This window comes from Megascapheus bottae, chromosome 14 (genome assembly GCF_031878675.1).
Source record: "Megascapheus bottae isolate mThoBot1 chromosome 14, mThoBot2.hap1, whole genome shotgun sequence".
Lineage (NCBI taxonomy): Eukaryota > Metazoa > Chordata > Mammalia > Rodentia > Geomyidae > Megascapheus > Megascapheus bottae.
In genome coordinates, this window is record NC_143522.1 from 31,743,805 (window position 1) to 31,811,931 (window position 68,127).

General features: G+C 64.1%; 1 protein-coding gene across 1 annotated transcript; it reads left to right on the top strand.

Moving 5' to 3' along the window:
• The first annotated feature begins 10,360 nt into the window (after window positions 1-10,360).
• Kif26a (kinesin family member 26A) lies at window positions 10,361-40,122 on the top strand. The gene is given in 15 exon segments (XM_090344153.1): window positions 10,361-10,729; window positions 10,731-10,814; window positions 20,010-20,453; window positions 25,220-25,401; window positions 29,329-29,515; window positions 32,461-32,673; window positions 33,065-33,158; window positions 33,417-33,679; window positions 33,772-33,952; window positions 34,104-34,266; window positions 34,454-34,616; window positions 35,519-38,369; window positions 38,845-39,050; window positions 39,450-39,600; window positions 39,800-40,122. Coding segments are annotated over 15 exon segments (5,733 nt in total). The 3' UTR covers window positions 39,982-40,122.
• Window positions 40,123-68,127: the final 28,005 nt, after the last annotated feature.

Here is a 68,127-nt window from a genome sequence, read left to right on the forward strand (position 1 = left end):
GGAGCCCCCCGGTTTACTCCTGACCACCTGGAGACCTGGCAAGGAGCCCCTGGACTCCTCTACCGGGAGGGGCCTGGGAACAGGAGCACTGCCTGGCACCTCATGCAGAGGGCCGGGTGGCCTGTGCGGTGAGCCACTTGCAGCTAGGACCTCAGGGGTCCACAGGCCACAGTGGGCTGGGGCCTCCCGACAGGCCCCCTGGTCCCTGGGGCTCACGGGATGTCGGCTGCCCTCTCCAGAGTCCAGGCTGGGGTCCTCCCCGCCCTCTGCCTGCCCACAGGATGCTGTGCCCCGTTTCTCACTCCCTTGGCCGATGGTGTTGCATGGCTCTTGCCAGGGTCTCCCAGCCCCTGCCTGTGCTGTGCTGAGCACAGACGCTGGTGTGCAGAAGACGCAAGCAGAAGGCTGGGGCGGCCGGCCCTCGCTCCTCTGCGGCTGAGTGGAGCAGGGCTGCTGCGGGCTGAGCTGTTCCACCTGTGCCGACGGCCACGCCAGGGCGGGGCCTTCGGTCCCCACAAAGGACACAAAGTCTGGTGGTCTGAGAACTGTCAGTCCCAGGCAAATTGGGGCGCTGGTCACCCTGCCCGCCCCGGCCACTGCCGGCTGTCCTCTCCCACCCCCTCTGCCCACCCCGAGGCTACAGAGCCAGTAGGCTAGGTTGGCACGCCACCAACCAGAACACTGGCTTGGCAGACCTGGTGGCTCACGCCTGCAGTCTCAGCTACTCAGGAGGCTGAGCTATGAAGATGGAGGTTTATCCAGCCTGGGCAGGACCATCCACGAGACTCTCTTCTCCAGTGAAGGGCCAAGAAAAACCAAAAACCAAAATCTAGAAGTCAAGGTGTGGCTAAATCATAGAGCACTAACCTTGAGCCCAGAAGTGGAAGGACGGCACCCAGGCTCCGAGTTCAAGCTCCAGGACTGCACAGAAAGAAAAATGGAAAAATGGGAAGACAAAACTACTGTCCAGGGAGCCCAGGTCCCTCTTATCCCTTGTGCAGCTCCCCAGAAGGCCCCTGGGAAGCCAGGCCCCACCCTCTCACTGGCCTGGCACGGGTGTGGCCAGGGAGGCCTGCTTGGGGAGAGGGCCTGAGGGCTGCTCACAGACTCTGGAAGTCCAGTTCTTTGGTGTTTGCAGTGGAAAATGGCCAGAGAGAAAGGGAAGGGCAGAGGGTGTATCCTCATAGTGTCTGAGGCCAGAGCCCGTCCACCCGAGGGAAGCCTGGCACATCGGGTTGGGTTTGACAGCTGCAGACAGGGCAAGCACGGAGAGGCACCCCGGAGGCCAGCGGGCACCTCAGTCTTGTGGGAGCTCATGGACATGCAGCGACCTGCACCTTTACCGCGCACTGTTTGGTGACATGTGTGTGCCGTGAAACCAGGAACCCCACAAGACGGGGAGCAGATCTTCCTAGAAGGATGTAGTCTGGCCCTTGGCTGGCTCTCCTCCCTTCCCAGCTCCACACCTGGCATTGTCCTTGCTGGAAGGGTTTCGGCTACAAATTCAAATATGTTCAGTAGGTCCAGGACACTCAAATGACTTAGTTTACTGAATTTTAGTAGATACATACACACACATACATATATACGCCAGTCCTGGGCTTGAGATCAGGGCCTGAGCACTGTCCTTGGGCTTTCTCAAGGCTAGTGTTCTACCACTTGAGCCTCAGCACCACTTCTGGCTTTTTTCTATGTATGTGGTACCGAGGAATCGAACCCAGGGCTTCATGCATGCTAGGCAAGCACTCTACCGCTAGGCCACGCTCCTGGCTCAAAGCTTATATTTTAAGATTTGCTTATTTTATCTCAGTCATTGAGGTTAGTGGTATAGAGTTAGTTATAAAGTTTCAGGTCAGTAGTGATGATCCAAGTCCCATTCTTAAACTTGAAGACTTGTATTTTCTCTTTCTCTTTTTTCCGCAGTCTTGTTAGGTTTATTACTTCTACTGATGTTCTGAAACAACCAGCTTAAAAAAAAAATCCTCTCCATTATTTTTGTTCTTTATTTCACTGGTTTCTACTCTGTTTACTATTTTCTTCCTTCTGTTGGATGCTGCTTGCTGCTCTTTTCTTCTAGTTCCTTAAAAAGCAAAAACCTCTCTTGTGTTCTTGACACACACAGAAGCTGCATGTGTTTGTCATGTATAACTTGTTTTGGATCCTGTTGTATTCCTGGTGGAATGGTTAAACCAAACTCATTGAAGCCTGTGTTAGTACAAATACTTACAGTTTTTAAAAATTCAACATACATGCTTTTTTTTTTTTTTTTTTTTTGCCAGTCCTGGGCTGGGCTCAGGGCCTGAGCACTGTCCTTGGACTTTCTCAAGGCTAGAGCTCTACCACTTGAGCCTTGGCACCACTTCTGGCTTTTTTCTATGTATGTGGTACCGAGGAATCGAACCCGGGTCTTTGTGCATGCTAGGCAAGCACTTTAACCACTAGGCCAAACTCCCGGCCCTCAACATACATGTTTTTAACGGGGGTTGCTATGCGGTATAGATCTCTTGAATTACTTCCTCTGACTGAAAAGCTGTGTGTGTCTTGGCCCACATCTAGTTTCTTAGGGCAGAAGCTGAGAGCACTGAGTGTAGATACTTCAAGTCCTGTATGTTCCCGAGTATTACTTCAGCTTCATCACACAAATTCAGATATATTTTGCTTTGTTACTGTTACTGCTTTTGGCCATAGGGCTTGCACTCAGGGCCTAGGCTCTGCCCCTACACCTTTGTGCTTAAGGCCAGCACTCTTCTCACTGAGCCAGAGCTTCACTGCCAGCTTTTTCTGTGATCAGCTGGAGATGAGAGTCTCATGGACTTCTCCTGCCTGGGCTGGCTTCAAATCATGATCCTCATATCTCAGCCTCCCGAGTAGGCACGAGCTGTGGGCCAAGCTTTGCTTTTGTGTTGATTCCTTCAGAATATCCATTCATTTCTTACTTTCTTTGACATTTGGGTCATCTGGCAGGGTTTAGTTTCAAAATACTTGGAAATATCTTTCTGTTACTTCACATTTAATCCCGTCACACCTACAGGCTGCAGTGGGGGTCTCTGAGGGGTTCTCTCATGTCACCTCACTGAGCTCCACGAGGAGGTTTCTCCCACTGGCATGCATGTAACCCAAGAGTGGTCAGCTTACAGTTTTTCAACTTTATGATGGACTAATATGGGCATTCAATGCAGATAGAATCCACGAGAGTTTTGCTTCCAGTGGGCTTCTCGGGACATAGTCCCGCTGTGACTAAAGGAGTGTCAGAATGTCAGGTAGGCCAAGTTGGTTGACAGCCTTGTCCTGGGTTCTGATGAGGTTGTCTACCTGCTATGGTGGTCATTCTCTTTCTTTTTCCAGTCCTGGACTTGAACTCAGGGCCTGCGCGCTGTCCTTGGGCTTTCTCAAGGCTAGAGCTCTACCACTCGAGCCACAGACAGCACCACTCCTGGCGTTTTCTGTATGTGGTACTGAGGAATGGAATTTAGGTCTTCGTGCATGCAACATGAGCACTAGGCCAAACTCCCGGCCTTACGGGACTTGATGTCTCCCCTCCACTTGTGGGTCTCTGTGCCTTCCTTCAGCTTGGTATGGTTTTGTTCCTTGGGTTTTGAAGCTCTGCCTCTTTAGTGTTGCTTTGTCTTCTTTCGGGGTCTGTGGATGACTTTCCCTCAGTGGTAGGGCGCTGGCCCAGCAGGCACAAGACCCTACTTTCAAGTTCCACCACCATTTGTTTCATAGCAGAAATAAACACCAGCCCCACCCCTGGAGCCACAGCCCCACTTCTGGTTTTCTAGTGGGCAAATGGAGACAAGAGTCTCTGGGTCTTTGGTGCCTGGGCTGGCTTGGAACTTCGCTCCTCAGATCTCAGCCTCCTGAGTAGCTAGGATGACAAGCGTGAGCCATCGTGCCCGGCCCAGCGACGGAGTTTTGTGTTCTGACATCCCACTGCCTTTTGCTCGCTCTCTGAGTTGCACATGTACTGGCATCCGTGGAACTCAGCGCCCCTCTCTGAGGTGGCTCCCCTCCTCACCAGGGCTGGAGTGAGCACGCTCTGTCCTCACTGGCGCTGCTCAGATCCCTGGGAATCCCATTCCAACCCGGCACCCCCTTGTCAGCTCTATCACACCTGTGCACATAGACACGCAGACACACGCACGCACACAGACGCGTGCACACGCACAGCCCAGCCCTGGTCCCTGGGGAGCCTGGAGTGTCTCCCAGGTGCATCAGGGCCAGCCTGCCCCGTCGTCTAGGTGACACCTCTGTACCAGGTCCTCCGAGCTCGCTAGGGCCCTTGCTCCCTCCAGCCTCTCCCGGAGAGGGGGGAGGCCGAGTCTAGACCTTGGCAGGAGATGGAGCGAGGTGGAGAGGAAGGTAGGCCGTGGGCGAGGGGCCCAGCGTGGGGAAGGTGTGGAGGCGGCTGGACTGGAGGGCCTCTGGGCAGGGCCAGCCGCCCCAGGCTTGGGTGTTGGGGTGAGTGTGGGGTTTGGCCCTTGGCTAGGGAGGGAGAGGGAGTGGGGCCCTGCAGGTCTGGGTAGTGGGAGCCGCAGGCTGGGGGCTGGCTGGGCTCTGAGGGTGCCTGCCCAGCGTTTGTAGGGCCAGTGGCTGGGCCGTCGGTCACGGAGGCCTTACTGGGGCAAGGCAGGAGGGACAGGAGCTGGCAACAAGGGGACAGCTTCCTTTCAGCCCGTCACTCACCCAGGAGTCCCGCGGTGGCCCAGTGCTGGAGGCGCACAGGCTTCTCGCCCTTTGGGGGGCTGATTTAAGGATGGGCAATAGAAATCAGAACGACGAGAACTGGCGCGTGCTGGTGGCTTACACTTGTCACGGGAGCCAGGAACGTAGCAGTCCAGGAAAGACCTAGGAAAAGGGGGCAAGGGGCGTGGGGGAGAGACCCACCCCAGGCAGCGGATAGTGGAGCAGCGGCCGCAGGCGAGGCCAGGCAGAGCTGGGCATGGCGTGGGGGCCCTGGGCCAGGTGGAAGCTGAGATCTGGACCCACTGGCTCCTGGGGCTCTCCTGGCTGCTGTGGTGTATTCTGGGGGGGTGAGTGCAAGAAGCAGGGGTGCTTGGTGCCCTGTGGGGCTGGGGGAGGCATGGGGATGCGAGTCCTGCTGGGGGGGTGATGTCCCTGTCCCCAGCCCTCCCGCTCTTACCCATAATCCTTGGTGCTGGCCATAGTGCCGACACAGCCACACCAGGTCGATCCTGGGGTGCAGGGCAGAAGCCGGCCAGCAGCCAGGGAAGACCCCGTACGGAGTGGTCACCTGACTGCGTTGGTCTGTCTCTCTTGACAAACCCTGGGGCCAGCATCCTCCACGGCCCACTAGGAACTGACCACCTTCCACCGTCCACGGCCTCTGTCCCCAGCCGGCAAGGGGCCCTTTCCGCAGCTGCCGCCCGGCCCTGGGGGTGAGCGAGCGGACAGCGGCCCCCAGGACGAGGCTCCCGGGTAGCAGTGACCACGAAGCCACGCCAGCAGCTCCTCTCACCGTGGTGCCCTGTCCTCACTCGTGGGGGCCAGGCCTCCGCTCCTGGACGGGGTTGTGCTGAGGTGAGGCGGCTGGTTCCCGCCACGTGGGCAGCGTGGGCCTGGCCAACAGCAGACATGAGCCACCCGCCAGGGCGCTCTGTGCCTCCAGGTCCTGGCCATGACACCCCCGGCCCATCACTGTGGGACTGAAGACAAAGCCTAGTGCCCAGCCAGGTCTGGCCCTGTGTGCAGGGATGGGGTCACTGCAGCCCCCCCATGGAGGCAGGACGACGCAGGAGTCACCAAGCTCAGGAAATGAGAAGCTCTCAAACCCCCTGTATGCGGCCTTTCCCCCTCCACACAGAGGCCTGACCACCACACACGTGGGCAGCCTGGGTCATGGCCTTCAGATGCCTCTCTTGTATTGTGGGCAGCTCACCTCTCTGGTCTGCAGTGCCCTACAGTGAGACACACAGAACGTAAGATGGAAGCAGAAGCCCCTCTGTAGCCATCTAGAGGCCACACCCATGCCGCAGGCCTCCACCCCCCAGATCCCTATGCTCCCGCCTGTCCTCCATCTCCAGAGCCCCGTGCTCCCGCCTGTCCTCCACCCCCCAGAGCCCCGTGCTCCCGCCTGTCCTCCACCCCCCAGAGCCCCGTGCTCCCGCCTGTCCTCCACCCCCCAGAGCCCCGTGCTCCCGCCTGTCCTCCACCCCCCAGAGCCCCGTGCTCCCGCCTGTCCTCCACCCCCCAGAGCCCCGTGCTCCCGCCTGTCCTCCACCCCCCAGAGCCCCGTGCTCCCGCCTGTCCTCCACCCCCCAGAGCCCCGTGCTCCCGCCTGTCCTCCACCCCCCAGAGCCCCGTGCTCCCGCCTGTCCTCCACCCCCCAGAGCCCCGTGCTCCCGCCTGTCCTCCACCCCCCAGAGCCCCGTGCTCCCGCCTGTCCTCCACCCCCCAGAGCCCCGTGCTCCCGCCTGTCCTCCACCCCCCAGAGCCCCGTGCTCCCGCCTGTCCTCCACCCCCCAGAGCCCCGTGCTCCCGCCTGTCCTCCACCCCCCAGAGCCCCGTGCTCCCGCCTGTCCTCCACCCCCCAGAGCCCCGTGCTCCCGCCTGTCCTCCACCCCCCAGAGCCCCGTGCTCCCGCCTGTCCTCCACCCCCCAGAGCCCCGTGCTCCCGCCTGTCCTCCACCCCCCAGAGCCCCGTGCTCCCGCCTGTCCTCCACCCCCCAGAGCCCCGTGCTCCCGCCTGTCCTCCACCCCCCCAGAGCCCCGTGCTCCCGCCTGTCCTCCACCCCCCAGAGCCCCGTGCTCCCGCCTGTCCTCCACCCCCCAGAGCCCCGTGCTCCCGCCTGTCCTCCACCCCCCAGAGCCCCGTGCTCCCGCCTGTCCTCCACCCCCCAGAGCCCCGTGCTCCCGCCTGTCCTCCACCCCCCAGAGCCCCGTGCTCCCGCCTGTCCTCCACCCCCCAGAGCCCCGTGCTCCCGCCTGTCCTCCACCCTCCAGAGCCCCGTGCTCCCGCCTGTCCTCCACCCTCCAGAGCCCCGTGCTCCCGCCTGTCCTCCACCCTCCAGATCTCCGTGCTCCCGCCTGTCCTCCACCCTCCAGATCTCCGTGCTCCCGCCTGTCCTCCACCCTCCAGAGCTCCGTGCTCCTGCCTGTCCTCCACCCTCCAGATCTCCGTGCTCCTGCCTGTCCTCCACCCTCCAGATCTCCGTGCTCCTGCCTGTCCTCCACCCCCCAGAGCCCCGTGCTCCACCTGTCCTCCACCCTCCAGAGCTCTGTGCTCCACCTGTCCTCCACAGTTGGTCACCTTACAGACCCTGTCTTCTCCTATCAGGGAAGCCTCTCCCTAGCTGGGTGCCCTCCTAGTCTCCTCGTCCTGCCGCAGGGTCTGCCCGGAGGCTGAGCCGGGCAATTCTTCACGCCAGCCTCCGCTCAATTGCACGTTTTTTCTGTCTTGGTCCCTTGGCCTAGATTTCCCTGGGGATGGCTCTGGCCGGGCCGCGGCTTGGAAAATTAAATGTTAAAAACCTCCCAGTGACTTTAATCAATCCACCATGGCGGCAGGCGGCTTCCCCTGAACCCGGCTGGCTCTGAAGGATGCCCAGACCAGGGCCACAGTGTTTGGGGGAGACAGGCTGAGGAAGGGGAGGGCAGGGGCCCTGGGGCAGGAGGAGGACACGGCATCCGGCCCATCCGGCCCAGGCCCAGGGGCTCCGGGGAGTCTTGGCCCTGCGAGGCGTGGAGGGGGCAGGGAAAGCGGGGCAGCGCTGACCCGGGCGCGGGGCAGTGCCCCCCCTTCCAGGACGGGAAGCCCCTGGGCGGTCAGGCTGAGTCCGCGCCGCTCGGTTGCCACAGGGGGGCGTCAGGGGGACCGCAGAGCCCGAGGGACTCCAGCCTGGGCGGAGGGAGGTCGGGGGTCCTCTCCAGGGGCGCGTGGAGCGGATCACGCCCCACCCGGGCGGGGCTGTGCAGCACCGTCTCTCCGGGGGCTCCAGGGTCGCCAGCTCCCCCGCTCCGTCCCTCAGGCACCCGGGCTCCCTGCAGACCCCCTTTCTCGGGGTCCCCCAAGGCTGGGGCAGAGCCCCTCGGAAGTGCGGGTGCCCCCCGAGCCGGCGTCTGTGGCCCCGCAGAGCCTCGGGAAAGCCGCCCGGGCAGCCGAGTTGGGGCCCTGGAGCGGCGGCGTGGGGTCGTGGGGCCCCCGCGCTGGGGTCCGCGGGCCCCGGCTGGCTGGAGGGCAGAGCGAGGCGTCCCGGAGCGGTCAGCGCGGAGGATCCGGACGGGGCGGAGGTCCGGGGCGCCAGCGTCGGCGGGGTCCCCCGCGCGAGGCCGGCACCTGCGCCGCCCTCGGGCCCGCGCGCCGGGCTGGCGGCCGGGGCAGGGGGCGCTGTGGCGCGGGCGGCGGGCGGGGCCGGGCGCGGGGGCGCGCGGCGCGGAGCGGAGCGAGCGCGGGGCCCGGGCCGCGGGCCGCCGAGGGCTGGGGGCTTGGCGGGCGGCCTGCGCCGTGCGGGGCGCGGCGACGGCGGGCGCGCGGCCAGGGCGCGCGCGGGCGGCGGCGGCGGCGGCGGCGGCGGCGGCGGGCGGCGCTCGGGGCGGCTCCTCGCGCTCCGCTCCTCCATGGCGCTGCCCGGGCCCCCCGAGCCGCCCCGCGGCGCGCCCCGCAAGGCCCCCGGCCTGCTGGAGATGGGGGCGCTGTGCCTGGACTCGGAGATCATCCTGGGCTTCACCAGCCACCTCCTGCGGCGGCGCGGCAAGGTGAGGCTGGCGGGGTCGGGCGGGCGGCGGAGGCGCCGGGCCACGACTTGGAGGCGCGGCTCCGGGCAGCGGCGGCCGGTCTCCGGCGGAGCCCCGAAGGCCGGCGCCGCCCGCCCCTCGCTCTCTCGCCCAGGCTGCGTCCGGACTGGACCGAGCCCGAGGCCGCGGGCCAGGAAGGAGCGCGCCGCGCAGGATTCCGGGTCTTCCCCGGAGCCTGGCCCCGGGGGGCGCGGAGGGGTTCGGGGCAGAGATAGCGGCCGATCCCGAGTTCCCGGGCTGACTCGGGCGCCCGCGTGCACCGCTGGGCTCCGTGGGGCGCGCCTCCGTCCGCGCTGGGCATCGGGGCGCCGCGGCGGCGGGGAACTCAAGTTGCGGCTTCGGCCGGCGCGGGCTCAGCGCCTGGGCTCCGGGCGGCGCTGCCGTGCGCGCGCGGGCCGCGTCCTCCGCTTGGGACAGCGCGTGCGGGGCCGGCGGGGCGGGTGGTCGGGCCGCCCGGTGCCAGCCTGGGCCTACGCCGTCTTCCTGCGCGGCGGGGGCGTGGGGGGCTTCGGGGCTGCAGAAGGGCCGTGGGGAGTCCGTGCCCAGTGATTCCTCTTTCCCTGCCGCGTCTACGGGCCCCGCGTGTCACGGACGAGCTGGGAAGCCGGGAGAGGAAAATGCACCCCACTTTCTTGGGCCGGGACAAGGCGAAGTGGAGAGGAGGAGCCGCTCTTCCGGGCCGGGCCGCGCCTGGCTGCGTGCGGGGAGCGGCGGGTCGGGATCCCCGCCCGGATCCCCGGGGCTCGGCCGGCGCGGGCCGCGTGCGCGGGGGTCGGCAGGGGGCGCTCGCGTCACGGGGACCCCGGCCGCCGCGCCCGCCCGGCTCGACCCGGGGCCCGGGCTGACCCGCAGCTGGGGGGGGGGGTGGGGCGGAGGGCGGCCGCGAAGGGCCGGGCTTGAGCAACTGGTCGCCGGGGGAGTGGGAGGGGGCGACCTCCCTGTCGGAGACAAACAGGCGATTAATCCGGAGCGAAGTTGCCATCTGCCAGGCGCGCTGCCAACAGGTCCCGCGCACAGCCGGGCGGGTGTCCTCCCCGGCCCCGGCCGGCCCGGCCCCGCGCGCACGCCCGCGAAGTCTCCTTTCAGACCCGCAGGGCCAGACCCCGGCTGGGCACCCCACTGCCCGCTGCCACGCGCACGCGAGGCAGACCTGGGGGGGCAGTCGCACGCCGGGCGCCACGGGGCGCTGGAGGCGCGGCACGAGCCCTCCGAGACGGCCCAGACCCTTCCGGGTTCCACCTGGCTGTGGCCCAGCGCAAAGCGGTCCCTCCCGAGGCCTCAGTTTACCCGCCCGCGGAGTGAGGAGTGGGAGGGCGCCCGGCCGGGGGCGCGCATGCGCGCGCGTCCCGCCGTCGCCCCGGGCCGCGCGGGGTCGTCGGCGCGGGCGGGGCCGCGCGGGGAGGCCGGACCCCCGCCCGCGGGCCGCGGCGCGGGTGGGAGGGGCTCCGGTCCCCGCCCCGGCCCGCCCCGGCCCGCCCCGCCGCCGCCGCCGCCGCCGCGCGCTCTCCGCCACTCGTCCGGCCGCCAACTTCCGAGCCGCGGGCCGGGCCATGGGGGCGTCGGCGGGCCGGGTCCCGTAGCCGCCGCCCGCTCCTCCTCGCCGGCCATGGGCGGTCGCGGGGCCCCCCTCTGCGCGGCGCAGCCTGAGGTGCGCGCGGCGGGGCGGGGAGCGCGCGGCGGGGCCCCCGACGCCGCGGATGCTCGCGGGGCGCCGGGCGGGGGGGCGGCGTCCGGCGGCGCCCGGCGCGGTGACTTCCCCGGGCCCCGCGCCGCCGCGGCCGCCCCGGCTCACTGTCCCCACCCCGCCCCGCAGGTGGCCGAGGGCGGCCTGGCTCGAGAACCGCGGCCGCTGCTGGAGGTGTCCCCGCGCCCCAAGCCGCCCGCCCGGCCCGAGCCGGACCCGCGCGGCAGCCGCCCGGCCCCCGAGGGCGCCGGGCCGGGCGCGGAGCCGGGCCATGCGGCCGGAGCGGGGGGCCTGGTGCCGCCACTGCCACACCAAACTCGTGGAGCTCAAGCGTCAGGCGTGGAAGCTGGTCAGCGGGCCCGGGACGCCCCTCCGGGTAAGTGCGCGCCCCCGCCGGCCGGCTGGGGGACCCTCCCTCCCGGGCTCCCCGGGCAGGGCAGGGTTTGCTCCCTGCAGATGGCCCACAGCTGGAACCACTTGTCTGGTCCCTGTGTGTGTGTGTGTGTGGCCCGGGACACACTCCAGGGCAGAGCCCTGCCGCCGCCAGGGGTGCCTTGGAGGGGGGTGGGCCGGGGCCGGCCTGTGACCCGAGGACACTGGGGAGGGGGCCGAGGGCCTGTCGCCTCCGCAGATGGGGACGGTATGGGGTACCCTGTCTAGTGTTCTCTGTGCAGGTCAGGAGTGAGATGCCTGGGTCACACCCATCCCAGGCCTCTCTGCTTCTTGGGGCCCGGCTGTCCCTGTGGGTGGTGAGTGGCTGGGCAAGTATTTGTGAGGAGAAGGCCTGTCCGTCTGGCTTTCCTGCCAGTGGGCTTGCCCAGCCTGGAAGGAGCCGGCCATTGTTCCAGGAACAATACACCCTGGAAGTTGGCCGAGCTGGGATATGGGGTCCCCAGGAGAGGCATCCTCTGACCCCCTGGCTCTTTGGAGGTGTCCCTGGGAAGGGCCCCCAGCCCCACAGGACACGCACGCAGTTGTCCAAGCATCTTGGTGTGGCTAGGCCAAAGCCCTGGGACCCCTTCTGGGCTGGAGCAGACAGCCAGGCCCCCTTTCCAGGCCCCTGGGGACAAGCCAGGGGTGGGGTGCTTTAGTCTCCCGGTTTGGGGGGGCATGGGCCTGTCTTGGGAGGACCCTGTTGTTCCTTTGCCAAGCTCTGCACCCCAGATGGATCTAGCTTGGCTCAGGCTGGGCTCCTCAGGCCCCTCAGGAGCGGGGCAGGGACAGGAGGAGCTCCTTGAGGGAGTTGGTCTCCCCACTCTGGGGGTGGACTTTGCCCCAGGGCCGTGACTCTGGCCTGGACCAGCTGCTCACAGGTGCTGGTTACCTGCTGTGGGGTAGATGGAGTCCCCATCAGCTGACTCTGGAGTTGGGGGTCCCTCTTCTGGGATGGGGATTGTGCACTCTCCTAAGTTTGGTCTTTGAGCCACAGCTCCCCAGTGCTGCCCGGGCACTAGCAGACCAGGGTTTCCGCTGCTGCAGGCCCCATCCACCCCTGTGTGCCCTCCTCTGTCCCATGGGGGTGGCCTGCAGGCCTGTTTGGGGAATGTCCACCCTGAGGTCTCCCGAGAGGACAAAGCCTGCTTGCAGCCTGTGGCTCCGTGCCTGTGCTGGGCCATGTGGCTGGCATCCTGGCGGGGATGTGTGCCTTCCACGGGTTCTTTCTTGGGCCGTGCAGGGGGCTGAGTGCAGCTCGCTGTGGCCGAGCCTCAGGCTCTCACGCCTCAGACTCTGGGCGCCCTGGGCCCCATGGCCCCAGCCACCCTAGGCTTGGTCTCGTGCTTACCAGTGGTCCTGAGAACACCTGAAGAGTTTGTGGAGAGGGGTGCCGCCGCTCCTTGCCTCACAGCCACAGCAGTAGAGTGGAGCTGGGACCCTCGCCTGGCCGTTAGGGCCCTCATCCTGGGAGGCCCTGCCTGGCCTTCGATGGCAGGATAGGGGCAGCCTGCTGGGGTCACCTCGAGCTTGCTGCCCCAGCCCCCTACTCACTCTGGTCTCCTTCTTCCTCTAGCACCGACCTCCTTTGTGCCCATGTCACGTTGGCAGAGACCGTGTTGGGCAGGGTGGGCTCCGAGGCCTGGGACTGGCCTTGTGGCATGGGTCCTCACACACACACCCCCGCCTCTCATCTGGGCCCAAGAGGGAGGGACTGCCCTCCTGCCCAGTGTCCATCTGAGAAGCTGTGGGGGCAGCCGCGCTATGCCACCTTTTTTCCCTGCCAGGCCCCCAGACCTGTCCCCTTGTTTTAGGTACCCACACACCCTGGATTCACACTTGTGGCCTTGGTCTTCTGTGGACTCTGGGCCCTTTCTGGGCAATCTTCTTTTTGGGTCTATAACTACTCTCCTCCCCAGAGCCCCCACTATGGCACTGGGGTCCTTTGTGTCTCCTTCCCAGGTGTTGCTGCCTGGGCCAGTCCCTGGGGGGGGGCAGAGCAGTGCCCCCCACCCCAAGCAAAGGCTCCACCAGGTGGCTGTGGTGACCAAGGAGTGTTTGTTGAATGGCTGAGTGACAGTGTTCCCTACTCCCCCTCCCTGGTGTTACCTTGAGGGTGGCTGGGGCAGGGTTCTTGCTCTGACCCCCAAGACCCTGCCTGTGGCAGGCAGTGATCCTGCTGGTCGGCAAAGGCCTGTGTTCTGCTGAGGTGGGGGTGGGGAGGCCTGGGGTCTACCAGCTGCTGCCACACCTGTCAGGAGGTGGTGACTCCTCCAGAGACCTGGTGACATTTGAAGTGTCAATGCTGGCACCGAATTGATTATCACCCCCAACCGGGAAAATGATCGATTCTCATTTAGCTCTTGCAAATCGCTTGCTTATCTGAGGTTGGGGTTTCTTTCCTGCTGCTTTCTGGGAACTCCAATGCCACTGGGTGTCCTCTGCTGTGTGTGTGTGGTGGGCGGCTGGCGGCCTATGTGTGCATATGTGCGTGCACATGTGCGTGGACGGCCTCTGTGTGTGTGTGTGCATGTGTGTGTGGATGGCCTGTGCTCCCAGAGACCCCCAGGCAGGTGTGAGCATCAAGGGGTGGCACTGGGGCTGGGGCCTTGTCCCCTAGCAGCTCTCTGTGCTGTTCCTGGCCTGGGGCCTCCTGGCAGCCCTAGAGCCAGCGCCCCAGCGCCAGGGTCCTGGGCACCATGTGCCTGGCTCTGCAGTGCTGCTGGGGTCCTCTCCTGTTGCCCTCCAGCGCCTTCTGCCCTTGATTTGGTGGCCGTGCTGGGTGGGTGGGTGGGGAGGGGAGGCCAGGCTGGAGGTTCCCCCAGCACCCTCCCCTCCCTACCTGGGTGGAGCCCTGGGCCCCCCTGCTGCCTGCCTTGGGAGCTGGCTGGGTGTCTGCCTGGGGCTCTGCAGGGTGAGGCCCTGGAGTGGGGCCCTGGGTATCCCTGCGCCTTCTCCAGGGAGCACAGGTGGCAGCCAGGGCAGGTGTGGGGGGGCAGTGGATTGGAGGAGGCCTGGCAGCCGGACCTCTGCAGCCTCTGCTGGGATTGCCAGTGGTCGTTAGGGGAAGACTGAAGACAGGAGCGGGCACTCTCTGACCTCCTCTTGAGCCGGTGGTGGTCACAGAGGACCCATCCGCATGCTGGCATAGCCTTTTGTTCTAGGTGAAGGCGCCTGGCTGTGTCACAGGTAGACGGGCAGGGACTGTGCATGGTCACTGGTCTCACTGGCCTTCTTCTGCGGTGAGGTGAGGCCGGACCCTACACACACACACACACACACACACACACACACACACACCTTTGGGTGCTGTGTGTGCTGGGGGTTTGTGCAGCTCTCCAGGGCAGGGAGTGGGCAGAGGCCTTCCCTCTCCTCCCCTGTGGCTCTGAGGGGCCTCGCCCTTGGGGATCAGAAGGGCTTTTCTGTCTTAAACAGCAAAAAGGGTCCCTTCCCCCTTTCCTCTGCCTACTGGGACGCTCCCTCAGGTAAATGGGTTCTTCCTACGGGAGGTGGTCGTTCCCGTGTGCTCCAGCGGTGGCCGGCTGTTGGCCCATGGCTTTGTCTTAAATGTGTATTGTGTGGGTTCTGAAAGGTTCCACCTAATCTTTTTGAGAAAATGCAGGAGAGCAGGTAGGGGAAAGTAGCCCGAGCACGTTTTGCCGAGCCTGGCCTTGGTTTTCTCACCTGGCTGGGGCCATGGGAAGCCGTGCAGTGAAGCTATGCCAGGAAGGCCTGGACAGGCCCTTTGGTGCCCTCTGTCAGCTGTGGGGTGGCCTGGCCTCTACTTCTGGGCTCCAGCTTCTCATTCTCTGCTGGGGTAAACGCTGGGGCCCTGGGCCCCAGAGGCCTTGGTTTCTCCACCTGTGGAAGGATCTCTCCTGCTCCTGCTGGCTGTTCTTGCATATGGGGAGGCCGGCCGCGATGCCCCGTACTCATGGCCTGGTCTGGCCATGTGGCAGGCGTCCAGGGGGAGGAGGCCGGGGCGGGGTGCATGGGCCCTGATCCATCTCTGGGGCTGGTGGGTTTATGGTCCTTCGTGGCCCCGTGCCAGGCCTGGCGCCTGCTGTGTCTGGCTCCGGGTGGAGGCTCTGACAGGACCCCAGGTGATGAGGCCCGCCTGGGATGCTGCCTGCGCCCAGGTGGAACGCGCCAGGCTCGATCTTGCTCAGTGCTCTGCCCAGGGGCCCAGGGCGGGGGGACCTTCTCTACCGCAAGACTTCTGCTGGCCCAGAACCAGGGGGTGTCGGAAAGGAGCATCAGGAGATAGGCATCTGCTTTCTCACCCTCCAGGACCAGGAGCGCAGGACAGGGCTGGACCACGGTCCAGGGAAGGCGGCTCAAAGGCCCCCTGAGAGGAGTCAGCAGGAGGTGGCCAGGGGAGGCTTGAGAGTGGGCTCCTAGCACCCCCTCCCCCGCCCCGATGTGAACTGTACTCTGCTGCCCATGTGTGTGCCGCCTGAGCGGCTGGAGGCCTGGGAAGGAGTCCTGGGAGGTGACGACGGGGCAGGAGGCAGGGTGCGTGTGGTGGGGCTGGGGCCCTGCTGGTGGGTGTGCGGTGAGGATGGGCGTGAGGACTGTGCAGAGGCTCTGGGGCCATGCCCACAGAGCCCTCCTGCCTGGTGTCTCTGAGGGGAGGGAGCTGGCCTGCTCTGCCTGGTGTCTGGTTCAGCCCCGTGCTGGGGCCAGATGCTTCTTGTGGGGTTGGGTTTCCGCTCTCATCTGGAGGCCTTGCAGTGTGAGCTGAGTGGGCAGGAGGGCTGGCATGTCCAGTCAGATGTCAGGACATCAGAGCTTCGTAGGGAAAGGGACGTAACAGCTCAGAGGAGGGCCGGGGACTCTGGGAGCTCTTACAAACCCATTGTACGTGTCCAGCGCTTGACTCTTCTCCCAGGGCCTGGGCACCTCAGGAAGGCCTTCGCTAAGCTGGGGTCTTTTCTCCACCCAGCCGGGGTTCTCAGACCGTTTGTGAGGGGAGCTGGTGCTCACCACGGACCTGTGGACCCTCTCCTGCCTCGGTAGCCAGGATCTTCCTGGGAACCTGTTGGAAGGCGCGGGCTTGATTCAGGGTGCATCCATTTCCCTCTTGCCGGCCAGCCAGGGCCATGGCCAGTGGTCCTGGCAGGCTCCTCTGTGGCCCAGCTTCTCATCGTGCTTCCCGGCCCCTGCGGTTCAAACTCACTGTGGCCAGGGCTTGGATGGGAAACTGAGGTGCCTGGGGCTTTTGTGCTTTGCCCAGTGTCTGCAGCCCATCCCTAGGCCTGCGTGTCCTAGCCTCTTTGGGCGGTATCTGCAGGACCCCCGGGCTCCGTGCCTGCCAGGACAGTGGTGGAGAACAGGGCAGGCCTTTGAGGGGGAGGTCTCAATGAGAGGGTCTGTCTTGAGCAGTCCAGCCAGGCTGCGCCTGGCACAGGACTGGAGAGGCGTGCTGGGCCGTACGGGGTGAGCTGGCCTGCCTCCTTGGATGCCCTCTCAGCAGAAGACCAGAGGTTTGGTCAGCCAGACGGCTTTCAGAGCTGCAGCTCCACAGCCTGCAGGGCCTGGCCTCCAGTGAGGGCCTGGTAGAGGTGGGCCCTGGGCAGCCAAGGCAGGACGGACAATTTCCAGGCTGCAAAACTGAGCACTGCCCAGCCCCTCGCCCCGGCCCCACCCTGTGTTTGAGATTCGGGATACCCTGCAGGCAGCCCCAGTCCCTTCCTGGACCTGTTGTCAACTCAGGAAAGAGCAGCTTAGAGGTCACAGCCCAGAGGCTTTGTTTGGGAAGGGAGGGGAGGACGTGGCAGAGGGACAGCAGCTCAGGGTCCTCACTCTTGGCTGTCCATTTGCAGTGCTCTGTGGAGTGGGGCAGGGAGGCCAGGGCCTGGGTCTTGGGCTTGTCTGCTCTCTGATGGAGGGGGCGGAGGCCTCCCTGAGGACTAGTGGGGACACAGGTCTGGTCTGGTGAGGGCCTGTTCTGCCTGGGTGGGGCTTGGCGAGGCCTGGTCCTGGACCCATCTCCAAGCCAGCCACGGGCTGTGCAGTGGCCTGGCACGAAGAGGAAAATGGAAGGATTACTTAAAGCAGTGTGGAGACCCCAGAAACAAAATAAAATCTGAAAAGTCACCATGTTTAAGTAAGAGAGGCCCCTAAAACCTACTGTGTGATGAGTGGGTTGTGCGCAGTGTTAAATCGAGTCAGGTTAAGCAAAACACTTTCCGAGCACAAGTAAAATATCTGTTTAATTAGACCATAAAGAGGAAATTAAAAGTAATATTTTGCAGTGGAGTAATTACCGTCTTTCTGAAGGCACTGACTCGGGGTGAAAGCAAGACTGGTGGTTGGCTTTCAGGAGTTCAGATCTTGAACTTGGGTGGGGGCTGACCCCAGCCTGGGGGCTGGCCGGGGGTGGGGGTTGACCCCAGAGTGGGGGCCTGGGGAAGGGTTCTGGCTGCCCCACCTGGGCTTGGGCTCCCGCCATCCCCAGCATATGCCAGCTCCTGAAAGGGGCAAGGTATGGTCTGGTGGGAACAGATGGCAGGCGTCTGCCATGGGAGGCTGGAGGAGTGGGCTGCAGAGGAGGGCAGGGACAGAGAGCAGAGCAGCCGGACCCAGGCGTGGGTCTGAGCCCAGCGCGGGGAGCAGCTGGGTGTCTGTAACCTTTGGAGTCCTCTGCGGCCATGAGGGTTGGGCGCTGGGTCCTGCCCCAGGGGAGCGGGTGGGGCCACCTTGCGTGAGGTCCCTCATCCCTCTGGCGCAGTCTAGGTGGTGAGGGGGCCCGTGTCCTCCAGGTCCCAGAGGCGCTGGGCCCCTCTGCTGCCTGTCTGTCCCCCACCGCAGTGTGGCCTGCTTGAGGGACTCGGGTTGCAGAGGTGCTGAGCTTCAGGCTGGCTGTCCCCTGGAGTGTGGGGTAGAGTCCCCAGGAGGTGGACACGGCTGACCTTGTGGAGCTTCCTCTCCTAACTGGGCTCTGGCCTCAAGCCCCAGCTGGCAGAGGTTGTGCAGTAGATCCTAAATTCCATGTGGCTGCTGGAGAGAAGAGGGAGCGTCCCTGATGCCAGGCCCTGTGCTGGAGGGGAGGGAAGGGTCTCCGGGCCCTGTGCTCGCTGCTGGCTGAGGTGGCTGCTGATGTGTGGGGAGTGGGCCTGAGCACAGTGCGCTCCCCAGGCTCCTGCCCCATGCCCTGGGGTCTTGGTTGGGCTCAGGGTTCCCTAGGACCAGGCTGGGTGGCCCTAGCAGGGGCTGTGGCCAGAGCTGCTCTGGTGTCTTGTCACAGTCTCGTACTTTCGGCTGGCTGGGCTGAAGGGACCTCTTCTTGCCTTCCTGGCCCCTGCCCGCCTCCTAGGCCTGCCTTCCTGGTCCTGATGCTGGAGTCCTGGAGGGAGTCCCCAGAGGCCTGTGGGTCCCTAGGCAGGCTGAGGCCAAAGGGCTGGCTGGGCTGGCTGGGCTGTGGTCCCCAGGCTTTGGATGGGCAGGATGGGGCTGGGCTGTGGTCCCCAGGCTCTGGCTGGGGTTGGGGACTGGGCTGTGGTCCCCAGGCTCTGGCTGGGCAGGATGGGGCTGGGCTGTGGTCCCCAGGCTCTGGCTAGGGTTGGGGGCTGGGCTGCAGCCTTTTAAGCTGGGTGACGTCTCTAGCAGGGAGCACTTCCTTCCCTCCACAGCCTCCCGCTGAGTGGAAAAACCAGCCCAATCACAAAGGAGTGGACAGGAAAGCAGGCCAGCTACCTTCGCCTGGGCCCCCTCCAGCCAGGGTTCCCCTGGCTCTGCAGAGCTCCCTGTGGCTGAGGCCGTGAACTCCTCAGGGGCCCCGGTGGAGTGGGGTGTTGGCTAATCAGGACCAGGCCTGCCAGGCACTTCAGAGCCTGGAGACAATCCAGGCCTTCCGGAAGGGCCCACAAATCAGGCAGCTGGCGCCTGATGGGCCTGGCAGGGGTCACCCTCCCATCTGCCTGGGGCTTAGGCTGCAGAGTGGCATGGAGCTGGGGTCAGACCCCTGCACCCCCCATAGTGCTGGGTGCCCGGGGCGGTGGCTCTGCTGGTGTGAGCTTCCTGGGCATTATGGACCTGGCTGCTGACCACACCGCAGGCCCAGGGAGTGGGGAGGGGCTGAGGGAGTCACCCCGTGGGGCAGGAGCTCGGGGTTCCTTGTCTGAGTGTGCGTCCAGGGTGGCGGCCATCTCTGTGAGGCCAGCTGGGTAGCTGGGTCAGGCCGTCGCCTTTCCAGGCCCGCGGTGGGTGTTGGCCAGTGGAGAGCAGGGGTCTGCCTGAGCCAGGGTGGGAGGGAGGCTGTGGCTGGGGGTAGGGGCGGCGGCCGGGCTGTGGAGAGCGGCCTCTCGTCCAGGTGACGCCCGCACAGCCTGGGCTCGTCACAGCCGCATCTGTGCTGTGTGACTGCAGGCCTTCAGGAGCAGGTCAGGCTCCAGCCCAGGCTCTGGCTTGGCTCTGCAGGGCTGCTGCAGGGGCACCAGGCAGTGTGGGCCAGTGTGTGCGAGTGTGAGTGCGAGAGTATGTGACAGTGTGTGACTGTGTGTGAGTGTGCGTGTGTCACGGGTAGCCTTGCACCTGCCTCACGCTGAGACTCACCCTTTCCTCTGCCACCTGTGGAAGGTGTTGCCCTCTGCCCTGCTCCCTGGTGGGCACTCGGCTCTGGTTCTTGCCCATCAGTGCCCAGTGGTCTCCCTGTTGAGAACCCCACGTCCCCAGCTCGGGGGTGCGGTGATCTCCGGCCCCCCCCTCCCCGGGGACTCTACTGGTCACACATAGCAGCTGCCCCACCCCTTCTCCCTGGCAGCGTCGGGGTGGGCCTGGCGGGCGTGGGCGGGGAGGCCCGTGGGCTCCACCGGCTCCTGTCTGCACCTCCGCCAGCATCTCTGCTGCTGGGTTTTGGTGTCCAGGGGTCACCAGTGCATCTTAGTCCCGCGCTGCCGAGTCAGTGACAACAGGGAGCAGGCTGCTACCAAGGGCACTGCAGACCTCACCATTAGGCTTCGGTAATTATTTTCCTGCTGGGATCCTGTGGCGGAAACTGCTCAGGCTTATTAGTCAGTTCTGGATGTCGTTGCGTCGGCGATGCGAGCTTGCCGCTCCGTGGGGCTGCGGCTCGGAGGGCGGCTCCTTGCCGGCTCCACGTGTCTGGCCCTGACTGGCTTGTCTCTTGCTGTCTCAGGATCCGTGCCTGTCTGCTCTGCTTCTCGACAAACTCCCGGCGCCCGGGGTCTTGCCAGCATGCCATCCGGAAGCCGAGAGCCGCTGTAACGTCTGTGCCACACACCTGCATCAGCTGACGAGAGAGGCCCTGCGCCTGCTGCAGGCCCCTGCCAGCCGGGGTGACCCTGCCGCCCCTCGAGGAGGCGTCCCAGCCCCCAGCCCCGGAGCCATGACCAGCTCCAAGGACGTGCCTGGGCCAGCAGGCCCTGCGGGGAGACAGCCCTTGGCAGGACCAGACAGGAGGAAAGGACCCGCCTGGCCATCTGGACCAAGTGTCCAGGTGTCTGTGGCACCTGCTGGCCTCGGGGGAGCTCTGAGCACTGTCACCATCCAGGCCCAGCAGTGCCTGGAGGGCGTGTGGGGTCTCTCGAGGGTCGACAGCTTCCTGCCGCCCACCTGCCTGGTGAGTGCCTGGGTGAGTGGGCTGGGAAGAGCTGGGCGTCCTCCGAGTCCTGGCAGCGCGTGGTGCTCGGCTTGGTGCCCTCCGCCCCCTGGCCAGGAGACTCGGAGGTGGGAGGTGGTCCCGGGCTGTGGCCCTGGTGGGAAGGGTCTCGCCTCCCTGGGAGTAGCCTGGCTCTGGAGACTGGTGATGCTGTGGATTGATAGACATTGCCTGAGGCTGCCTGAGACGAGGCCGGACCCTTCCTGGGATGGGGAGGGGTGAGCTGAGCTAGGCAGTCCCCTCCCCCTTCCACGGACACAGAACTGGGCCCTAAGGCGAGGCCTGGCCCCCGAGGAGGCTGGAGGGGCTTGTTGGCTGGGAAGGCCCCTCCCCAGGGGCCTGCTAGAGGGCTCTACAGTGGTGTGGCTTTCCCAGGAGCCCCTGGGTGGGGCTGGATAGTGGCTGCATGGCCACTCTGTGTGTCTGGGTCTCCCCGGCATTCTGCGCCCCGTTTTCCAGCTGGGGAAATGGGCTCGGGCGAGGATTGTTTTACTGGGGTTCTGGAAGCAGTGATCTGGGTTTTGGGAGTGCAGTCACATGGCTGTGCCAGGGTCTGTCCCTAGAGGGCAACTTGGCACAGACCCTGCCCAACTCGGGATGCTTCTCTGGGCTGCCTGTCCTTAGCTAGAACCAGCTTCTGGCTGGACTCACAGTGGCCAGACCAGGGAGGGGAGGTGGCCAGGTGGAGGGCTGGTGGCAGAGCTGGGAGAGCCAGGCTCCAGGGGAGAGGGCCGGGCAGGGAGGGAGAAGGCCAGGGTGAGCCCCAGGCCATAGGTGATGCACCTAGCCTCACAGGCCTGAGAGTGGAGGGCTGAATGAGCTGGTCAGCCCTCAGCCTTGGTCTCCACGCCAGGAAGCATTCCAGGAAGATGGGCGGAGGTGCCAGGAAGACTCCACACCCCCTGGTGATGCCTTTGAACCCCCTGAATGACAGACCCACACTGGGGACAAGGCCTTAACCGAGACCCCTGCCCAGGCTAGAGCTGGTTCTGGGGTTGGCTGTCAAGGGATTGGGGTACAGAGGAGGCTCAGGGCTTCTGGTTGGTTTGCTGATTGACCCATCAGGGGCCTCAGTGCTCCCGATGGGCGCAGGACTCCTCCATGCATCCGCCTGCAGCAACTGAGGGGAGGATGGGACTGTCCCCACCTCTCCAGGCAGTGCAGCGAGCGCAGCACAGAGGGAGAGGCAGCAACTGAGGGGAGGATGGGGACTGTCCCCACCTCTCCAGGCAGTGCAGCCAGCGCAGCACAGAGGGAGAGGCAGCAACTGAGGGGAGGATGGGACTGTCCCCACCTCTCCAGGCAGTGCAGCCAGTGCAGCACAGAGGGAGAGGCACAGGAAACATGGACATCACCTGGAGGACACCTCCTCCGGGAGGTTGAGTTGGGCCCCCAAGGGAAACCCGGGGTGACGCCGAGACCTAAGAAGCTGCGCACCCTCCCCGCGCCCGTGTCGGCGCCCACAGCCTGCCAGCATGTCTGTGGCTTGTCCTCCCTGACCCCAAATTAAGCAGCTGACACGGGTGGTCTTTATTGTGGTGCCGGTGGCAGGAGACGGTGGGGCCACTGGCCTCTGCCCGCAGGCCATCGACGTGGGCATTTGAGACACCCGCTCGCGGTTTTATGTGTGCATCGATTGTGTTCAGGGTAGGTAGGAGTGGGTTTATAATTAGGACGGTCCTGACGATCCACAGGGAGATTATTAGAACCATAAATAGAACTTTAGGGTTCAGATGAGGTAATGCACCCCCCCCATGGCATCCATCATCCGAGATGGCCTTGGAGTGATGACATACAGCCCTACTCTCCAGAGTTAGACACTCTGGAGGAAGTGTAGCGCTGTGGCTCTGTCATAGATGGAATGTAGGCCCTGGCCAGAGCAGGATCGTTTGGGCCAGTGGGTGGCGGCTGTAGCGGGTTCTGGCAGGGGTGTGGGGGTGGCGGGGGCTGCCATGGACACTGCCGAGGCAGAGGACGGGGAAGCTGGCTGGTCAGCGCAAGGGGAGGAGAGTCGCCCAGCATGCTGGGATTGTCCTGAGCCACCGGCAGGGAATCTGCCCTGTGCTGGGGCTGGGGCCAGTGTCCCTGCAAGCACAGAGAGGGGCCCTTTTGGGTCCACTAGTTTCCAGACTGTTTTGAGCTCTGGTAGCCAGCCTGGCAGCTGGGGTCAGCCATTGTCCCTGCCCTGCTTGTCCTGCCCCATGGCCGCAGCCCTTCACGGTGCCTCTGACCGCTGGCTGCTGGCCGGGTTGGTGGTAGACGCCTGAGGGAAGCCCTGGGGAGCTGGTTTCCCACATGGCAGTTGGGTAGTGTCAACCTGAGGGCTTCTGCTGCTGTCCTCGCCTGCCTGCCGGCCCTGCACTCCGCTCTGTGGAGTTCTGGGTACCACCCAGCCATTGGGATGGGCTGGACGCTGGGAGGGGAGGGTGCTGGCTAGGATTGGGTCTGGTAGTCCTGGTGCTCTTGGAAGTGCAGTGTAGAAGAGGGACAGCCCCCTCTCCTGTGGGAGGCCTCTGTTTCAGGCAGGACAAGGCACTGCAGGCTAAGATTTCCCATCTTGGAGTTGCCTGGCCCTGGAGGCCTCTGGGTGATGAGGTCAGAGCTTCATGGCTGGTGAGATGGCTCTGCTGGGGCTCCAGAGTCCCCTGCCCTCCCTCCCTGGGCAGTGTCTCTGCCCACAGGAGGAGGAGCTGCTGCCCAAACCTCAGCACCCCACTCCCCGAGTGGCACCGGATAGGGGCCTGAGGGACCCTGTCCTTCCCGAGCCTGGGCCTTCGTGGCGTGGCGCTCAGGCCTGGAGGCCTGCCTTGAGGTAGGGGAGTCCTCGGCTCCTCCAGGACTGTGTTGCGGGGACCCCTGGGGTTGGTGGAGGCCGAGGGGCTCAGGCAGGCCTGTGCTAGCTCATGTTGGGAAGTGCCACACAGGCAGGTCGTACGCTGTGAGCAGACCCTGGTGCCCCTGCCAGCTGTGCCCTGGCAGCTGTGCCCTGGCTGGGCACTGCTCACGCTCTCCTCTCTTCACGCTTTCCTTCCGTTGCTGCTGTGTGCATCGCGCTTTGTTTGGTGCCCGCCCCGTGTCCTCTCCCCTCGTGTTGTGGTCATCCCTCTGGCCGGCCCCTCCACTCTGCTCTTGCTTTGGGATGGCTTCTTCTTGCTTGCCTGGCCTCTGCTTCTGGCAGGAGTTGGCAGTGGCCGTCCCGATGGACGCAGCCGTGTCACGGCAGCCGGTGGGACGGTGGAGCCGAGGCGCGAGCGGGATTCCTGGCACAGGTCAGTGGGGAGGCTCAGCCTCGAGGCATGCACCGTCCCCGTGGGCCAGACGTCCCTCTGGAGGCGGAGATGCTGCTGGAGATGCTGGCGGGGTGGCGGGGCCCCGTGAGGGGGGGTAGAGGGGCCCTGTGGGGCTGTGGACCGCGACTCAGTCCTGTGTCCAGCGGCAAGCCCGTACCCTGGGGTCTGGTCCTGGTCTGGGACTCAGCCTTGGTGGTGCCAGCCCCACTGTAGGTACCAGAGAGGCAGTAGGCAGTGCATCCCTCCCCCGCCCTATCCTGCTGGCCGATGTGGTCAGTAGGTGTCTAGCCCGGCCCAGCTCTGCTCTGAGGAGCTCGGGCCCCCCTGTTCTGCTCTGAGGAGCTCGGGCCCCCCTGTTCTGCTCTGAGGAGCTCGGGCCCCCCTGTTCTGCTCTGAGCAGCTCGGGCCCCCCTGTTATGCTCTGAGGAGCTCGGGCCCCCCTGTTATGCTCTGAGGAGCTCGGGCCCCCCTGTTCTGCTCTGAGGAGCTCGGGTCCCCCTGTTCTGCTCTGAGGAGCTTGGGCCCCCCTGTTCTGCTCTGAGGAGCTCGGTCCCCCCTGTTCAGCACAGCCTTACATTTTCCCCCTATGGCATTGTGTTCGGTGAGGAAGTAAGCATGAATTGACCCACGGGAAGTCCACATCTGAGGCTGAGGGTGTGGATTGGGAGGGCCGGCGGCCGGCAGGTCTGCTGCACAGTGCCCAGACGCACCTTCTGCTCCAGGTTTGCCCTTCGCCTCCTTTGCTGTGGCTGCTGTTCCCTCTCTCAGCTCTGTCGAGTGGCCACTGTCCAGAGGCCAGGACGATACTGGGCTAACACTAGCCTAAAGCTTGAGACCCTGCATGGACTCACCCGATTCTGCTGTGTCCTGTGTGGTGTTCAGAGGCGGAGGCTGGCCGTGGGGTGGCAGGACGAGGCTCTTCCCTGTGGTGCGGGGAAGCTGCCCTGCGTGGGTCAAGGGCCTGGGGTGGACTCACGGCCTGGGTGGAAGCTGTCCTGAGGAGCATTTAATTGCACGGGGCTTAGACAGGGCCCTCTCCCTCCGTGGAATTTATTTTAGCTAATTAGTTGGAAATGCCAGGGTCATATTTCAGACAATGGGGACATGATACATTATCATGTGTGGGGCAATTAGTGTCCATGACAAATAGTTATTGTGGGGTTTTGTCTAATTGTGTCTCTGGGTGCTCCCCGAAGGCTCAGGAGCTAAAGGGCACAGGTCATCCAGCCACCCGACCCCTGTGGCCACGCCTTTCTGGATGGGGAAGATTAGAAAGTCAACGTCCTGGCAGGCTCATCACAGCCCACGCTGGGGCCAGGACCCTCCGGCCCCACGGGCAGAGTCCTGGGGTGCCGAGACTGGAGTGTGCCCATCTGGACAGGGTTTGGGGCAGCTCGGTGTGCCTGCTTCTCACCTGGACTCTCCGGTTCCCCTCAGGCTGAGGCGGCCGTGGCTGCTGTGGCTGTAGCAGACACTGTCCGAGATGGCGCCCCTGTGGCGGGCCTCGATGGCCTGTCCAAGTCATGGAGCCGTGGGGCGGCCTGCACGTCGGCCCTGGTCACCCCAGGCACCTCGGCTGGAGGTTCCCCGGCGTCCACCGCAGCCTCCTTCTTCATCAGGTGCGTGTCCTGCCCCCTCACCCGCCCCGGCAGCGGCTGCGTGCACGGGGATGCGGCCCCCAGAGGCCTGGCCGGCGGCATCCCCAGAAAGGCTGTGGCCTTGGCCACGGCTCAGTCGAGGAGCGGGGGTTGTTTGGGGACACAGCTTCTCTGCAGCTCTCATCTGATGGCCCAGTGGGCCTCCACGAGCCCCTGTCCCAGGCTTGAAGCTTGGGGGCCTGGATGGATGGGGCTAGCAATCTGCGGCCTCTGCCCCCCAGTGCCTCACTGGAGGCCCAGCCTACAGCCCCAGGTTCTGGCGATGGGGCCTGGGTGGGTGGAGAGGGTGGTTGGCAGGGAGAAGGGCACTGGGCGGGGGAGTGGAGCCTCCTGGTCCAGGCCTGAACGGAGCCTGGGCTCAGCCCAGTCCTGCTCTCACCCTGGTGGCCCGAGGGACACGGATTACAGGATGTCATCTCCGTAATGAGTGGTAATGGCAGCCCAGCTGCGGGTCACTGTCCCATTAGCAGCCCGCCTGGCTGCTGATAAGCGTGTCCATGAATCACAGAGGCAGGCAGCGGAGAGGAGGAGGGCGCCTTATCAGCACTGGTGGGGGGCCTGCAGGCCCTGATTGGGGAGTGACAGGGCATATGATTAGGCCATTGTCAGCATGCTGGCTGGTGAGCAGGCTGCGTGCCGCGCCGAGCTCCCTCCTCTGTCTTATGTGGCCTCAGCCAGGCAGAGAGCCTGGCTGGGGTCCTTGGGGAGAGGGGAGTGGGTGTGGGGTGGGCAGGATCCCCTCCTAGCTGGCTTGGGAGCCCCCGTGGGCCAGTGGCAGTGTCTGGGATGGATGGGCACTTGAGGGCAGACTTGCGCTGGTCACAACCCCCCTCCCCCCCCCCCCCCCCCCCCCCCCCCCCCCGCTTAGCTGCGTCCGCCTTGGGCTCTGTGGTTGCCAGGGCGTTCCTCAGCACGCGCTGGCGGCAGGATTTGAAATGCATGCGCAGAGCTGAGAAGAAAGACCATCGATTGCCATTGGTCCCGAGTCTAAGCGTACCCCTGTCCCCCCTACCCCGGTGCGAGGTGGGGTCTCCTCTTGTGTGCAGGCAGGTGTTGGCCCCCCACCCTGGCTCATTAGCTCCCAGGAGCCCCCAGCAGTCCCTGGCAGAGCCGGCAAAGCAGGCGTCGGCTGCCTTTTGTCTCAGCCCTGGCTGGAGCTGCTTCTGCCGGTGCTGAGTGCTGACCTTGGGCAGTTACCATAGAAACAAAGGAACTCGCCTGTAGGGCTGGGGGCAGGAGACGGCTCCCCAAAGGGGGAGCATTGCCTGCTGCATCACTTCCAGCCTGTTAGACTCGCTGAACTGCGGTGGCTCCCATGGGCCAGCGTGGGGTGGGCGTCCCGGAAGGTACTGGTCCTGCAGGTGGGCCTGGCTGGGCTTGGTGGCAGCAGGCCCTCTACCACCAGTAATGGTGTTGGAGGTGCCCCGGCTTTGTGGCTCAGGGGAGGGGTCCATCAGGAGACAGCACGTGCCCCGCCTGTTGCCTTTGTTCCCTCCTCAGCTCTCACCCAGGAGGGGCTGCACTGGACGGTTGCCCTCGGCGGCGGACTCGGGACGCCTGCCCTAGGGGGGTTCTCGGGACGCCTGCCCTCAGTGGGGGGGGACTCAGGACGCCTGCCCTTGGCGGGGGTCTCAGGGGTTCCAGGGTGGTGCATCTGTGGGAGAAGTGTGGAGTCTGCCTGGGCAGGGCAGAACCGTCCTCTGTGCTGATGGGTGGACTTCCGGGCAGAGGAGGAGTCTGATGGCACATTTGCCCTGCGGAAACATAGTGTGGAAGGGTCAGGAGTTTGGTGTGGTCACCTTGCTGGCCTGGCTCGGTCTTGGGCTCTGTCTGCCACCCCCATCTCAGCTTTTCCTGACCCCTTTTTACGTGCAAGGTTTCCTCCACAGGTGCAGTTGAGGGCGGGATGGCTCCCAGGAGCCGGGGCTCCGCCTGCACTGTTCACCCTTTGCACCGCTGTGTGTTGGGCTTGGCCAGGGCGACTAGGACAGGGTGGGGGCAGTGAGCCCAGGCACCCTGCAGGACTGGAGGGCGGAAGCTGCAGGTTGCAGGAGGCATGGGTGCAGCTCTGCTTCTTGGTGCCCCCACCCATTGCCCTTCCCAGGACGGGATGCTTGTTGCTGCTCTGGGCGGCCCGTGCTCCCTGGGGTGTCTCTCATTCCGGTGTTCCCCTGTCTCCCTGCTTCTGCCCTGCTGCTCACGTCAGGGTACCAGCCTGGCCTGGAGCCCATGGCCTTTCCTGATGGGCTGTGTCCGTCACTTGGCAGCCTGGATCTCATCAAAGGGGAAAGTGCCGGTCTGGGCCTCAGGGCCTCCATGGCAGGGCGCTGTGTGCGTCACGCCCGCTTGGGTGAGCCATCAAAGCAGGGGCCTGGGGGCTGGGCAGGCTGGGGAGCGCTGTCTGCTCCCGGCCTCCTGGGGCTGACAGCAGGTGAGGAAGAGGGGCCCTCGAGTTACCTCAGACTATGGGCTGGCTTTGAACCAAGCCCCTCAGATCTCAGCCTCCTGAGTAGCTAGGATTACAGGCGTGAGCCGCCACGCCCGGCATGATGCTGCTGTGTTTTGAGGCGTGGCTCCAGCTTCTTCTTGTGGAAGCTGCCCGGGGTGTTTTGGGGTGCCCAGGTGGCTGGAGTGGGGTGTGGCGTGGAGGCCAGGGCTGGCGGCAGGAGTTAGGAGGGGACCTGGGTGCCTTCTTACCTACTCCCCGCGCTCTGCAGGCTGGGGCACACTCCCTGAGGGCCCCCAGGCTCAGAGGCCGCACAGCCACCGGATGGTAGCAGAAGAACCATGTCTGCGGGCCCCGGGCTCTTCCTGGGAGGGCGTCTGCTCTCCACCTGGGCCCAGGCCTTGCGCCCGTGCTGTTGTGGCTCCGCTAAGGATTCCGCCGTGCATCGTAGATTACTTTTATTTTCCGTGATGACACCTCACTCGGAGGAAGCTCTCCCCTGGGCCTCTTAAAAGACATCTCCTATTAAAGATGAGAGGAGTTACCGAAACGCCAGCCCCTGCAGCTGGAGTGGGCGGCGTGGGGAGGAGTGTCCACCGGGCATGGCCTTCTGAAGATGGAGTAGGCCTGGGAGGCCCGTGGAGGGGCAAGAAGGAGCGGGCACTTTGGGATGAGGAGGAGGGAAGGGTGTCCGAGCCCTGGCCTGTGGCCTCCTGTCCTGGCCCCTGACACACCAACGCCTCTGGTTGGAAGGTGGTGGTTGGCACAGGGAGAGGGGAAGGAGAGGAGATGGTCAGGATCGCCAGCCTTCCCGTTGGCACTGTCCCGGGGTCACCTGGCTGGGTAGGGAGAGGAGGGCAGTCCTGGGGGGCCATCCCAGGGCAAAAGCAGACGTAGTGGGCTGACCAGCGGGGGGGGTTGTCTTCTGGGGGAGCTGTGCACATGCGCAAGCGTGGATGATGGTGCCTGCGGACACTGGGTGTGGGGCCTGCAAGTGCCAGCAGTGGTGACCCCACGGAGGGACTCGTCCGACCCCGCTGTGACCCCGTCCAGGGTCTGCAGGCTCGTGTGTGAGGAGGGGGAGGCAGCCTCTGCTCTGGGGCCTGGGCCATGCTGGATGGTGTTGGCAGCCATGCTGGGTGAGCTTGTCCTGTGTGTGTGCCTGATTTAGAGGGTGTTAGCTGGTTGGGGGCCCACCTGAGCCTGCAGAGACAAGACTGAGGTGGAGGGAGCCGGGACTCCTGTGTAACCACTGCTGCCTGGGTGCTGGCGGTCCTCAGACCAGGATGAAGGCAGAGCAGGACCCTTTGTCACCTGGCCTGGGTGCTACGGGGCCTCCAGGGAGGGCTTGATGGGGTCTGAGATTGGGTGGCCGGTGTGTGCACAGTGAGATGGTGGCAGGCAGCCACCGGTGCATGCTGGACATGGCTTTTCCTCCACAGGGCTGCCCAGAAGCTCAGCCTGGCCTCGAAGCGCAGGAAGACCCCCCAGCCCCCCACGCCCGCTGCCCGTGGCACCTGCGCCTACCCCACTGACTTCAGTGGCGTCCTGCAGCTGTGGCCTCCCCCAGCACCCCCCTGCCTGCTCAGGGCTGCCAAGGCCAAGGACAACCCTGGTGGCTTCGGAAAGGTAGGTCCAGCCCTGGGTCTGGTGGCCCAGAGTAGCATGGCAGGACTGCGGGAGATGCGGGTGCTAGATGGGCCTGGCTTCCATCTCCCGGCTTGAGAGGGAGCTCTGCGGGACCAAGGGGACGTGGGGGGACAAGAAGACCCCGCGTTGTGGCACGGGACGTGTTGGTGGTGGTGTTAAGGGGCACCCTTGCTGGCCTCTCCGTGGCTGGCGTGGCGTCTGCTCAGGATCCTCTTCTTGCCTCATTCTCTCTGGGTGCTGCCCTGTGATGCCCTGAGCTATGTCCAGGTGGATGTCAGCCTGGCAGGCCCCAGGTGGGAGACGCACCTGGCCAAGTCAAGGGCCCTGCTCGGTGATAGGCTGGCCGGCTGCCGGCCTTGCCTTCCGCAGCCCCGAGTGGTCCTGTGTGGTGGAGCTGGACATCTGCCTGGGTGAGGTGGCTCTGCACGCCATGGGTGGGACGCCAGATTTGCAGCCGTGGGCTGGACAGTTGCAGGCGGACTGGGCCTGCTGGGGCACCCTGAGTGGCTTCCCTGTCTGCTCTGCTGCCCAGAGAGGCTCCTCTCTGTCCTCCGAGAGCGCAGGCCCTGGGAGCTCAGGTCAGCCCCTGCCCAGCACTGGCTGCAGGCTGCGGCCTGCTCAGGGGGTCAGCAGGCACTCACCGTGCTCCCTGGACCCCAGCAGCCCCTGGCCTGCGGGCTGCCTCGTGGCGGGCCAGCACCGAGGCCTGCCCAGAAGCACAGAGGCTGGTTCGTGAGCTTCCTACCCCAGGGCCTGCGCGCTGTGTGGGACTGAACAGCTCACCTGGCCTTGTACTCACGTCACTGCCCACGTCTGTGTCAGGAGCTGCTGCTCTGGCCAGCAGCCCGGCCCGGGGCCAGGACCGGGCAGCACGGGGCCTCCTGAAGAGTTCGGGGTTCTCGGGGTGGAGCTGGTGCTGCCTCTGCCAGGGGCCCCACTGCCTCGGCCTGCGCCCTGGCCCCGTCCCCGTCCTGCTGGGCGGCCTTGGGAGCGTCTGCCTGGTGGGTTAAGGAGTTGGGGACCTTGTAGCACAGAGCTGCAGCTTCTCTTTCTGTCTGTGTTACTTGGGGGTCCTGCTTTGCTCATGCCTCCCGGGACCAGGCTGCACCCGCGGAAACTTCAGCCTTCTTCCTGGTGGCCTACATCACTCAGTGCTCCCCCAGGGACGCCAGGCGCTCTGGCGTTATTAGCAATAATGTCACACGGCAGAAACGCCTGCTGAAAGGCGTTTAATATTGTCACAGAAAAGAAGTTAGATTATGTTCGATTTCTGACATTAATGTGCTACTTAAGCTAATTCATCACACTGTGGTATTAAAGAAGACATCCCTTCCTCGGTGGGTGCCAGGCAGCGCCCCTCCCCCTCGCACCAGGGAGCAGGAAGCATGCCTTTTTTTTTTTTTAATTCAAAATGCATTTCAGCTATTCAATCGGGCTTTGTGATAGCTGCACATCTGGGGGGAGACTTGATGCTCTGTCTCCTGGAAGACCTGTCATTTCCCGGGAGGTCACGACAGGTTCCCTGGCGCAGACAATGGGTGCAGGCGGTGGTGGGGGAGTAGACAGGGACATCCCCGGCTGGTCCCCTCCCTGGCTGGCTGTAGTGATTTGGGATGGGTGTCTGTGCTTGAGAGGCGCCGGGGAAGGCGTGGAACCCAGGCTCGTCCAGGCCCTCCCCCTGCTGGGAGTTCTTGCACATTTCCAGAACCCACTTGGCTTCTGAAGTGTGGACGAGCTCCTGCTGGAAAAAAATGGCCAAAAATTACCAGGAAGTGGCTTTTTTTTTTTTTGCCTGCTTTTCAGCTGTGCTTGGAAATGAACTGGTTTTTGTTCATGTTGGGGAATAAAAGACGTGATTCTCGCGTGACGTAGCCCAGGCTCACGTGGCACAGGGCGGGCTCTTCCTGGGGCGGACCTGACTCCAGGCAGCGCCCGCATCCAGGGGTGTGGCCGGCACTGGCTGGAGCTGCCCTCCAGAAACCAATTCTGCAGTGTGCTGTCTGTATCACTCACAATCGAATCCTTGAAAAGTAGTGGCTCTGAAGTCAGACTTGGGAAGTTGGGTTTGCACCCACGGGAGAAGTCAGAAGGGGTGAGCGCAGGGTGAGCACGGCAGCAGTGGCCCCAAATGCTCTCACTGGAGCTGGCAGGGAAGCCTCCGTGCTGGAGGTGAGGGGCGCCTGTGCGGTGTGCCTGTCGCAGGCAGGGCAGGGGCTGTGGGGCCTTGCAGATGCCAGCACTCTCACAGTGCAAATTTGGGGTGCTGTTCTGTGCTTTGGAGCCCAGGCTGAGCTGTTGCCCTCTGGAATCCCAGGGTCACCCTCCACTCCGTCCTCTGTCCTCCACTCACTCCCCTGCCCCACGCTGGCCAGAGGGTTTCAGAATGCATGTCTTCTCAAGGATTTCTGCTGCTACTCTGCTGCAGAGTTCTGTGAGCATGGCTTCTGGAACTGGGGTTGGGATCAGGAGCAGTGAGACCTGGGGGTTTTCCCTTATGGCCTCCCCAGCCCCTCCAGCCCTCGCCCTCCTGTGGGCTTGTTCCTGGCTGGCATGTGCTTGCAGTCCCCCTGTGCTGTCAGCAGGGCTTGGGACCCATTGGGGGCACAATACTCAGTGCCACCTTCTGCCTCAGCAGAGGGAGCTGCCTTGCAGGCCCACACTGGCCCCGTGCTCGCCCGGGCGTCTGGAGCCTGCTGTCCCCCGAGCCCTCTGCCTCTCCGGTCCCTGTGCTGCTGGCTGGCGGCGCCCCCAGCGGCCTCGCCCCTCCCGGCCCCGCTGACCTCATGTAGGATCAGCTCTGGCCGCATTCCTGCGGCGTCAGGTCCTCTGTCCTGACTCGCGGGCTTCTGATCCTCCTGCCCTGTAATTAGCAGCCAGCCGGTGGCGGGCGGCTCTCCGGTGCCAGCGTCCTCTCCCACCCCCAGGTGAAGGTCATGCTGCGAATCTGGCCAGCACAGGACACCCAGCCATCGGCGGAGTCCTCCTCCTTCCTGAAGGTGGACCCCCGGAAGAAGCAAGTGACCCTGTATGACCCAGCCGCCGGCCCCCTGGGCAGCGCAGGCCTCTGGCACACTGCCCCCACTGCTGTCCCCAGGATGTTTGCCTTTGACGCTGTCTTCCCCCCGGACTCCGCGCAGGTGCAGTGGACAGGGCCCCCGTGGGTGGGGAGAGCAGGCCGCCCAGCGGCCGGGCAGGTCTAGATTTCTCCCTGCGGGCCCCAGCCTGAGCTGTCTCCACAGCTCCTTTCCCAGTCTTTGGGTCAGCTGGGGGGACTGTTGGCCTCTTGGAAGGAGCCCACCCTCTCCTGGGTGCGTGCAGCCCCCCTGCACGTGGCGGGGTCTGTGACACTCTGCTGGTGTCCCGTGGAGCTGCTGACTGCACTGTCCTGCGCTCTCCGGCTGAACACCACACCCGGGTCCTGTCTGCCAGCTCAGCAGCCCGGTGGACGGACTGGCTGCCGGTGGACCAGGGCAGATGGGCCCGGGGTGGGGTACAGGTGTGTGTTTCCTGACCCTCGGCCCCTTCCAGGCTGAGGTCTGCTCGGGCACCGTGACTGATGTTCTCCAGGCTGTGGTCAGCGGGATGGATGGCTGCATCTTCTCGTTCGGCCACGGGGGCCTTGGTAAGTGTTCCCTGACACCCCTGTGCCAGCCGCTCCTCCCCACCATCTCTGCTGCTGAGGCGGGGAGGGGCGCTTCTCCATTGCTCTCCTGGAGCCATGCCAGAGCCTCTGGGCCTGAGGGCAGAGGCCTAGGGAGCGGGTAGAGGAGGCCTTGGGGTCTTGCTGGGCTGCCATTGGCTCAGAAAACCCAAGTACGTCAGGATTCCGAGGACTGGTCAGAGGACGGGGTGGCCCTCACCTGTCTCCATGTCCCCCCAGGCAAGTCCTACACCATGATTGGAAAGGACAGCTCACCTCAGAGCCTGGGCGTGGTGCCCTGTGCCATCTCCTGGCTCTTCAGACTCATCGAGGAGCGCAAGGAGAGAACGGGCACGCGTTTCTCCATCCGCGTCTCAGCCGTGGAGCTGTGCGGCCGCGACCAGCGCCTGCGGGACCTGCTGGCGGAGGTGGCCTCGGGCAGCCTGCAGGACGCCCAGTCTCCAGGCGTGTACCTGCGGGAGGACCCCGTGTGGGGGGCACAGGTTCGCCAAGACCTCCGCCCTCCTGGGGCCTCCGGGGGAGGGGTGCCCTTGACTCTGAGCCTCTAAAGGCGCTGCTGCCCGCTCTCCTCCAGCTCCAGAGCCAGAGCGAGCTGCGGGCGCCCACGGCCGAGAAGGCGGCCTTCTACCTGGATGCAGCCCTGGCGGCCCGCGGCTCCAGCCTGGCTGGCGGGGGGGATGCCCGGTGCAGTTCCCACCTGCTCTTCACCCTGCACGTCTACCAGTACCGCGTGGAGAAGAGCGGCCAGGGAGGAAGTAGGTGGACCCGCCCCCTCCCCCAGGGCCCGAGGACCCCGCACTGGGGGGGGGTGACCCCACACCGGGGCCTCCCCGAGGACCCTGCACCCTCGGGCGGAGGGGCAGGGCACAAGCGTCGCCCCAGCACTTTCCTGCCCTCTCGTTACAGTGTCCGGAGGTCGGAGCCGCCTGCACCTCATTGACCTGGGCAGCTGTGAGGCGGTGCCCAGCAGGGGTGCAGAGGCTGCCGGAGGGTCCCTGTGCCTGTCCCTGTCAGCTCTGGGCAGTGTCATCTTAGCCCTGGTCACCGGTGCTAAGCACGTGCCCCACAGGTGAGTGTGGGTGCTGGGGTGGGAGGCGGGGTGGCCCCCCGGTTCCAGCCGGCCCTTCTGGGACCTCAGTCAGGCCAGGGCAGATGCGGAGATGGAAGGCAGGGGACCAGGGCCCCAGTCTGGAGCCTTGGCTGCACCCAGCCGGCCCCCTCAGGCCCCCTCCGCCCCCTCCGCCCCTCCACCCCAGGGACCACAGGCTGACGATGCTGCTGCAGGAGTCCCTGGCTGCCACCAACTGCCGCACTACCATGATTGCCCACGTCTCCGACGCCCCGGCCCGCCACGCCGAGACGCTCGGCACCGTGCAGCTGGCTGCCCGCATCCAGCGCCTGCGTAGGAAGAAGGCCAAGGTGGGCTCCAGATCCTGTGACCCCCGCTCCAGACCCTGTGAACCCCCAGACCCTGTGACCCTGCCTCCAGACCCTGTGAACCCCCAGACCCTGTGACCCTGCCTCCAGACCCTGTGAACCCCCAGACCCTGTGACCCTGCCTCCAGACCCTGTGAACCCCCAGACCCTGTGACCCCCCCAGACCCCGTGACCCCCCCAGACCCTGTGACCCTGTCTCCAGACCCTGTGAGCCCGCCTCCAGACCCTGTGACCCCCGCCTCCAGAGACTGCTCCCTCCAGACCCTGTGCCCCCCCAGATCCTGTGAACCCCCCCTGCCTCCAGACCCTGCCCCTCTGCCGTGGCGCCCAGGGGGCGCCCCAACTCTACAAGGTGTGCCAGTGGGGCAGGCACATTGCATTAGTCTGTGTGTCCCTGTGTCACGGTGTACAGACACATGACACTGGAGGGAGAAGGAGCCCACGCTCTAGTTCCGGCCACACACCTGGCCCCCTGGGTGAGACCCTGGGCACATGGGGGCACGAGCACTGTCCCAGAAAGGGGCTTCCAGCGCCCGCTCAGGCCCCACAGGGCCTTGCAGCCCTGCTGAGCTGAGGTTGGCTGTGGCCACAGCACAGCACGCCGTCATCTGCCCAGCCCCTCCCTCCCGGGTGTGACCTGACCCCGGGTGTGACCCACGGGTACATTTGGTGCATTCGTGTCCTGTCTTATGCCTGGGGGTGCTTCTGGGGGGTCTTGCGCAGCTTTTTTGTGGGGATTGTGGGATGCTGGAGGAGTGGAACAGGGGAGGGGTGGAGGGGACGGGAGTGGGTATGGGGAGGGGTGGGATGGAGCCGGGGCTCTGGCACAGGGGAGGGGTGGGAGGGAAGGAGACTAGGCTCAGATGTCTGCTTTGCTGCCCCAGCACGCCTCCAGCTCCTCGGGTGGGGAGAGCTCCTGTGAGGAAGGGCGCAACCGCCGCCCTTCACACCTCCGACCCTTCCACGCCCGCTCCGTGGCCCCAGACCGCGACCGCTTGCCGCGGGGCCTGCCTGGCGATCCCGACTACTCGTCCAGCAGCGAGCAGTCCTGTGACACCGTCATCTACGTGGGGCCCGGGGGCACGGCGCTGTCCGACCGCGAGCTCACCGACAACGAGGGCCCGCCAGACTCGGTGCCCATCGTTCCCGTGCTGAGCCGCCCCCGGCCCACGCAGGGCCCCGGGGAGGCCGACCACTTCCGCTGCAGCACCTTCGCGGAGCTGCAGGAGCGGCTGGAGTGCATCGACGGCAGCGAGGGGCTCCCCGGCCCCCCGCGCGGGTCCAGTGGCCCTGCCCGGGGGGCCGGGGGGCCTTTGCCACCCGAGTCCACGGCCCCCCTGATGGCCAGCCAGGGGGCAGACACCAGCGGGGGCGCCCCCAGGCCTGCCAGGGCTGGCGTCCAGGGGAGTCCGAGAACGGGCCAGTGCACCCGGCCCGAGCCGCCTCTTCTGGACAAAGCCACCGCGGGGGGAGGCAGGAGGCCGCTGCCCAGTCCAGCCCCTCCTCCTCCTCTGCAGCCAGGAGCCCTGGGCGCCCCCGCCGAGGCTGGCGGAGGGCGCCCCGATGGCGTGGCGCGTGCGCCCCCCGTGGGCATGAGCGGACAGGTGTACCAGGGCCAGCAGCTGCCACCACCTCCGGACTTGGCCTGTCCCCACCCAGCTACTCATGGCCTTGGCCTGGAGAGGGGCCGGCTGACCACCACAGTGACAGTACAGCAGCCCGTGGAGCTGAATGGCGAGGACGAGCTGGTGTTCACGGTGGTGGAGGAACTCCCATTGGGGGCGCTAGCGGGCGCCGCCCGGCCTGCCAGCCTGGCCAGCTTCAGCAGTGACTGCTCCCTGCAGGCCCTGGCCTCGGGCTCCCGGCCGGTCAGCATCATCAGCAGCATCAACGACGAGTTCGATGCCTACACCTCCCAGGCTCCAGAGGGCCCCGCTGCTCCGGGCAGGGCCCCCGAGGGGGCGGCCTGGGCCGGCGGCAGCCCCAGCTCCTCCATCGGCTCCTGGCTCAGTGAGGTGGAAGTCTGCACAGCCTTCAGCCACAGCCCCGCCTCGACGGCCGTGGCCGGACCTTTGGAGCCACCGGCCTCAGGCGGCTCCCTGGAGGAGGATGGCCTCCGGGCCTTGGATCCTGGCACCCCTGACGGGCCCGGCCCTCACCCCAGGGAGACCACTGTGGCAGCCCTGACCCAGCCTGGCAGGGATCCCTGGGCCAGGACCCTGCAGGGGACAGCGCTACCCCCGGCCATCCACTCCAGCCTTCCCCGAAAACCAAGGACTACCTCACCTGCCGCCCGCCCGGGCTATGTTCTCCCGGGCTGGGGTCCCCGCAGCCCCAGGGGCCCCTTTGAGGACCCCTGGCTGCTCCGGGCCGATGACTGTGACACATTCCACGTGGCCTCTGCTGGCACTGCCTCCAGCCCGATGCCCTGCCCTCCCCGGCTTCCAGAGGCACCGGCCGTGCTGGCTCGTGCCCAGCGGGTGGTGGATGGGTGTGAGGGGGTAGCCAGGGCCCCCCGCAGGCCTGAGGCTGTGGCTCGGGTACCCCCCCTGCGGAGAGGTGCCACCACGCTGGGGGTGACCACGGCCACTGTGTCCTGTGGAGACGGCCCAGCCGAGGGCGTGCCAGTCTGCGTAGGCAGCCTGAAGGCCACGCCCAGCGGCAAGAAGAGTGTGGCCCTCAAGGGGGCCTGTGTCCCCAGGCCTGCTGGGGCAGGGCCCCCCGCCCCTCCGGTGCGCAAGTCCAGCCTGGAGCAGAGCAGCCTGGCCTTGGCCCCCACTCAGGCCCCGGGGCTAGCACGGGCCGGGGCCGCCGCTCTTCTCCGCGGGGAGGAGGAGGCCAGGCCCAGTAGCCGGGCTGACCATTCTGCTCCCAAGGCTACATCCAGCCTGAAGCCCCGGGCTGGCAAGATGGACGTGTCACCCCGCCCCACCGGCCACATGTCCTTGGAGCGGTCCGAGGGCCCAGCCCACGGCAACAAGGGCCGAGAAGGCCCCGTGCGGTCACCCCGAGCTGTGCCCAGGCTGGGCGTGCCGCCTGCCAGCGCCGCGCCTGAGCTGTCTCCTTGTCGGGGCAGCCCAGCAAAGGGCACGGGCACGCCTAAGCCCCTGGCCGGTGGGGCTAAGGGCCGCAGCCTGGTGACCAGTGCACCTCGGGCCCTGGGGGCCCCGGTGAAACCACTGACCCCTGTGTCGGGCAGGGCCCCTGGTGGCACGGTGACAAGTCCCCGGACACCCCCGCGGGCCACGCCCAGTGTGGGCTCCAAGGCGGGCAGGGGCACCGTCATGGGCACCAAGCAGGCTCTCCGCGCCGCCCACAGCCGGGTTCACGAGCTGGCGGCCGGCGGGACTCCCGGCAAAGGCGGCCCCTCATGGGGCTCGGCCGACTCGGACAGCGGCAACGACAGTGGCGTGACCGTGGCGGAGGAGCGGACCCCTGCGGGCCCCGCCCTGCCCTCTCCCTACAGCAAGGTGACGGCGCCACGGCGGCCGCAGCGCTACAGCAGCGGGCACGGCAGCGACACCAGCAGCGTGCTGAGCGGGGAGCTGCCACCAGCCATGGGCCGCACGGCGCTTTTCTACCACAGCGGGGGCAGCAGCGGCTACGAGAGCGTGCCGCGGGACAGCGAGGCCACGGGCAGCGCCTCCTCCGCTCCCGACTCCACGAGCGAGAGCGGGGCCGCCTCCCCGGGCTCCCGTCCCCGCAGCCTCAAGTCCCCCAAGAAGAGGGCCACAGGTGGGCGCCAGCCCTGGTGAACCCGGAGGGGGGACCCCCGCCCCCGTAGGCCCAGCAGCTCCGCAGGCGAGCCCTCCCTGGCTCTGGGCACTAGCCTGGCCTGTCTGCGTGGCACAGCACACCTCACGTGGTCCCTGGTGTACGCTTGACGTGCCAGGCACATACCACGGACGCTCTGTGTGGCTCCACCAGACACCTGACAGCATGGCCTTCACGGCCATCCCAGGACAGTTCTCACGTGTGCCCGGTGTGTTAGGCACACATGTTATGCACAGCATGGGTGCCAGCACACGTCCTGGCCCTCGGGCGGGCCGTGCAGTGTGAGAACTCGGGTATGAGCTGGGCATTCCCAGGAGAAGCGGCACCAGGAGTCCCTTCCTGTTCTGGGGAGCAGGCTTAGTGTCAGGCCACCTCCGGTGCCTGGCGACTGGGGCCGGCCGGGGTCTCTTCACCAGGGCCCTGCCCCTCATTCCAGGTCTACAGAGGCGGCGGCTGATCCCGGCCCCGCTGCCGGACACCGCTGCCCTGGGCCGCAAGCCAGGCCTCCCTGGACAGTGGGTGGACCTGCCCCCGCCGCTGGCTGCCTCCCTGAAGGAGCCCTTCGAGATCAAGGTGTACGAGATCGATGACGTGGAGCGCTTGCAGAGGCACCGCCAGCCTCCCGTGGAGGACCCAGCCCAGGTCTGGGGCTGCGGTGGGCCGGGAGCCCTGGGTAGCAGGGAGCTGGGGCAGGGGGCCTCAGGAGTGTAGCCACAGGCCCCCCAGAATGTGGAGAAGGTGGGTACTGCCCCCGAGCCTGTGGGGGTCCCCAGCGGCTCCTTGTGTGTGCTGGCCTAGGAGAGTGTGTGTCTGCTCACGCGTGTGTGTGTGTGCCGCCGAGTGTGGCAGGCAGGGGCGCCCTGAGGTCCCCACTGTCCTGGGAAGCGGAGCCGTGTCCAGGCACCCCAGGGAAGCCCCACAGCCCGCCCAGCAGCCAGTGTGCGTGCACACGTCCACAAGTAGAGAGGCCAGTGGCCACCGCTGGGGAGACCTCCAGCCTGCGCCCGCCACGCTGAGCCCACCCTGCCGTCCCCTCCCCAGGGCCAGGCGTGTGTCGGCTCCAGGCAGCGACTGGCCGAGCGCAGGCAGCAGAGGCTGCGGGAAGTGCAGGCCCGGCGGGAGCGTCTCTGTGAGGAGCTGGCCGAGACCCAGGGCCGACTGATGGTGGAGCCCGGCCGCTGGCTGGAGCAGTGTGAGTGCCCCAGCCCTTGGCGCCGGTGCCACGAGTGCCTGCACTCCGAGCCCTGCGTGCCCCCATGTGGTCCCATTCCACCGTCCTCCCTGGCCAGCGGCCCTTGAGACACAGGTGGGGGGAGGGAGGATCTGTGGGGGGCTGGGGAGCCCTGCTGCTTTCCTGACCCCTGACCCGGCCATGTTCTGCCCCTCCGCAGTTGAGGTGGACCCGGAGCTGGAGCCCGAGTCTACAGAATACCTGGCAGCTCTGGAGCGAGCCACGGCTGCCCTGGAGCAGTGTGTGAACCTGTGCAAGGCCCACGTCATGATGGTCACCTGCTTTGACATCAGTGCCACGGCCACCGCCACTCGGGCTGGGCCACAGGAGGTGGACGTCTGAGGCGTGGCACGAGAGTGTGCTGGGGTGTGAGATGTGGCACAAGAGAGCGTGCAGGGGTGTGGGGCTGGGAGAGCGTGCCGGGGTGTGAGGCCGGGAGAGCATGCAGGGGAGTGAGGCCTGGAGAGTGTGCCGGGGTGTGAGGCCGGGAGAGCGTGCAGGGGTGTGGGGCTGGGAGAGCGTGCCGGGGTGTGAGGCCTGGAGAGTGTGCTGGGGTGTGGGGCTGGGAGAGTGTGCAGGGGAGTGAGGTATGGCACAAGAGAGCGTGCAGGGGTGTGAGGCTGGGAAAGCCTGCAGGGGTGTGGGTATGGGGTGTGGACGGAGCGAGGATGTGGCAGGGTTGGAGGAAGGACCGGAGATGGGTGGGTCTCAGAGGAGACGGGTGGGGAAGGGGCCCGCTGGCCACGGAAGGGGCCAGGTGGTGGTGAGGCTCAAGTGATAGAGCTCCAGCTTTGAGAAAACCCAAGGACAGCGCTCAGGCCCTGAGCCCAAGCCCAGGCCTGGCAAAAGAAAGAAAGAAAGAAAGGACAGAGCCAGTATGCGCACAGGACCGGACGACTGGCTGCCCAGCCGCTATGCAAGTGCCTTTGACTTTCATTTAGACTTTTCTCTTTTCTAATTGGTGCTACCGACTCAGACACCAGCAGCGTGCTCGGCCCACGCCCTCGCCGCTGTGACCGTGCAGGCCAGGACGGGAGCGGGCCGCGCGCCTTTGCAGGGTTGCTTTTCCCTCCCGGCCTCCATGCCCTGTGGTCCACAGCAGCAGGGGCTTCAAGGTGGGACAGAGGCGCCCACGCCCCTTTCCCCTGGGACCTTGCTCTGTCCTGAGGGCTTTAAGGCCTGGACACGTGATGCCTTTTTCCATGGCAGGAATTCTAACCAAAACCACAAGCAGAAAAACACAATGAAACAAACCATGAGCCACAAAGACAGGGTGTGGGTTTTGTAAACGTTCTGTGATGGGTTCCTATTTTTGTATCATTTTTGCCTATGAGCCTGGCATTAGCAGTGGGATTTGAGGACCAGCGGTCTAGGTTTTTACAGTTTTCTACAGATGGCGTTCCTTGGGGTTTTCGCGGGGGCGGGGGCTCTTTTTGGGGCACTGGGGGCTACGTGTGGCTCTGGGGAAGGACTTCGGAGGCAGTGTGGGGCGAGCCCGCCGGCCCCGAGTGCCCTGCACGACGGGTTCGTGTTTCCCAACCGCGGCACGTTTTATAGGTGCCCAGACTTTGTACAAACATGTAGATAACATCTTGCTGCAGTTTCTATTTGTGAATTAAAGATGCATCACGGATTGTTCCATGGTTCTGAGTTTGCTGGGTGTGGGACAGGGTCCCCAAGGGTGGGGAGCAGCAGGGGGGTGGGGGGTGCCTCTGTGGACACGGGGACTTTGGGGAGCAGTAACTCCACGGGGCCACAACATGGTGGCAAGAAGCTGGGTGCTGGTGTCTCATACTTGGTAACCCTCACTTCTCCAGAGGTTGGGATTGGAGGTCCAAGTTCCAGGCTAGCCTGGACAGCCATGTCTGCAAGATCGTCTTCTCAGCGGATCATCGGCTGGGGCGGGGAGTGGGTGACAGGACTGTAGTCCTGGCGCCCACCCAGACAGGAAGCCACGCCTGGTCTCCAAAGCAGCTGGGGTGTGGCCTAGCAGAACAGCACATGCCCCGAGTTCAAGCCCCACTGCCACACAAACACACCGGGAGAGGCAGGCGCTCGTTTCTCACCTTGACTCTGCCGGGTCCTGGGTCCCAGGCTGAGGCTGGGAACTGGAGAACACATTCTTCCTGCTGGTTCTGTGACCTGGGCAACTCGAGGCAGTAACACAGCCCCCGGAGGGCTTCCTTCCACGTCTGTTCTCGTGTTCTCAGCCTGCCTTCCAGGGGTGGGATGTGTCCCCGTGGGTGCAAGGAGCGCCCGCGGGACCTGCTTTCTCCTGTGAGTGTCCCCCAGCTTGTGGGTCCAGAGCCGCTGCCCCAGGCAGGAGGCCCATCCTGGAGCTCACTGAGCCGCTGCCCCTGGCCTGGGCGCGTCGGCAGGCCAGGGTTCCGGGTATCTCCTGGTAAATGAATTCACTTTCCCCAAACCTAGTCCCCAGTGCCCTCTCCATGTCTCAGGCCCCTCTGGGGACCCACATACTAAACTCATGGGCTCTGGAGTGAGGCCCTTCCAGCAATCCCTCCCCCACCCAGGAACCCCCTTCCAGGGCTGGCGCAACCAGACGCCCCTCCCTGGCTGCAAGCAGTGACTGTGCCCCCCATGTGGCCCACTGCACCTTGTGTGGGCTCCGGTGGGGCTGGGTGGAGTAGGCTGTGACTCATAGTCCCATTTTCATGCAGTGCAGGCTGGGCTGCATGGGGGCCTGGGGGGAGCAGGAATGAGAAGCTAGCCAGGCCCTAGCAGCTTGCCTGGTCTGTGTCTCTGTCTAGGCCTTGTTCTTTGTCCCCAGCGGCCACTCAGGGTCTGGCCACAGGACTCCACATGGTTAGTGCAGAAGCATGAGTCCCAGCACCTAGGGGTGGGGGTGCTATGGCAGTGGGAGGTGAGGACACAGCTCCTTACGTCCCGGCTCAGCTAGCTGAGGGCAGACCAGGCTCCAGCGGCATGCAGGTGTCTGCAACGGCCACTGCCAGCCAGCCCAGGGCATCCAAGCCCCCATGGGTGCGTTTGGAGAACTCAGCTGGGGAAAATTGGGTGAGGGGAGGGGGGAGGGGTGATTGGGTGGGAGCATGGGTGGGGGAGGTTGGATGTGGGGTGGGGGAGGTTGGCTAGGGAGCCGGATAGGGAGATTGGGTATGGGATGGGAGGAGATTGGGAGGTTGGATGGGGGTGGGTGGGTGGGAAAAGTGGGGTGGGGGAGGCTCTCAGGAGGGAGGTGACAAGCCACTTGCTCTGACTTGTGGCTGGATCCCCTGGGGACCTGCACAGAGGTGCTGCCCTCAGCCTGGGCCCTGTGGGGTACGTGGGACTTGAGTACACCCCCCTTCTAGAGCTCGCCTGCCATCCCCCTGTCCCCCATGGCTTCCTGATGGCACAGACCCCACTGCTCATCCTGGCCATGGGCCTCTGTGGGCCAGGCCAGGCGAGGGATGGCTGGCACAGAGGGATGGCTAAGCAGGACTTTCTTCCCGTGGTCCAGGTCAGGCCTGGGGGCTGTGGTGGCCAGGCCTGGAGGGTGGTGGTCTGGTCTAGGGGGAGACAAGACTGGGGGTAGCCAGACCTGGGGAGCCTGGGAGCTGGAGGCCTTTCAGGTGCACATCAAAGCCCTGGGCCCTGTCATTACAGGCCGTTACCCCCGCCCCGTGTGCCCATTTTATGGATGGGAAAGCTGTGGCTGCCCAGAGCCCAGCTCTTTGACAAAACCAAAGCCAGGTGGCCCGTGTAAGGTCACCTGCAGGAGTTCTGTGTGTATTTACCGAATATTTGTGTAAAAGCAGGCTGAGGAGGAGCAGCCCAGAGCTTTCTGGGTGCCCCTCTGTGTAAGAGGGCACACGTGTCCCCTCCTGGGACTGTCAGGCTCCAGCACACCTGGCTGGGCTGGGGGCCACTGGCAGCCAGAGGGGCAAGTGACGGGAGGAGCTGGGCTGGACCAGAAGCCCGGGGGAGAGGAGCAGGCGCTGGTCTGGGCCCTGAGCAGGGGGAGCGGTTCCTCTCAGGTGCCAGCTCTCACGGCCTCCGAGGCCAGCCTGGCACTTGGCCACCTGCTCTTCCCTCTCCAGGTCCCCACGTGATTCACCAGCGAGTCCAGGCCTGCTCTGCCTGCCCTGCCCACCCAGCCTTGGCACCAGAGGCCAAGCGGGAGGAGGGGGGAGGGAGGCTCCCAGGCCTAGCGGGGAGCTGGGAGGAGGTGGGCGGGCAGGAGGGGGGCTGAGCTGCATGGCTGGGCCCTGGGGCTGTCCCTCCACGCCCAGTTCCAGAGTGAGAGAAGGCAGTGGGTGCTGGCTGCCTGTGCCAGGCTTGGGTCCTCAGGTGACACCCCCTGTGGAGGTGGGGGTTTTCTTCTCCAAGGAAGGCCCCCTGGGTGCCGAGGGTCCTGCAGGCCTTGTGAGGAGGTGGGGTGCAGTGAGTGTGCCGGCTCTGTGGTCACAGCAGGGGAGCTTCTTCTGTGGGGTCATCTCTGCCTCCCAGCCCTGTGGCTGAGCCCGGGAAAGGCCCGAAAGGTCTGTTGTCTTTTGTGGCACTGGAGTTTGGACTCGGGACCTGTGTGTGGCCAGGGGATGGCTGCAGCCCCTGCCTCCACCCTCCACGCCCAGCCCCCTACCTCCACCCCCCCATGCCCCCACGCTCTGTTTTTTTTTCTTTTTCAGTAGGGTTTGTTGCTTCTGCCTGGGCCGGCAGGGCCGTCCTGTGTACCTGTCTGCGGGGGTCCGTGACCAGTACCCAGGGCAGTGCCTGGGCCTGAAGGGTTAAGATTAGATCACTGGTCAAGCTTTTGCCCAGGTTGGCCTCAAACCACGATTCTCCCACTCTTGGCCTCCTGTGTAGCTGGGGTTTTCTTCATGAGCTACCATGCACCGCGAAAGGTCCTTTCTAAAACACCTTAATAGGTGAGCCGGATCCCAGATGGCACAGTGCCCGGCGGCAGCCCTCAGGGCTCTGCCGTTGTCTGCTGTCACCAAGCGCCTTCCTGGCTTGGGGTGGGGGGGAGACCGCAGGTTCTGACTGCTCTCTGTGCCTCAGTGGCCAGGTGCAGCGTTCTGCGCTTTCTGGGGTGGCTGGCTGAGGCCCCTTCCCGGGGCCCCGCCCAGCCATCCCTGCTGCTCTGCACCCCCCGGCCCTCTCCCCCTGCCCTCTTCTCCCCCTCTAATCAGAAAACAGGAAGCTCCCGCCCCACACTGTGTCTGCAAGGCAGGATCCAGACCCATTTCCACACAGGAAGCTGTGCAGGCTGGGCAGGCGGGGAAGGAATTGAATTCCCTGAGCCAGACAAGCAGCTGGGGGTGGGGTGGCTGGGCTGGGGTGGGGGCCCAGGTTGGCAGTAGGCAAGCTTCTCAGTGTTCCAGGCCCAGAGAGCTACACCTGGGAGCCCCGGGTCCCCTAATTCTCCTTCCACCAGGGTCACTGAGCCCTGGCCCCAGTCTGTCTGCTCCTAGATGCAGAGGGAGGCCTGGGGAGGGGAAGCGTGTTTCAGTGTTTCATTCTGTACAGCCCAGTGTGTGTGTGCGGGGGGGGGGGGCGCAAAGGGAGGAAGGCTGGGCTGTCTGAGTCGGTCCTGTTGGAAGGTGGTCAGTTCTGGGACAGCTGAACCTGGGATAGTGTGAGGGTTTTTCCCGATGTCTTCCTGACCCAGGCTCACATAACTGTCCTGCCCCCAGCTGTATTTGTTCCAGAATTGTCCTTGGTACTAGAGTTCAAACTCAGGGCCTGCTGTGATCTATCCTGTGAATCACACCTTCAATTACTCTTTTTTTCTGGACTGTTTTTTCTGGAGAGAGTCTCATGCACTTTTCTGCATGGGTGTCTTCTAATGGCCACCTTCCAGATCTCAGCCTCCTGAGTAGGTAAGATACAGGCGTGAGCCACGGGCACCCAGCTCAGAATCATGTTTAAAACTGACTTTAAGAATTCTGGAGACGATACAGTGACCTCCCTGTCACTGTGTCTCTGGTTTCTGTGGGGCATTTGCCCACACCTGATGAACCAGGATGAAAACCAAATAGAAAACTGAAACACAGCCGGGCATGGTGGCTCACACCTGTAATCCTAGCTGCTCAGGAGGCTGAGATTTGAGGATCAAGGTTCAAAGCCAGCCCAGGCACAAAAGGACCTGAGACTCTTATCTCCAATTAACCTCTAGAAAATGGAAAGTGGAGTCTGGCTCAAGGGTCAGATGGTAGCCTTGAGTTGAAGAGCTCAGGGATGGTGCCCAGGCCAAGTTTAAGCCCCATTCCTCCCCCTCTTTCCCCCCCCCAAAAAAGGCTGAAGCACAGACCTGCATGCATGGTCTCAGTTTCCCCTCAAGTCCTTCTTCCAGCTTAGGAGCTTACATTGGGTGCCACCAGGGTGACTTGAAATTCTGTGCGGCGGTGTCCATCCCCCCTTCTTGACAGCAATGTGGACCTGGGTGACCGTTGGGGCTCTGTCTAGTCCCAGTTAGTTTGTAAGGAACCCCCCAGGCCCCTTTAGCTGGTCACTGGTCATTCTTAGCCCCAGCCTGCAGTACAGAGGCTGGAATTGGTGACCTGGGGGTCTGGGGGCAGGTGGACAGCGTGGCCTGGACCCTGAGACATGGCCACCTGTCAGGGTGGCTACAGAGGACTCAGCCCCAACGTCCCCCAGCACCTCAGAGGACTCAGCACCCACCTTCCCCCAGCACCTCAGAGGACTCAGCCTTGCCTTCTCCCAACACCTCAGAGGACTCTGCCCTGTCTGACCTGCAGCACCCTTGCAGACTCTCCTTGACAGCCTTGAACCTGCAGGCTTCACTAGGTGAGCATAGCCCTCCTTGTCCCTCTCCTCTCTGCTTCCTGACAGAGGGGCCCCAACCAGCCTCCACCCCGTGGGCAGGGACCCTCCCTGGAGCCTGTGTCTTGGATGCTTGAGCAGTGTAGGGCCTCCGGGCTGGGTGTCTGTGTCTGGGCAGTGGCTGGGCTGGGCTCAGGCCTCACAGTGACCTCAGTGGCCCAGAGTAGGGGAGGGGTGTGGCGGGCGGTGGCCGAGGCCCGGGGCAGGGTGTTGGCAGTGAGACCTTGGTGTGGCCCAGCAGCTCAGCCTGGCCTTGGGGCTGCGAGACCGGCGCTGACGTCCTGAGAACCGGCGGTGAGGTCACCCTGGCGTGGTTTTCATGCCCCTTTGTTACCTTGGGGGTGTGAGGTCAGACAGGAAGTGCTGCCCTGGGCAGCTGGGCCCTGGCCAGCAGGCAGCAGCTCCTCCCACCAGCCCTCCAGTGGGCTTCAGCCCAGCCATTTCCTGAAGCCAGCAGGAGGCGTTTTCCAGTGAGGCAGCGAGGATGGTAGCTGCTCAGTTAACACGACAGCTTCAGGGCCTGTGAGAACCCATAAGTGGAGCTCCCTGTCCCTGGCTGACACCCATACCCACTGCTCTGTGGGTTCTGGGGGTCCTCGCCACCCTGGGCCTCAACTTCCCTTCCTATAGAGGGGCCACTGTCTGACTGTGTCTCAGTCATCCAGGCCTGGCTGCAGAGTTCTGCCTGGGATAAATCTCCCATTTTCTGCAGCCTCCCGGATGACAGCCTGTATTTCTTGTAGCCTCGGTGTCTGTCCTGGGGAGCTGCTCTGCCCGGCTGTGGGTGATGCCTTAAATCCTGCCCTGAGCTGATTTGTGGGCCTGGCAGGGGTGGTGCAGGCTCACGGCATCTTTAGGAGGCAGAGGAGCCTTGGCTGGGAACCAGGACAGGCTGACATGATCTACAGCCCTGGGCACCCGGCTACTGGTCTACCCTTCTTGCCTGCCTCTTCCACCGCCAGGCCTGCGTCAGCTTCACTCTGAGTCCAGGCGCAGAGCGGTGCTGGCCTCATCCTGCTGCTTGCTCTTTGTGAAGGAATGTTCCCACAGTGCAGCTGCCAATGTGGGCTTCCTGGGCAGATGGGAGAGTCCAGGGTCTCGTCCTCAGGGAGGCCGGGCTTGCCAGGACTCGAGAAGGACTGACCAGAGCTGGCTGGGGAGGTGTCCCCTGCTTCTGAGGGCTTCCGGCTGCATCGGCCAGGGAGGAGCTGTTTCAGCCTCGGCTGCTACTTCGCCTGGACCAGCCTCACGCTCCTCCTCTGCTCTGTGGTCCAGTGTCGGCTCTCTCTCCCCCACTCCCGGGGAGCAGGCGGCCTCAGGCGCCCCCATTCCTGGGGGAGCCTGAGGCTTCTTTTCTGAGTGGAAGGTCCAGTCTCATGTCTCTGGTGATCACCTGCCAGGGACTTGGTTTCCCCAGAAGTGACGCAAGTTGAACAAAATGCTGTCCTCAGAGCCTCTCAGAATGGACTAGTCAGACTCAACGCCTGAGCCTGGGATGAATGGTCAGGATTTGATTCTTGAGCCTGGGATGGATTGATGGAGTTCTACTCCTGAGCTCGGGGTGGATTGGTGAGGATTCGACTCCTGAGCCTGGGGTGGATTGGTCAGGCTTCGATTCTTGAGCCTGGGATGGATTGATGGAGTTCTACTCCTGAGCCTGGGGTGGATTGGTGAAGATTCTACCCCTGAGCCTGGGGTGGATTGGTGAGGATTCGACTCCTGAGCCTGGGATGGATTGATGGAGGTGGATTCCCGAGCTGTGTTAAGGAGGGCTGGACCCCAGCACGCTGCGTCAGTGCAGCTGAGAATGGTGGACCTGAGGAGCCCTAGCAGAACAGGCCTCCTGGAGGTGTGGGCAGAGCAAGCTGGACCCCCTAGGAACAGCCCAGCCCTAGGACGGGAGCTGGGTTTGGAGAGGGCACGGGTCCTACTGTTGCAAGGTGCTTGTGTCCTTGCTGGGCCTCAGGCACTGGTGACACTTGTGGTCCCACAGGAGACCTGCAGTCCCACTGACCTCTGTTGGGCCCCACTGAGCCCTTCACCTCTGACGTACATGGAGCCTCAGCCCATTGGCTGTGGTGTGTGGAGGGGCTCAGCCCATTGGCTATGATGTGGCAGGGGGAGGGGAACCCAGCCCACTGGCTAGCATGGCTGGCTGCCTGGGCCAACTTCAGGAAGGCCCTGGGCCTGGAGTTTGGCCTAGTGGTAGAGTGCTTGCCTAGCATGGACGAAGACCCGGGTTCGATTCCTTGGTACCACATACACAGAAAATGTCAGAAGTGGTGCTATGGCTCAAGTGGTAGAGCTCTAGCCTTGAGAAAGATCAAAAACAGTGCTCAGGCCCTGAATTTAAGCCCCAGGATTGGCAAAGAACAAAACAACACAAAGTACCACCACCACCAATAAAAAAGAAGGCCCCTGAGCAGGGTTTGTGCAGCCAGGCCCGCTGGCCACGCCACGCCTTCCACGCTGCTCAGGTCCGGCTGGGCACACCAATGTATCGGCAGCTAGGCCCTTCATGGGGCCTGGTCCCCAAGGCTCCTGCAGAGAGGGGGAGCGAGCGTTGACCTCTGGGTGTGGATGCTGCTGGACTCTTTCTTTCTGGGCGTGCCTGAGGCCCACCTGTCTGATGGGCTGCATGGAAGATTGAGGAAAAGGCCAGCAGGCCCATCTCTGGGGCATGCACCCATGTTGTCGCTCTCCCCGTCCCTTCCCGCCCCTGCTGGGTACGGGTGTGCATGGGGGACACTGAGTGGTTCGGTTCTGCCAGGCCAAGGAGGAGCCCCGAAAGCCTGCAGAGGGAAGCTGAGGGCCTGGCAGAAGAGCTAGCCTGAGTGGAGGAAGCGTGTTTGTCCCCAGTCTCTTTCATGGGCAGGGGCTGGTTGGCCTCTTCAGGCTGCATTCCTGCCCTTGGGGGGAGCTGCTCCTCCAGACAGGGAGAGGGGTGGCGGCCCAGGCCCCGGGACCAGGGAGTGGGGGCGCATTGGCCCATCTCCCTCTTCTCTATCTCCAGCACAGCAGGCTGGCCAAGGGCCATCCTCAGGGCTGAGGGACAGTTCCTGGGACAGCAGGCCCACCCAGGTCTCTGGGGCCCCTGCTCTGTGGTCCCCTCCTGGCAGAGGCAACTCAGACCCCCACCTCACCCCACCACCATTGTGAGGGGCCCCTCAGGGTCCTAGGAGAGCCCATGAGAGGCCCAGTGCCCAGAGGAGTGTCTTCCTGTGAACCCTCTGTCTGAAAGTCCAGCATTTTGTTCACAGAGACTTATGACCCTTTTATATCCTGACCCTATTGGCACCAGCGGGGCTTTGGGCATCGCTGGTCTGTTGGCCACGTCCTGCTGCAGACCCCCGCGGCCCATCTGGTTTATGTCCTTGTGATGGAGTCTTTTCCTCGAGGAAAGCAAACGTTCGTCCTGGATTTGCTTGACCCCGGGAGGCCCTGCACCAGGCCTGGGCATGTGGATGAGAAGCTGTGGCTGGCAAAGGCGAAGAGCAGATGCCTGTCCTGCGGTGCCAGGCTGGAGGCCAGGGCCTGGGACACACAGGGCCTGCAGGGCCGGCCCCATGGCCCAGGCTCAGGGAGGCAGGCTAGCTGGCCTGGCTTCCTCCTGGCTGGGGAGCCCTTTCTTTTGAAGATGGAAGATCCGCCCCTTCCGCCCGGGGTGTGGTGGCCTGGGGCTGAGCTCCCGCTGGGCTGCATCTGTAAGGACTCACTGGGGTTTCTCTGCTCTTTCCTTTTTCTCTTTTCTCTCTCTCTCTTTCTTTCCTTCCTTCCCTCTTCCTTCCTTTCCTTCTTCCTTCCTTCCTTCCTTCCTTCCTTCCTTCCTTCCTTCCTTCCTCCCTTCCTTCCTTCCTTGTTGAACTCTGGGCCTGGGCGCTGTCCCTGAGCTCTTCAGCTCAAGAGTAGCACTCTACCTCTTAGCCAGTTTTCTAGTGGTTCATTGGAGATGAGAGTCTCACCGACTTTTTACTTTCGGGCTGGCTTTGAAGCTCAATCGTCAGATCTCAGCTTCTGGAGGGGCTAGGATTACAGGCGTGCGCCACGGCACCCGGCTTCCCTGGGTTTTCTTGAACTCTCCAAAGATAGGCCCAGCCCAGCAGTGTATCAGGAAGGGCCAAGGAGGTGCCAGACAGGGTCTTGGGGAGAGGGCCAGGCCAGGGTGGTGCGGGGAGGAGGAAGCCAGGGTCTTGAACGGCCCTGGTGGTTCTGGGCTCATGGCTTGTGGACAGCAGGAGGCCCCTGGCCTACTCAGCCTCAGCCTGATGCACCTGTTCAGTTCAGGGCCGTGTCCTGTGGTGAAAAGTATCTGTTTATTCATGCATTCACCCATGTGGCCATTCACCACCCACCCACCTGTAAACCCACATACCTGTAAACCCACATACCTGTAAACCCACATACCTGTAAACCCACATACCTGTAAACCTACCCACACACCTGTAAACCCACCCACCCACCTGTAAACCCACCCACCCACCCACCCACACATCCATCCATCTACAAACTCACCCAGCCAGCCAGCCACCCATCTACCCATCCAGCCAGCCAGCCAGCCAGCCACCTGCCTGCTCATCCATCCACCTACCTATCTGCCTACCATCCATTCATCCATTGATTCACCCATCTGTCCATTTGTCCATCCGTCCATCTGTTGAGACATCCACCTCCCCATGTACCCATCCACCCCCCATTATCTGTGTGCAGCTTCTCCCTACTGCCTGCCAAGTCACAGTTGCTAAGTTTTTAGAGCCAGTTGCTAAACATATTTGTCATTAAATAATGAAGAATCAAATCATGTCTCGATCCTGCCATGTTAGGAAAGCTGACTAGAGTCTGTAGGGCTGGCATTGTTGTGCTGGCAGTTTCTGTGGAGTGAATTGAATTTGTGTAAGAACGGAGACGGTTGAACAGTGGGTGGCATCTTACTGTGGACGGCAGTGACAATGCACTCAGATCCAGTGAGAGGCGGCACGGGGTTGGCTGCTGGTCCCTGAGACTCCTCCGTGAGCCCTGGGGCCGGCGGACTTCACAGCGAAGGGTCTTGTCCGTGCTCTTATTCTGCATATGTCACATGCACACATCTCGTGGCAGTTGCATGTGCGCTGTGCTCGCCTGTATGTGTGTTTCTCAGAAAGCCTGTTGTTGAACATTTATCAGGACCTGCGGGAGGCTGGAGAAGGTCTGGCTGGAGGATGAGCTTGTCTGTATGCATGCAGGGAGTGCAGAGGGCAGGGGGAGGGCAGGGGGAGGGCAGGGGGGAAGGCAGGCAGGCAGGAAGGGGGAGGGTGGACACTATAAACGCAAAGCTCACTGAAGACCGGGCCAAAGCCAGCGAGAGGGAGGGGACTGTGACTGAGAAGGGAGGGTGGGAGAGGCAGAGTCAGGGGTTCCCTCCAGGCCAATTTTGTGTCCCCTTCCTTTGTCACCACAGTGGCAAGGGACATACAAGCTGCCTTTTCCTGTCCCCTGATGACAGGTGCTTGCTAAGAACCTGGCAGAATGGGCATGGTGTGGGCTCAGTGAGGGTGGACAGGCCAGCCAGGGGGCTCAGTGAGGGTGGACAGGCCAGCCAGGGGGCTCAGTGAGGGTGGGCAGGCCAACCAGGGGGCTCAGTGAGGGTGGACAGGCCAGCCAGGGGGCTCAGTGAGGGTGGACAGGCCAGCCAGGGGGCTCAGTGAGGGTGGGGAGGCCAACCAGGGGGCCTCAGTGAGGGTGGACAGGCCAGCCAGGGGGCCTCAGTGAGGGTGGACAGGCCAGCCAGGGGCTCAGTGAGGGTGGGCAGGCCAGCCAGGGGGCTCAGTGAGGGTGGGGAGGCCAGCCAGGGGGCCTCAGTGAGGGTGGACAGGCCAGCCAGGGGGCCTCAGTGAGGGTGGACAGGCCAGCCAGGGGCTCAGTGAGGGTGGGCAGGCCAGCCAGGGGGCTCAGTGAGGGTGGGCAGGCCAGCCAGGGGGCTCAGTGAGGGTGGGGAGGCCAGCCAGGGGGCCTCAGTGAGGGTGGACAGGCCAGCCAGGGGGCCTCAGTGAGGGTGGACAGGCCAGCCAGGGGCTCAGTGAGGGTGGACAGGCCAGCCAGGGGCTCAGTGAGGGTGGGCAGGCCAGCCAGGGCTCTCCCAGATCGGGCCTTCAGGCTTCCTCCTGGGGCTGTGAGTATACTTCCTGGAGCCGAGCGGAAGCTGAGGAGGGAGGCTGAGGGGTGAGTTGCACCCATGTAGACAGACAGGGTGTGGTGGGGGTGGCAAACCCCTGCTCAGACCTAACTCCTTGGGCCTCAGTCTCCTGCATGGAGGAGGCTCTGGGGCCCAGGCCCTGAGGGCTGTCTCCACATGGCCCTCATGTGCTGGGCATGGCAGGGGGTGGGCTGCGGTTCCAGCACCCTCCCTCCTCCACGCTCTCTCCACGCACGGGATGTGCTGTGAACATTCTGCACCCTACTCTGGGGAGTAGACCTTGGGTGTCTGCCTGGCCCTAGGGAGTTCACACACACACACACACACACACACACACACACACACACACACACACACACACACACACACACACCATCCCTCCTCTGGAGCCTTTCTTCTCCCACCTCCCCATCTCTCCTCCCTGTCAGTCACTTGCTGTCCATTCACGTGAGTTTCCACCATACTGGCACCTTCCCATCCTTTGTGCATCCTTCTTTCCCCGTCGCCTTGCATCGCTTTCTTCTCTCAGCCACCTGTCCGTCCACTCATCGGAGAGTGTCCAGGCTTACGTCCTGCTGGACCCAGGCTGTGGGGGGGCAGGCAGGGTCTCTGCGGCTTGGCGGCCCCTCGCTCGGTCAGAGCGGCCTCACGGGAAATAGTTCTGAGGTCCACGGAGGTCTGAATAGGGTCGGGCTGCTGGGATTGTGATGGAGCTGGGACTGGGTGTGTTCCCGTGAGGGTGCAGTCCCTGGCCCCGGGAGTGGGGGGTGGAGAGGGAGGGCACAGAGAGAGCTGTTAGGGTACAGCCCCCACAGGCGCTGGACCCAGTGTGGGTGATCTCTCCCTGAAGAACCATAGCTGGCTACAACCTGGCGTTCAGAGCTGCTGGGCCCTGGGTCCCTAGAGGTCTGACCTGGGGACAACATGGCTGACTGCCAGGTCCCTGGAGCTGTGGGTGTCCACCCTGCCAGCCCCACTGTGTGGCCCTGTGCGGTGGCTCTGGAAGGGCTGGGGTGTGCATGCATGAGTCTGTGTACATGCACAAGTCTGTGTGCATATGTGCATGTATGTGCTTGGTGAGTCTCTGGCACTGGGGTGCAGACAGCTGGGGGTGGGAACTTTGGGGAACCATTCTGCTACTCCCCAGCCTTCTCCACAGGTATGTGCGTAGGCCTGGTGCTGCGTGTGGGGCAGAGCACGCGGGGCAAGGAAAGCCTTTGCGAGGAGGAAGCCCTGGGCCAGGCACGCCCCGGCTCTCTTGGGCATGCCAGGGGCGCCGGGTCCCTTGCAGGCACGGCTCTGAGAGGCTCCGCAGGGGCTGCCCTCCTCTCCTGCCCCCAGGAGCCGGTGCAGGGCAGTCCAGGGCAGAGCGGCCCCAAGGGCTGTGCAGTTGGGGCTCGTGATTCAAGGCCGGCTGGCTGGAAAGGGAGGGGGCTGTTTGCCTCACCTGTCTCTGGGTGATTTGTGGGGAAGCCGCCATGTAACAGTGTCCTGAATCATGCTGGGCGTGTTGCACGAGCCTCACCAACAGACGGTTCCTAAATTATCTTTTATGATCACCGGCAAATGTGTGGGAAGCGGGCATTTGTACCCAAACCCAGCAGTTACTTGTGGCGGCAGACGCAGCATTAATTATTGACACACCAGCCACCTTCTTGCCACCTCCCGTTAAAATTCATGGTCCAGCCACTCTGCAAATATTGATTCTGACCCAAGTGGATGTTTTCCCCTTAACATTATTATAATGAGGGATAAAAATCAAATTGCCTTTGCTGACACCCGCTCAATCATTCTTCTGTGCCCTTCCTCATCGATCTTCCTTTCCCCAGGTTTTACCATAAATTATTCTATTCAATTAAGTAAACTCACACATAATGGCATTTTGCAAACTGAATAATTTATTGACTGTTTGGCAAACGCCGTGTTTGGGGTGGGCCAGGGAAGACAAGGCTTTGCCCCCAACTTGCCGGCATGTGGCCTGGTCTGGACTGCAAGGCGCTCACCTCTGAAGGCCCCGGTGGGGCGTGGGGCTGTGGGGTGCACAGGACGTGGAACCAGCAAGAGTGAGGGCCCCAGAGGCTCCACAGAGCAAGCGCCAGCCTGGGGAAGAGCCAGACAGAAGGATGGCAGAGGTGGCCATTGGGCAGTGTGGTTCCCAGAAGAATGAGGAGTCAGGTACCATTACCCTGTCTGTCTGTCTGTCTGTTCCGTGGCTGGCCTCTGTCTGAACTTCCAGTCTTCGTACCCCAAACCTGCTTCCATCTGCCCTGGCAACATACCTCAGATGGTGACTTCACCCTCAGGAATTGCTGCCTCAGGGTTCCAGACCCAGGCAGTGGCGCCGGCCATCGCTGGCTCCCCCTCACTGCCTGTGTCCACTGTCTCTGTCCCCTCTGCACACGGGGACACTGGTTACGTCGTGTTAGGTGTGCTCTTGTCTCTGCACAGTTGCATTTGGAGGTTTTGGGGTTAGGATTTGAACACACATTCCAAGAGGGCCCACGGTCCAGCCTGGCCCCAGGTGCCCAGTGCAGCCCTCTGGCTGTGGGGGTGCCTGGGCCGGGCTGTTCCCTCCAGATCCGGCCTCCTGGCGATGGCTCCCGTCCCCGTCACCCATCCAGCACTCTGCTCCTCTGCTCCGTGGCTCCGGCTCAGCAGCTCCTCCCACCCCCCCCCCCCCGCCCCGGGCCATCTGCAGCTCACAGCGTCTCTGCAGGCCTGTCCCCCCATCTCTGCAGGCAGCACCCCACCCCTCCAGTGGACTCAGCGCCGGGCCTGTACTTGCGCCTTGGACTGGCTGTGGGGCGTCACTGGCTCCCCGTCCCAGGTCCCAGCAGGGATACATTCCTGCCCTGCGCCCTGGCCCTGTCTCAAGCCGTCCACCGAGGCCAGGGCGGGAAAAGGCACTTCGCACCTGGGCCTCTCTTTTTGCCATGGCTCTACAGAGCTTGCCAGGTGCATGGAAGGCCTCTTGCATGCTGGGAGGGCACTGGTCCGAGCCCCTGCTCCCAGGCCATGGCTGCCAGCCTCGTGCCAGCTGTGGGGAGGCGTTTCTAGTGGGTGCATGCCCACGGCCAACGAGGGCACAGAATGGCCTCTGGCATGCAGGGTGCTAGAGGGGCAGAAATGGGGTGACGTGGGGAGGGCGGCACCCCTCATGTGGGAATGTGGGTGGCAGGACAGTGCGAGCAGCCAGCCTGGGCCCTTGGGCGTGTGTCAGCCCACGCCCTGGAGGGGTGTCCGGCCCACCCAGAAGGCCATGCCCCTGGACAGGGCACCTGAGGAGCCCCTGGGGTCGTCCTGGGCCCGGCAGCCCTGGCGGTGGAGGGCCGTGCGGCATTGGCAGTGATCACTGATCACCGTAATTAGGCTAATTTCTCCTGGAGTGGCTCTGCTCGGGCTCAGAGCTGTTAGCACTAATCGCTTCCATAATGAGTCTGCCTTGAAGGCTCTGCTGGCACGGCAGGGCTGTGGCCTTTCCTGGGAGGCGCCCGGACCTCCCCCAGGCTGCTGAGGCCCCAGGGCGCGGGGTTGGGGGGGACCTAGGCCGGCTGGTCCCAGGCTCAAGCCCTGCCCGAGACCTGGGGCTCAGCCTTCCGTCCTTGCGGAGGTCGAGCAGAAGACAGGGCCTGGCCTGGAACCCCTCCTGATGCAGGGTGTTGCAGGGGGCTGGAGCCGGACGAGCTTCCTGGGTGTGCGCATGTGTGGCACGTCGTGCTGCAGAAGCTGCCTGGCGAGAAGTGTGTGCGACATGCTAATCATGCAGACGCTGGGTGTGGCAGAACTGCGGGCAGCGGGCCTGGCTCTGCACATCTCAGGCGGGGTCTGTGGTGGGGTCTTGTGGGCCATGTACTCTGCATTCTGGGTGTCAGGCATCCATGCACAGCTCCTGAGCCTGGCTGGCCCTGGACAGAGCTCCCTTGACCCATGGTCTCTGCTGCTTCCTGCGGGGCCCGGCAGGCAGGGCCCCCGGCCCTCCTCATCTGGTCTGGAGTGGTGGGAAGGAGTGACCCTGGTAGCAAAATGCAGACCCCGAGCTCCCAGAGGGCAGTGGGGTGGGCATGTGGGTGAGGAAGTTGGGGCCGCTGCCTGCTGGCCTTCCCATGCCAGAGCTCTGCCACCCCGCTGCCCACACAGCACCCTGGCAGTGTTCACACCCTCCCAGCTCGCCTTGCTTCCTCTTCCTGCCCCAGTCCGATGCTGAGGGGTGCCCCCTGCCACCTGCCAGCTGTCAAGTGCTGCGGGCTCCCAGCCCCCGCCCCATCCTCCAGCACTGGGGAGTTAGGGCCCCGTGTTGGCAGTGAGGGGCCCTCGGTCCCCAGGTGCAGGGAGTGTGGCCAGATCGAGGATCTGGCGCCTCCGGTGTGCCCAGCTGGCTGGGACCGGGTCCCCGAGGCCCCCGGAAGGACCTCCAGACTGAAGGATTAAGTTGTTCACAGTAATCATGCCCTGGTGAAGCTGCTAAGTGAATTTTACTGGTGGATCAATGGCGTAATTGCTGCTGGCCTGTCCTCCCTGGAGCCGCCCCAGCCGTCTTAGCTGGGTCTCCTGGCTCTTCTGGCTTTTGTCCTACGGGGAGGGGGCAGGTGTTTTGTCAGCATATCCTGGGATGTGATTCAGGACAACTTTCTGGCTAGAAAAATCATTAAAGAAAATGAGTTTTGACCATCCTGGGGTTTTCCTCAAGTCCTGTTCATTTCCTTCTCAGGCAATGGTACCCTTAATCCTGTTTGTGACCCACCATGTGCCAGGGGGAAGAAGCCACACCAGGCCCCCCTTCCCTGCCCCTGGGTGAGACACCAGGCCCCCCTTCCCTGCCCCTGGGTGAGACACCAGGCCCCCCTTCCCTGACCCTGGGTGGGACACCAGCCCCCCCTTTTCTGACCCTGGGTGGGACACCAGGCCCCTAGGCCCTGTGCCCAGGGGTCTGAAGGTTCTCTCGAGGTTTACATGTTCAAAGCCACTGTAAGCCCCCCGTTCTGAGACTGCCTTTCAGAGAGGTTTCGTTTGTCCGATGGTCACAGCATCAGCCGGGCAGGGAGCTGCGTGGCCTCTGTCCCGTGATTGGGGGCTGTAGGTTAGCAATGGGCGCAGGTGAGAGCTTGGAACTCTCCTCTGCCTCCCCTCCGCCTCCCAGGGAGGTGTCCTGCTTGGAGAGCTGCCACCTGCGCGCAGGGGAACCCTGCACACCCCACCAGTGCCTCATGGAGGGCCTGGGGGAGGGGATGAGGGATGGGGATGGGGGATGGGAGGATGGGGATGGAGGATGGGGATGGGGTAGGGGCTGGGGGATGGGGTGGGGGGCTGGGGGATGGGGTGGGGAGATGAGGGGTGGGGTGGGCCCACCGCCTCTACCCACCTCTTCCCTGCGCCTGCACTCTGGGTTGCAGTGTCCCCCCAAGAGTCCCCTGAGGACCTCCCCTGGACCAGACCTCCTAAGAAGGGCCTCTTAGTGAGGTACTCCCCTCCTCCCACCCCAGTCCAGCTGGGCTCCGGCTCCCCAGGGCAGCGCGTCTTGCTGGGGAGCAGGTGCTGGGTGCTTTGTAGCCCTGCAGCACAGCTCTCAGTTCTGGGTGCCCAGTGACGCCCCCCTGGTTAGGGCCATGGTGTGGGGGCTGGGGGACCCCACCCAGGCTCCCTGGCTGTACCCTACGGGCAGGCGTGTGGTGAACCTGGGTGGCCCGAGGAGGTGGCAGAGGGACCCGCTCCCTGCAGAGCCCGTGTGGCTCTGTTCTTGGGGCTGAAGACTCCTCTTCCAGGTGGTGTGAGCCCCTCTGCCATCTCCTGTAGGGACCCAGAGCCCCCTTTGTGTAGCATATCCCAGGTGAGGTGTGGCAGCAGGGCTGGGGGAGGTGGGGGAGGACGGGCTCTTCTAGTGAGGAGCTTGCCCGCCTCAGGCCTGGTGCCCCCGCTGTTAGCCGTGTCTGTGCCATCTGTCTGCGGTGTGGTGCCTTCCTCTCCTCACAGGGACCGCTCGGCACAGAATCCCTGAATCCTTGGGGTGTGGGGGGCTCTTGGTTCTGAGGCAGCTGGATGAGTCCAGTGGGCCGTGGTCCCAGGAAGTTCAAGGGCTGGCAGCCCCTCCCTTCTTGGACAGAGCCCGCTGGGGCCCGGCCAGTGCTGGCAGCCCCTGGGGGGGGCTGCACCCTTCTTGTCTGTACTTCCTCTGTCACTTGTTCCATTACTAAGTCCTTTGCAGGGATGGAAAGTGGGCAAGGGCCCCAGGCACTGTCCAGAGGACCTGGAGTGCAGGGAGGGAGGGAGGGAGGGAGGGAGGGAGGGAGGCAGGCAGGCAGGCAGGCAGGCAGGCGTCCTCCCCTGAAGTGTGTGGAGCCCGCTGGGACGAGCGGGGCTGTGTGGACTCCTCGCCACTCCTGGTGGACTCTGTTCAAGCCTCCTGCAAGCAGAGCCTCAGCCAGTGACCTTCACACTCCTGACCTGGCCCTGGCTTCTGGGCCCAGTGGTAGGGTGGTCAGCGCGTGGGGCTGCGAGGCCCGGCCTGTCGGTGCAGCCTGAGCCTCATTTACGCTGTCAGCTGAGGAGAGGGGCCCTGGGTCACACAGGCTGGGTGGCAGGGGCTTTCCTTCCTTTGCTCCCTCCCTCCCTCCCTCCTTCCCTCCCTCCCTCCCTCCCTCCTTCCCTGCCTCCCTCCTTCCTTCCTTCCTTCTCTTATTTCCTTCCTTCCTTCCTTCCTTCCTTCCTTCCTTCCTTCCTTCCTTCCTTCCTTCTTTCCTTCCTATCTTCCTTCCCAGTTAAGAGGCTGGGTGTTTGCTCCTTTCAGACCTGTGCCAGGCAAGAGAGAGCCCTGCAGGGACCTGTGGAGGAGTAGAAGGACACGGCGAGCCTGGCGCCGGGCACAGGGACCTGTGGAGGAGTAGAAGGGCACGGCGAGCCTGGCGCCGGGCACAGGGACCTGTGGAGGAGTAGAAGGGCACGGCGAGCCTGGCGCCGGGCACAGGGACCTGTGGAGGAGTAGAAGGGCACGGCGAGCCTGGCGCCGGGCACAGGGACCTGTGGAGGAGTAGAAGGGCACGGCGAGCCTGGCGCCGGGCACAGGGACCTGTGGAGGAGTAGAAGGGCACGGCGAGCCTGGCGCCGGGCACAGGGACCTGTGGAGGAGTAGAAGGGCACGGCGAGCCTGGCGCCGGGCACAGGGACCTGTGGAGGAGTAGAAGGGCACGGCGAGCCTGGCGCCGGGCACAGGGACCTGTGGAGGAGTAGAAGGGCACGGCGAGCCTGGCGCCGGGCACAGGGACCTGTGGAGGAGTAGAAGGACACGGCGAGCCTGGCGCCGGGCACAGGCAGGCTGCCCGGCCTCGTTGCCAGGCATGGCTAGAGCTCAATCTCCACCGACCTGCTGAGGACACAGGCTGCTCTGCTCTGGGGCCCGGCAGAGCTGGACGCGCTGGTGGCCGGATGAGGCTGCGTCCAGGCCTCTGGCCTGCATTCTCTGTGGCCTTCGGAGGTGCCAGTGGGTTAGAGTGGCTTCCTGAGGGAAGAGCAGAGCCAGGCTGGCGGCAGCGGCCTCCCTGAGCAGGTATGGAGCACGAATGCGTGCGTGTGTGTGCGTGTGTGTGTGTGTGTGTGTGTGTGTGTGTGATTCTCTGTGTGAAACCTACCGTTCTCCTCCACGCAGGGTGGAGGCCCTTGGGAACGAGTGTCTGAGCTCCCAGCCTGGACCCCACCTCCCTTCTATAGGAGATGGGGTGGGGGCCTTGGCCCTGAGGTCAGCGGGAAGGCCAGCGTCGACAAGGGGAGCCTGAGCTTCTCTGCTGACTCACTGTCTCTCAGCCTGGCGTATGGCATTTCCCAGTCTTTTCTGCTCCTGAGTTCTGGGGCCCCATCTGTGGAGACCTCACAGGCCCCCCAGGGACAGCACAGCCGGGCCTGGTTCGGGGCAAAGGGCCTGAGGCTGTGGCTGGGAAGTGGCTCCAGCCCCATTGCATATCCCTGGGCCTCAGTTTCCCCATTGTACCTTGGGCTGGGCTGGGCTGAGGTGTCTGGGCCCCATCTTCCAGGCCTGGGGCCTTGAGTTGGGCTGGCCAGTGTCCTCTGTTGGACCAGGACCCTTCCCCTGCCATCCAGCTCTGAAAGGCAGCAGGCCCCATTAAGGGGCTGTCCCTTGAGTGGAGGGGTTCAGCCCCCAGGGTCCCCTGAGAAGCCTGCGTCCAGCAGATGTGGGCATGGGCCGGGGTCCAGCCTGGCTCAGCTGTGAGGGAGGGTGGGCACCCTCCACGTTTGCAGTTGAATGACCTCTGTGGGATGTCGGTAAGGCTGCTGGAAGCTCAGAACGTTCTAGACAACCCTCCCTCTAGGCAGAGATGCCTGAGAAGGCTCAGCTTTGCACTCCTGGCAGCCTCTGCCCCACCCAGGCCTGGAGGCGCAGGGCTCAGGTCCGCCCTCTTCGCGGAGGGGAGGCCATTTACTGTGGGAGGCTCCAGCATCGCTGGTCTTTAACTAGACACGGATTCTGTTCTGTGACATGTTTTTCACAAAGGATATTTTTCAATAACATGCACATTGCTGCCAATTTTTAAGCATTTACTTTGCAGACCGTAGTCAAGTGCAAATGAGTGCCAATGCTTTTACTTGAGAACAAGGCCCACCCCCGAGCCCCCACAGCAGGGCCAGCTTCCGGTCGAGGTGTCTCCAGTGACTTCCAGACTCCTGTTGGCTGTCCAGGCCAGGAGGGCCAGGAGAGCACCCCCGTTCCTGCCGGAGCCCGAGAACACAGCGCTGCCATCGCCATGTATCAATATTTGATGACAGGCGTTGGGTGACAGGTCCTCCTGGGCCCTTCTGTGTGACGGGGACTGAAGGCTCGGCAGGGCCGCCTCGCCCGTCATTCCTGATGGGGGCCGCGTGGCTGGAGATTGGCGGCCCGGCTGCCGGCGGCCCCGTGCTGTGAGGAACCCTCACACCTGGGAAGGCCCGGAAGCCTGTGAGGTGGCTCCAGACGGAGCGGGCCAGGGCGGGCCAGGGCAGGGCACTCAGGTGGACTGTGCCCGAGGACGGACCTGGGGGCTGTCTCCTGCAGAGACCCAGGGAGGCAGCTTTGACTTGCTTGGGAACTGCGCAGAGCTGGGATTAACTAGGTCTGAGCACAGGGCCCCGACCTGGAGACTTGGAGGGGACTGAGCACAGGGCCCCATCCAGGAGACGTGGAGAGGACTGAGCCCAGGGCCCCGTCCAGGAGACGTGGAGAGGACTGAGCACAGGGCCCCGAACTGGAGACTTAGAGGGGACTGAGCACAGGGCCCCGACTGGGAGACGCGGAGGGGACTGAGCACAGGGCCCCATCCAGGAGATATGGAGAGGACTGAGCACAGGGCCCCGTCCAAGAGATGTGGAGAGGACTGAGCACAGGGCCCCGTCCAAGAGATGTGGAGAGGACTGAGCACAGGGCCCCATCCAAGAGATGTGGAGAGGACTGAGCACAGGGCCCCATCCAGGAGACGTGGAGAGGACTGAGCACAGGGCCCCAAACTGGAGACTTAGAGGGGACTGAGCACAGGGCCCCGACTGGGAGACGCGGAGGGGACTGAGCACAGGGCCCCATCCAGGAGACGTGGAGAGGACTGAGCACAGGGCCCCATCCAGGAGATGTGGAGAGGACTGAGCACAGGGCCCCATCCAGGAGATGTGGAGAGGACTGAGCACAGGGCCCCATCCAGGAGATGTGGAGAGGACTGAGCACAGGGCCCCATCCAGGAGATGTGGAGAGGACTGAGCACCGGGCCCCGTCCAGGAGACGTGGAGAGGACTGAATACAGGGCCCCGTCCGGGAGACGTGGAGAGGACTGAGCACAGGGCCCCGTCCAGGAGACGTGGAGAGGACTGAGCACAGGGCCCCGTCCAGGAGACGTGGAGAGGACTGAGCACAGGGCCCCATCCAGGAGATGTGGAGAGGACTGAATACAGGGCCCCGTCCAGGAGACGTGGAGAGGACTGAGCACAGGGCCCCGTCCAGGAGACGTGGAGAGGACTGAGCACAGGGCCCCGTCCAGGAGACGTGGAGAGGACTGAGCACAGGGCCCTGTCCGGGAGACGTGGAGAGGACTGAGCACGGGGGCCCCGTCCAGGAGATGTGGAGAGGACTGAGCACAGGGCCCCGTCCAGGTTCCACCTGAGCCTAGGGCCCCTGGTAGGTCACACAGGACCCGCCCCTCCCTGCACAGTACACAAGTCTGGGCATAGATTTACCCTTATCCACATCTATTAAGCTGTGACTTGGGCACCGAAGCTGAACTGTTTGGTGGCACTTGTGCGTAAGTGACAGGGGCCCCAGGTGAATGAACCATGTCTGGATGAACAGGAGGGGAAGGGGGAGTCGGGGGTGGGGGAGAGATGGGAGGTCTGGACAGATGCTGTGTCTCTGGTCTGGATTCTGCACCATAAATAACTCAGGCCCTACAGGAGGCCCGGCGGCCCCCCTGCCCCACACCCTGCGGGGCCACAGCTGGTCAGGGGTGTGGGGGGGGACCCCGCTGTGCAGCGGCAGCCCTTTGTCTGATGTGTGCTGCTCGGGTTATTCCAGGGCTGGCTTTATCACCCTGCAGCAGCGTGGCCAACTGTGGGGCTCCAGGCTTGTGGCTGGGGGGGGGGAAGGGGCTCCAGGCTTGTGGCTGGCCCCCTCGTGAGCTCCTGAGGTTGAAGCACGGGGTCACAGCCCTGGCCCCGCTCCTACCACCCTCCCTGCAGCCTGGAGTCTGTCACACCTGCTCACGAGTCCATCCAGGCGTCCTGAGCTGCTGCCCCGGGGAGCTTGGCGCACGCCTGCTGTGCAGGGCAGCCCTGGCACCTTTCACCCCTGGGGGGCAGTGGCAGGGGTGAGGTGGGGTGAGGCGTACTGGCTCCACAGAGTCCGTGCTTCCTGAGTGACGGGCGCCAGGGACAGGATGGAGGGGTGGGGCGGGCGGGAGAGAGCACAGGGGCTCCGGAGTCCAGCAGGAGGCACAGAAGTGGGTATGCGTCCAGTGCCTGGAACAGCAGGGTAAGCAAGAGCCAGGGGATGGGCGCAGCCAGGTTGAGGAGAGGGCGTCCTGGGTGGGTGCTGAGCGGTGGGGGGCCGCCCTTCCCTGTGGGTGAGGAGGCGGGGCCCCACCCCAGCTGCCGGTCACCTAGGGCGCTGGCTTGGTGGAGAAGAGAAGGCACCGTGTCCAAGGGGCGGCTCTGCCGGGAGCCAGCCCTGGAGGAGGAGGCCCCGCTCAGCCTGTCCACTGCAGGCCAGCACTGACCACCCCACGTGGAGCGGCGAGAGGCCTGCTGGGCGGAGCCTCTGGGCGGATGAGGGGGATGAAATGACGTGGAGAGGGAGAGACAGCTCCCGTGGGGGATGATTGACTTCCCGTCCCCCCTGGCATGTGGGACGCAGCCTGCCCCGTCCCCTCCCCACCTGGGAAAGGGCCACCGCTGCCTGTGCCTGCGGGGGCTGTGGGGGAGGTGGTTCCACTGCTGTCCTGGGCTCCCTGCCTGCTCTGAGGGGTCTGGGAGGGCGTTTAGGGTGGGCCTCTCCCTGCCCTGAGGTTGCGGTGCTGCTGTCTGCGCCTGGACTCCAGCCCATAGTTCTGGGTCCAGAAGCATCTGGTGAACGAGTTTCCCGGAGGAGGTCTGGGGGGTCCATTCGGGGCCATCTGTGTGCAGGAGGGGGCTCGGGCAGCATCCCTGCCCAGTGCATTTCTGGCCAGCCCCATCCAGCTCAGCCCACCTTGGCAGTGGAAGCGCCTCCCTCCCCTGTGTGCGCCAGCTGCTGGGGTGCTCAGGTCCCCTCTGGCACTCCCTTCTGTCTGCACATAGAATTTGCCCGGGCTCTGCTTCTGCCTCGATGGAGCCACGTTGGGTCTCTGTCACCCCCGCCCTGGCCCAGGGCTCTGTAGGTGGCTCAGGGTCCCCTGGCCTCAGCTCAGGCAGCATGGCGGCTGGAGCCCTGGACAGGGTTGTGGTCACACCTGCTTGGTTTCTCCTCTGGCTCCCATGGGAGGCCTCTGGGCAGCAGGGTCCCTGAGACCTCCCGGATAGCCCAGTCCTTCTGGGCTGCCCTGTGGCTGGCGTCCTGCCCTCATTCTGGTAAGAGGGAAGAGCCTTGACTCCTCCCCTCTCCTGCCAGGATGCGGGATGAGTCTACAGGTAAACAGCCACCAAAATCAACATGAAGAAAGAAAAAAGCCACATGCACAACTTGCCATGTACAACCACGCTCTCTCTCTCTCTGAACAAACTCTCCTTGTCGGCTGCTCTGGGGGTTTTCGGGCTAGCTTAGCGTCTGTGGAGGCTCCTTTTCCCTTCCCTTCCCTGGAGTTCAGCCTGCTAATGAGATTTTGGCATCTGATGCCTGGGAAATGTCTCGGGGGAGATTTATGCCCCCCCTACTCCCCCCCTGCATGTCCTCAGCTGGAAACTCAGAGGGGCTGCGTTTGACTCTGTCCAGGGCTTGGAGTGGAAACGTGCCAGAGGCCAGCGCTGTTGGTGGTCAGGACATGCAGGGCAAGTGTTCTGAGGTGGCCTTGGTGGTAGCCAGACCCAAAGCAACACTGACCCCTGGGGCCAGAGAGGGGCTGGCGCTCCTGCAGTGTCACCAGGCCCCCGGTGGCCAGCTCAGGGATCCCGCCACCCCCCGGTTGGCACCGTGATCTCAGCCAGACTGCTCCACCAGCAGCATGGGGGCTTCTTAGTTCAGTTTCCCGGGAAAGGGGCCCAGCCTTTGGGCCCCAGAGACCTCCTCAGGACTGAGGGCCGAGCTCCGAGAGGCGCGGCTCATGAGTGAGCAGTACCGGTGTCCAGAGATGGCTCCTGTGGACCCAGCCGTGGACAGCCGTGGACAGCCGTGGACAGCAGAGGCATCTTCGGTGTCTGCCCTCGCCCCCCACCAGCCTGGGCTACACAAGAACTGCCCACCAGGCTGTGGCTGGGCGGGGCCTGTCCGTTCCCCGTTTGTGTGGCCACAACTGCCGGCTTGGCGGGCTCTGGGCGTGGCAGAGGGACCCCTGGCTCCACTGCTCTTTTTAGAGCTACTGGCTTAGCACAGTTTGACCCCCCACTAGGGCCTTGGCTCAGGGCCCCAGGGAGCCATATTCTCCGAGGAGGGCTGGTCAGGGCCCCTGCGGTGCTGGGAGCAGAGGAGAGAATCTGGTGGCAAAGGCTCCAGGGCTGGCTCTGACACCAGTGTGGCGTTTCTGTTTTATTTTCTGACACCAGAACTGCTGTGGTCTGCTGTGGAAGGGCTGTCTGGCTTGAGAAATGCACAGAAAAGGGCAGGCCAGGCCTCCAGACCTGTGGAGTCCCGTGAGGAGGTCAGCATGTCTGCCCAGCTCTGGGGGGAGCGGCAGACTCCAGACCTGTGTTGGCACTGGTGGCCGTTCACCCTGGGACAGTGCCCCCTCCTCACCCCCCCAGCCACTAACAAGGACCATGTCTGCAGACCACTGTGCAGGTGGGCAGGAGAGCTGCCGGGCTGCCCTGAGCGCTGCCATGCCCTTCCCTGTGTCCCCATCCCACAGGGCAATGGCACGCCAGGGACCGGCCCCCACCCCCAGGCACAGCAGGGCTCCCGTCACTAAATCAAACACTAATAAGCTCCCCCTAATTTCTCTAAGACAATATTAGCCATACAAAATGAAACGTAAATGTTAATAAGACAATGCTGTCTGGAAGCCAGGCGGCCTGGGAATGGTAATTTATGTGGGTTGCTGAGGCAGGATGGGGAGGGGGGCTCTGACTCGAGGCCAGTCCTGCACCAGCGTGCTCTTAAAGACGCAGGGGCTGCTTCCTGTGGCGGCCCGAAGGCAGGAGGGTGGGCACCTGGGAGGAAGAGACATGGATCCTGCAGCCCACCACTCAGTGACAGTCAGGCTGCAGCCATGTCTAGCCCCTACACCTCCAGGCTACAGGAACCTCCAACCCAGATTCCAGGTGAGGAGGCCCGGCTGCAGAGCCAGGAACCACTCAGCCCAGGCTGGGTTGTCACAAGGGAGTGACACAGAAGAGTTCTAGTAAGATGTGGCTGAGCAATGGACAAGTTCACAAAGAGGGGAATTTGGACTAGGTCTCAGAGTATCAAAAGGAGTTCATGAGACAGAGCTGGAAAATCCTCTTTAGTAAGAGGAGTGGTGCGATGGGATGGCCTGGTGAGAACAGACAGACCTGGGGAGGACAGACAGACCTGGGGAGGACAGACCTGGGGAGGACAGACAGACCTGTGGAAGACAGACCTGTGGAGGACAGACAGACCTGGGGAGGACAGACCTGGGGAGGACAGACAGACCTGGGGAGGACAGACAGACCTGGGGAGGACAGGCCCCGAGCCACCGTGGCAGTGGAGAAGGGAAGAGAGCTGGATGGGAACTCAGGAGCTGAGACCTAGAGGCAGGAGTTGGGGAGCCGGGGTCCCCACATCACCTGGCGGGGAGCAGCAGCCCAGGGGCAGTGCCTGTGAAGGCCTTGGTGTGGGGCCAGGCCAGCTCCCTCCTCAACCCCACCTACAACCACAGACGCACTCAGCGCTGCCCAGTGGGCCAGTGTGGGTGGGCGGCGACCCAGGTCAAAGACGTCCCTGGGATGGCCCCGCGGGGCTGCCTGACCACGTCCACACCCCGCACCGAGGCTGAGGCTGCCCTGCCACCTCCAGGGAGCTGTCTGGAACAATGGAGCCCCCGGCTGCCTCTCCGCATGCTAATGCCGAATTACCACCTCCCGTCCCAGAGACAGCGCACACCCCAGGGGCTCCAGTGGCTCAGACCCCCTCCCCCTCCCCGTGCCTGAGGGGGAGGGGCAGAGTGCTGCCTGCTGGTCCCTGGAGCTGCCTGGCCGGGACTGGGCGGTCCCCAGGTGGCATAGCTTATTCAGGGAGGTTGTTTGAGGGGTGTTATTTACTCTGGTCGCAGACTTGGGGGTGCAGTATTTACCGTGTTTGATTGACCCCCAGCTGCCGACCTGGGCACCTTGGCTGGGAGATGTGTGGAGTCTCTGGGTGCCTGCCTGCTCGTGCCCGGCAGCTCTGCAATGGAGGCCACATGGGCAGCAGTCTTGCTGTCCTTCCTGACCCCTGGGTACCCGAGCTTGGGTTCGGGTGGGCATCTGGGGAGGGCGGCGTGTATTTCCATCCAGGCCCGGGGTGGGGGGCATGGCTGTATCTCCCTGTCCGCCTGCCTCCATTTACCCCCAACCTGGCAGGTGGAGGCAGACTCCTGGGCAGGACTGGCGCAGTGCACCAGGGCTGAGCTGGGAAGGAAATCCTGTGCCTATTCCTGGCGGTGGCGCTGGGATGGGTGACGCAGGTAGAGGGCACAGCCCCTGGCTTCAGAGGAGCCTGTGGACACAGAAGGCAGGGCGAGTAGCCAGGCTGGCAGTTGAGATGGACAGGAGAAGGGATAGCTCATCAATGCGAGGGTATTGATTGGCATCTTTCCTGCGTGTGGGGAGGAGGGGTGGGAGAGGTGGGCAGAGCTGCGGTCGGCGGAGGGGTCTTTCATGTTTTGGAGGCAGGAGGGGGGAGGGCCTCGGCTTTGTCAGGTGCTAGT